The following is a 71,728-nucleotide window of genomic DNA, read 5'->3' on the forward strand; positions in this document are numbered from 1 at the left end:
CTCCTGTGAAGGCACATTTCACTATCGTGTTTTATCAATTCCTATGAAAGAGGGATCAACCACAATTTTTATACGTATTTCCAACGTCCTACCGCACACTTTTTTGTTTAATCTTTGGGTTGATGGTGAGATGTATAAGGAGCATATCTTTTATTTTGTCAGCTCATTTTCGTGAAAGTATTTTTTTTCTTTCAATTTTTCATTTTTGGTTTTTCGAAGTTATTTCCTATGAATTATATTCCGCCAAATCTGCATTTTTGTGGAACTGCACGGCGTTACATGGTTCTGGCTGTGGAGGTACTCGGCAAAGAATACTACGCATTAGAAACGCACAAAAACAGGTGGTACAGAGGAGTAAACATTAGATGATTAGGATTAGATTAGAATTAGAAACATTAGGATTAGAAACATTAGATGATTAGGAGTAAACATTACATGATAAAATGAATGTTGTTTCTTGTACGTGTCCTTCCAATATCAAAACGACGATAAATCATGCGAGAAGCCGTGACAGCTCCAATTGGGCGGAGTCAAACAAAGCCAACGAGTTAGAACTTGTAGGCTGCCAATCCAAGCATCTTTGAAGGCAACTTGACATTATGTGACGAAGCAAGGGCAGTGTACATGTGCAGTGTCATTTTTCGTAACCAAATTAGAAGCGAAAATAAGTATAGGATTAAGACATTGCAATGCGGAACAGAATAGCTGAGCAGTGCAGAAGAATCACTCTATTGCTATTGGCTTACAGAGAGAATATGTGAAGATATGTCTATTGTAAAGGGTAGTCCACGAACTAGCGATATGAGCGCAGCTTTTTTTCCGTTTGAACAGCACCGAACGCGTGTGTCGCCATACCCGATTTATTATTCGTACCGTGAGTGCTGAAAAAAATATATTATTCACGATTCATTCGCATCGAGCAAAGCACCTCCTACGCAGCAGTCCCGGCCGATCGGAAGCGCGGGCCTAGTAGTAGATAACGCGCTTGTGGCCAATCTCCTTGAGCTCGGGCTTGCAGACGTCTTCTATGAATCCCGGAGGCCCGCAGCACAGCACCAGGGTTTCGGGTCCGGGCGGAGGCAAGTGCTCCATCATAATGTCTGCAGTCAGGGGCCCATCCACGAAGCCCATCCTGCCTTCATGAGTGGACAGCCTGTCCAGGACGTGGCGCAGCCTGCGTTGCCCGAGAAACGGTAAACGTACAGTCGGGGAGAAATAAAATTCGCACACGAAAATATGAACCAGAACACGCAAGATGGAAAAATAGTGTACATGGAGGATAAATGTAAGAACGCTTTTTGCATACAGTTAAACCGGGATACAACGAAGTTTTGACAGAAGTTCGCAATTTTTCGTTAAACCCAGGTTTTCGTTACATGCACGTTTCGAGTTAAGGATATCGGCAATGAAGCAGAAACTAAACCAAAATGCTAGACCTCTGTGGAGGTGAACTCACCCTTCATGAATTTATTTCACAGCAAAAATTACGCCCATCTTCCCGCGAGGGAACCCTGATGTGATGCGACGCATCGGGGGTGGGGGTTCAATTGGCGTTTCCATTGGGTTGATTCTCTAAATCGCATGAAACGTGTTGTGAACGCATATGATGCATTCCACCACATGCGGGTGTTCTCATACGCGGGAAGATGGGCGTAATTTTACTTTTCATGCACATGCATACGCGACATAAGAGCGTTGGCATCAGCGTTTGGATTGACGCTGGTACTCGATTGTGTCAAACCACTCGCTGACGGGACAGTTGCTTCCAGTGACTACATCGGAAGAAGCAACGGAGTCGTCGTCGTCAAGCGAAGCACAAGCAAAGTCAAGCGCAGTCAAGCGAACGCACTTGACAGAACCGGCGCAGCGCGCTCACCGCTTAATATTCAGCACTTGAAGGAGAGGAGACGAACAGAAGAGAGTTGCGCATGTGCAGCGAGAGCAAATGCGAGAGAGAAGCGTCAGCGAAGCGCGCGCAGCTGTTATGATAATAAGACAGAGAGGGCGCGTTGCACACAGCTGTTGGCGAGAAGAACGGAGGAGAGTTTGCGCATGTGCAGTGAGCATGCGGACAACGGCGCGACAACGACATTGGAGGGACATACCCCCGAGAAAATGATGCGTCGCATCTAAAAACTGTCTGAGTTGAGCCTCGTGCTTTGGCACGAGCTTAGGCACTAGATAGCGCACCAAGAAAGCAAGGCCACTTACCCCCGTATAAACAAACGCAACTTAAGTATCACTTTGGCCTTTTGACACTTTTCGCCGCCTTAACGCGTTACCAGAACCAAGCTTATGCTGAACGGGTGCCTTCTTGCGAACTTGATGATCTTTACAGCACTCAAGATTGTTGAGAGGGTGCAAGCTTGGATACTTTACCATGGCGGCAACATTGTTCTTTCTTGTTAGCGGAAACGGCATTTGAAATTATCCGCTTTTCTTGAAAAGGCACAACTTTTCGTTTTGTAACAGCAGCACTGATCACCGACGAACCGATACCACACATAGAAGTGGAGACGCGCGATTACACGCTGACAGGGTGGACTAGCACCTCAAAACTTATGTCTGGAACCGAAACCGCACTCATACGTTGAAGTGTGAGTGCAAAAAAAGAAGTGAAAGGCAGTTACTCTTGCTAGCTGGTGTGGTGTCACGCGACACAAGCAAACAAGACTTGACTTCTACGTTAACCACGGGATATGGTGCTAGCCCCTCCGTTCATCATCGTCATCATGACGAGTATCGGGTTGAGGCGATTCCAGAAGTTTGCCTTGCTGCTGGGTCCTTACGGTATTGCCAGTATTCGCTAAAGTAATTCCTATCTCCGGTCGATTTTATAGTAAAAGTGCAAAAAGCAATCGCTGATCAGCTCGCCAGCTTCGTTACATCGAGGTTAACCGCTGCGACGTTTCGTCACGGAGAGGTCGTAAACACATGGGCTTCAATGGTGGTGGCAATGGGAAATTAAGTCCAGAAATTCGTTACACAGATGTTCGTTACATCCAGGATAACTGTGTTCCAGGTTTTTGTTACCTGCTGGTTTCGAGTTAACGCTCGTGTGAATGAAACAGAAAGAAATCAAGATGCTTGACGTCAGGGGCGGTGAACTCTCCCTTCAAGGATTTTCTTCAACTGCGAAGTTTCTGAGGAAGCTGTACAGCTTTTCTTTGTAGCCGTATGGTTGCATTCAGGTGTATGTCAAACTTTCCTTTGCAGAAACTTACTCCACCTTGGGGATTTCCCCTAAATCTGATCGATTAACACTTGTCGTCTACTTCGAGTTGTTGATCAATTCGCTCTCGCGCTACAAACGACTAGCCTCCTGGTTAGCTCAGTTGGTTGAGCGACTGCTCGTTACACAATGCTCGTTACATCCAGGTTTAACTGTGTTGCAGGTTTTCGTTACATTCAGGTTTCGAGTTAAGGTTCGCGTGAATGAAACAGAAAGAAATCAAGATGCTAGACGTCAGGGGTGGTGAACTCTCCCTTCATGGGTTTCGCAGTGGAAAACTGCGTGATTTGTGCCTGCTGGTTTCCCGAGAGCTTAGTCACTGCACCGCGGCATTTGAAAGAAGCAATGTCACCTACCCTCGCTATCACAAACGTAACTCAAGCATCATTTTTGCCTTTTGGCGCTTTTCGGTGCCTTAACGCGTTTCAAGGACGAAACCTAAGCTAAGGTGAAAGGGCGTTTTTTAGCGAAATTGATGCTGTTTTCCACATTCAAAAAATTCCCCGCATTTCCCCGAGGGGAAGAATGTGAAAGTGCGAATGCACGAGTTGAATTTGCGTGGTTCGGTAATGTTCGCGAAAGAGAGATCACACACACACACACACAACTACAAAGAAAGAAAGATGCATTTATTCACAGACACCTATTTGTGTTGTCGTTGTACTTGATTGCTACAGCGGATCTCAGCTTTGAAATTTCGTGTCAGTACTCCTTTAAGCGGGTGCATTAGCCCTTCTCACGCCCGATTCCTGGCCAATCCCCCACGTGGGTATGTGCCATGTCAGCGGCCAGGCAGCGCGCGCCCATCTCCCCCCGTTTCCAAGGAAGACGAGGAGATTCCTGGCCAATCCCCCACGTGGGTATGTGCCATGTCAGCGGCCAGGCTGCGCGCGCCCATCTCCACGTGCGCGGACATCGCCGGTGGACGAAGGTTCAGGGTCGCTTAAGAAGTGCATTGAATTAAAAAATGTTAAGAGGGTCATAGCTCGGGTACTCTGCCGGGCTGAGACGGCATTTAAAATTTCGAGATTATCTTGAAAACACATCTTTTCGTTTCCTGGCAGCAGAACTCATAACCGACGAGCCGAAACCACGGATAGCTGTGGAAGCGCGCTACTAAACGCATACAAAGAGCCTAGCATTTAACCAGCACCGCACTTACTCGTGAAAGTACATGGTAATTTGAGGTGCGGGCGAAATTCGCTAAATTAGTACAGTTACCCCACCGAATTTTGAGAAAAAGTGAAAAAAAAAACAATGACTCATCAGCGCAGCGAATTCGTTATATCACGGTAAACCGCCGCAATGCCTTCGTAACATCGAGGTGGCGAACGTGTTCATGGGCTTCAATGGGGCTGTAAATGGGGAATTGGAAAACTTCTTTAAATCCAGGAATTGGTCACATAGGGGTTCGTTAGATCCAGGTTTAACTGTATTTAAAATTTACATTTTTTGACATTGCTACTGTAATTAGGGCACGCGTCAATTTGAAGGGCATCGAGAGAGGTCGCGCTATTTGTGTATTGTGATACATATGGTCGACATCGCATTTCATTTGTGCATGACCGTACGTTAACAGACCACCTGTTTATGTGAAGGATGCATTATTTCACAGCTAACGATCGATCGTAAACTGCAGTCTCGTGCAGGAGGCGTAAAAATTGTGGGGCGGAGCGCGTAACTCGGCCGTGCATGCGCTTCCCGCAAGCGACCACACCGCGCGCCACAAACGTTTGGGGCCGTTGGCTTTTACGAGGTTAGCGGGAAAGTGCCGCCACTTGAGTTTGGGGAGGCTAAAAGCTACGTCCGGCTCGGGAGTGCATCAATCGCATCCGTGTAGCTGCTGTACGCAGGCTAGGAATGTCTCCAAGCGTACTGCCTACAACCTCGGCATCATACTCACTGCAGCGACTTTTTCAAGAATTATTCATGCCACATAGCTCAAGGCCAATCAAATCTTCGCGACAAATTTCTGATGCACGCTCGTTTTTGTTGCTGTTGTTGTTTTTGCTGTTGCTTTTGTTGTTGTTGCTGATGCTGCTGTTGTTGCTGTTGCTGCTTCTCTTGTTGTTGTGGTTGTTGTTGTGTTTGCTGCTGCTGCTTTTGTTGCAGTTGTTGTTATTGCTGCTGCTGTTTTTCTTGGTGTTGTTGTTGTTGCTACTGTTGTTGTTGTTGCTACTACTGTTGTTGTTGTTGTTGCTTCTGCTGTTGTTGCTGCTGCTGCTGCTTCTGTTGTTGTTGTTACTACTGTTGCTTTTATTGATGCTGCTGTTGTTGCTGCTGCTGTTGCTGTTGTTGTTGTTGTTGCTGCTGCTGTTGCTGCTTTTGCTGTTGTTGCTGCTCTTGTTGCTGTTGTTGTTGTTGCTGGTACTGTTGTTGCTGTTGCTGTAAAAAGCGGTAACCAGCTATCGCTGGAGCTACCTGCGCCGGCCTGCGCCACTTCGCGGCCGTAGCCGCCGCCTGTGCAGCTATCGTGTGGCTCGCTCAGTGCGCTTTTCGTGTCCCCGGCGCATTTCGCGTCAAGTGTAACAAAAAGCAATAAACAGAGTGCCTGGAATCGCTGTACAACATAGGTCGCGGCCAGCTGCCCGAAGAGTCGGCGTTCCGAAATTCGATCACTGCGGCGAGCCGCTGAGAAACGCCGGCAGTGCGGAAGCAGCGAACACAAACTCGGTAGTGCTCCCAGCGCGCGTCTCCCCACCAACTGTCTCGAGCGTCGCGCGTCGTTGTCTAGCCGCGCAAGCAATTTGCACTCGCGGCGCCTGCATCACGTTCACATCGCTTTTTAATTAAGAGGAGAACAGATCCGTACGTAGCGGCATTACAGAAACTGCGGCCGGCGCACAATCGACAGGGCTACGGCAGCTCTGCTCTGTAATATCCTCCCGACAGTAACGTGAGCAGATTTGTTTATATAAAATACAGCCTTTCGCGGTATCCGCTGAAACCGGAGCTGCGACTGGTCGCATTAAAAACGCCCCTAATTAAACAATCGTCGCACGCTGGAGCAAATTAGGTTTCTACACCTGATAAACAGTTAATTTGCTGCTTATCGCAAAAGAAGCAAGATGCAAAATTTTTGTGTCAGTGCCCCTTTAAGAGCCCCCTCTTGAGACCTCAGATGGCATGGTCAGGTGTGGTTGCGAGTTCGTGCGCGGACATCTGAAGCCATATTATAAAACTGTTGTTTCGGCTGCGTGAACGATTCGCCAGGGCAGCTCTGCCCCCTTAAACATGCACACGTTCGCACGCGCGCGCGTGTGCGTGTGGGCTCATGTGTTTTCTGTTTTGGATTTTTTATGAACACGCGTTGTGTTATAGATATGAATTACGGTTATGGATACTCAGCTTTGGACAAATATTTTCAGGTGCCATTCAGTACATGAAGAATGAGGTATATTAATGGTTTTTACTAGCCCACTGCTTGTCATTGTGATCAAGTATCCCGTAGAGGATCTGAAACGTCAAAATTGTTCGTTTGGATAGTTCAGCGGCCGAACCTTCGTTATGAAAACGGTGGCAGCAGCAGTAGTGAAACGTTCAGCCATCCTTGCGAAACAACCACAAGGATGGCTGATAATTTCGCGAAACAATCGCGGTCGGCTCAGGTGCAAACTGGAAATGGAACTTCCTGTTGGTAAATTTTGTTTTATTTTTAAGGCCTTTGTTTTCTTGACGGTTCGCCTGATGATGGGGTTGCTCGGCTATAGGTGTGGCCCTGCGGAGTTCCTCCTGTGTCAGTACTATGCAAAACAACTGAGCGGGGACGTGTGTGCGTACGACTTATAACATCACTATACCGTCAGTATTCCGCCAATCACGCCACTAGCGAGCTGTGCTTGTTTTCTCTGCTATGACGTCAATGCTCCTCACTCCGGCGTTCCCTGTTCCAATGCGTGCCAGCGTCACGTGGGTATTTAAAGTGGTTTCCTTTATTTACCTTCTATAGAAGCAGTCCTGAGCGGTTTTAAGGCAGTCCCAAACTCCTCCTGCCGTAAACATTCTATGGACAAGTATGAAGCTGCTTCGGAGCGGCTTGAAAATGCTCTGAGCAGACGACTAAAACAGACCTCGGGCCTCGCGTATCTGCCCCAGCAAACCCACCCAGGCAGCACGAGCATGTGCGGCCAATCTTTGCCCAAAGAACATTGGCCAGCCCTTTTCCTTCCGGCCAATCTTCGGCCAAAGTGTTCGGCCCTTAGTCCAAAATGGTCCTTGGCCGTGTAAGGCCGGACCTTGGCTGCCATTCATTGGCCAATCTACTATGGCCGCTAATACCATTGGCTGACCGACCATTGGCCGAAGAAGTATGGCCTACTATTGGCCAAGCATATATGGCCTACCATTGGCCGAGCATGTATGGCCTACCATTGGCCGAGCATGTATGGCCTACCATTGGCCAATGACGTATGGCCTACCATTGGCCTCATTCAGATTATTCTCTGCAGGCCAGAGGAAGCCCGCCCTAGGCTGCTGCCATGCATGCCCTACAGCAGGCCGTTAACCTTGAAATAACATCGAAAATATATATTTAATGAATTTTAATTGCATCAAAAATGCTCAGAAAATGTAATTTTAAATACGTCCAAAATGCATTAGTAATGCATTTTCAATGCACAGAAAATACTGCTTCAAATATACTCAAAATGTGTTACTAGTGTATAGAAAATAAAAACATGGATAGATTGAGAGATGCCTTGCAATGTGTCTTTGGGGGAATTGTTAACATTCAACTAGAAAATTTCATGTTGTGGTTTCGAAAAGTTTAATAGGCTCTAGCCTCAAGATATGCTCCATTGTGAAAACGTAAACCGGCCATACTCTGATTGCGGGCCAGCAAATGACGGAAAAGAACAGCATGTATGAGCAAGATTGGCAGTTTGAAAGTTGTTTATTGTACACCTCAGCGAAGTGGCCAATTTCGCCATTACTAAGCAGCAAGAATGAAGGCCTTTCAGCCACCTCTGCAGCCAGCGCAGATGCAGCGTTGTGCATCAGAGTCCTCGTACTTCGGATTCTCCACGCGGGAAATTTCACCAGCACCTGCAGTGAAAAGAAAACAGGGGAAAATATTAGGGGAACACTTCTTTTTTAGAGGCAAATAAATGTCAAATCAATCAGGCCTTTTTTCTAGCTGTACCAACGCTCCTCGTCAGCAAGGATTTTTTAGTTTCCCCGTCAAAGAAAAAAAACCGTCATGAAAACAATGCCCATTTGAAGGCCGTAAGGCAATTTATGTAATGTTAAGCATAGTTTATATCGTCATGCGGCAGCGACATTGGATCTTCAATACCATTATAAAAAAAGGATGGTGGTTGGGGGGAGGCTTATGTATGGAGATTATCTAGGGATGAAAATTAGCAAAAATTAGTACAAAAAAAGACACAGCTAACAACGTTACCAAACATGCAACAGAGTTCTTAGCGTTACGCTGCTTCTCTTTCTTAGGCGCTGTAGTTAACTTGAAATGGTGGCCATTCTGGTTTTTTAATTAACTTGGACAAAACTTGTCTGTGACCTCACAAGACGCTAATAAAATAAGATAAATAGTAATCTTATTAACTATAATTATTGTTATGTGTTCCGTATTTCGGCGTCAACTTCTTCGGAGATTACGTGCTAAAAAATAGTGCGCAGCGAAACAGTTTAAAAAGGCATGGGCAGGATTGTAGTAGAAAGCTTACATAAAAGTCATTAGATTGGCGTAAGCACTCAACAATGCCTTCAAAGAAACGGCAAAGTAAGTTTATTTTGAAAAAGAAAGAAAACTTTCAAGCCGTCCTTAAAATTACAAGCTCTGATACGGTAGGCACCTAACCAAAGCGATTAAAACAAGCAAAGCAAGAAAAAGTGTATTTTTGCCTACACACATATGTACTTTTCTTGCTTTCCGTCGCACATAACCGGTAATTTTATACTTTTTGCTGTACACAGACAACGCAATCAATTATTAGGGAGCGACGCGGAAAATAATTGTAAATTCTCGCGTCGTTTACAGACAAAAAACAGATAAACACCTGTTAGCGTCAGGGACCATCAAGTAAAAAGTAGTGGCTTCATAAATACTCGAGACACCTAAAAGGAACTCGTTTAAGTACACCCTTTAGACGCAAATGAGCAATTACGGCTGCTAAACACACACAACTGCCAAGCAGCCCACGCGCATCCACGCGCATCCGCCTTTGGCACATTTTTGAAATTCTCACTCGACCACGAGCGGCCTAAGGGCTCCTCGAAACGCGCCCACGTGTTCGTGAATGCGCGACAAAATGAATACAGCAAGGAGGGGAAAAGTTGCTAGGAAACACAAAAGAGGAAGGGTGGAACGTCTTGAAGTTTCACGAAGTTTTGGGGGAGCTATCAAAGGAACAAAAGAAGACGAACCCGGCCGGGGGACCCGTTCTGGGAACCGAGGGGTCTCGTGCGGGGAACTGGTTGCCCCCCTCGCATCCCCCCTTCCTTCTCCGTCCTTCCTTGGCTGGTTCTTGGTTCTGGGAACGGAAACTGATTGTAACTTAGCGGCGACTCTCATACAGTTTGTCTTATACCCCTGTCACACGCGCCAACCTAATGTCATTTTAGACGAATGAGATTCGTTTCAAATGACATTCGTCTGCTGTCACACGGGCTCAGTCTAATGACATTCGCTGCGAATGACATTCGGTACCAAATGAGTCCAGAGAACTCATTCGACTGTGAATTCGGACCAACTGCGTACTCTCAACAGCAGAAGACCAGAAAAAAATATCTTTAAAAAAATAAGAAACTTATTGTTTGCCACTTTTTATTTGATCTTGCCTGTTTTAAAAGCTTTCGCTTGCTTTATTGAGCACTTTGAATGAATTACTTCCGCTTTCAGTGTGACCGCATGGGTCCCCGGCTTTTCCAACTTTCAACCATTTCAACATGGCTGCCGTCGGCATGGGGACGGAAAATGCGCGCTCCCGCAATGCCGCGGAAAACCCAAACGAACGCACGCAATGGTCCGAGAGCGAGACGTTCGCTCGGCGACAGCCTTTTTCACGTCGCTGATCGCGGCGTCGTCCCCGCGCGCCGCCATGTTTGTGGACAAATCGCGGTATGGGGGCCCTATTCTCGACTGCACAAATTGCCGGCATTTCGCCCATGTTTTTTTGCGTAAGCACGACGTAAGCAATCAGTGACGTGCTGCACCTATAGCTATGAGTGACGTGCTGCACCTATAGCTATGACGACATGCAGTGTAATTTGACGAGTCACTCATAAAGATCGCTACCAAGGCATCAAATATTGTGCAAGAAAGATATAAAAACACTTGGCATGTACTATAAAAATTAAGACGGTAGCTGAGGCTGACAAGAAAAACCCATTTCTGGAGGTCAAATTTGACGCCAACACCACAAGGCGATCGAGTAACGTTGATCCAAAAGCGAGCGAAAGGCGGATGTCGAGCTAAAGAACATCACACAATTTTTTTACCGTATCTATTTATTTTTTCAATCGCTTTTATTAACATAGCTGGGCTCTCTGCTTCAATGCAAGCTTTGTTGCGTTATCACCTTCCCTGCCGCCACCGCCGCCACGCCATCGTCTGCTGCTATGTTACAAGTTTATGTCGTGATCACAGAAAAAGACGGCCGCGACCATCGCTTCTATGACACATAAGAGCAGCGAAGCGCTACGCCTGATAACCGCGGAGCGCACCGATGTCGACGATTCACTCATTCGTCAAGCTCGACTGCAATCAGCGCTGTAATGAACTAAATAGTCACTTTTCATTGTTATTTTTCTCTTGAGTTCGATCATGTGATCCAACAGCTTACTAGGACAAGTATGGGCAAATGCCATGCATTGGGTTCTCTTTGTCATAGAGAGGCTTGTACTGCCCTCTTATGCTGTGGTTACGCCAAACAAATAATTTTTATTTCATTGCCAAACATAAAAGCAAAATACTCAATGTTATTTGCATGTTCCATGATCGCTGACTTGGAAGCAATTGAAACTATAATTTGTTTCGGTAGGAAACATGCTTTAAACAGCGCGCATGCGAAACTGCGCCTGCTGCAAATTGCCGCACATTTCGCGGTGCCGTAAGCCGGGGCAATATTGTGCTCTATTTTGCTTGTATTTTGCGACAAAAACAGCCGCCATTTTCAAGCTGTTACGTAGCATTACGTCACTTTTACGCAGGCTGAAGTTGCCAATGCATGGCGTAATCGTTCCCGCCAACTGTTTAAATTACGTCACGCCTTCTCAGCCAATCACAGAGGGGGTGTGTATTACAAACAGCATTGTTGTTGAATAGCAAAGACAGGCTTACATTGTCATGTCCGCTGCATTTAGTGTGGTTTTTCATTGCCGGCCAAGAATTATGCGCCTTTAGTAACGAGAAATGAGGCAAACTTTAGAACTGGTGTCCGTAGACGACATGAAACGTCAAAATGACGACAGCACACACAACCGCTTTGTCAACCGGAAGCACGTGACCAAAATTGAAAGCCAATCAGAAAAGACTTCCGGAAAATTGCCTGAATTGCCGGCAATTTGTGCAGTCGAGAATAGGGCCCTGGATCATGGCAGATTTCCTTGTTATTTGTCTTGGCTTCGTATGACGGTATGACTTATTGCAACAAATTACGGCCTAAAAAGAGTGCGCATAACGCATGCTAAAGCATTTTAGATACTTTTTCTCAAAGTATAAACGCTTATCTGGATTACATCATCATTCTATGCAATTTCGAGTGCGCCAAGTATACTACCGATTGCCATTGACATCACACGTGAATGACATTTGGTTTGTTCGTGTAGCACCTATGCAGAAAACTAATGTCATTTGAAACGAATCTCATTCGTCTAAAATGACATTAGGTTGGCGCGTGTGACAGGGGTATTAGATGGACAAATTATTTTAAGTCCCTGGGCATGAAGCACTTAGTGTCGCTACAGCCACTTGCACCGAAGATTACGTGTGTGGCTTTTAACACTTTTGGTCACTTCCATACAGACGGCACAAACTCTTTCATGGCTTTAGTTGACAGAATGGCGACATGCGACGGACAAAAATCGCGAAGGCTACCCGGCTTCTCGCCGTATGGCCCGGGCATGCGCATTAATCGGATGCATGTATGCCACAAACTGGGTTCCTTCCCCGTACGGCGGCTGCTGTCAACATGCGCAGCTGTGAGCAGCTGCTGCGAACAGAAAAAAAAGTTGCGTCCCTGAATACACTGATTTGATTGTTTGTAGGGTGCGATACTTATGTTGTGCAGGCGGGGAACCTCTTCCCCTTTCACACTCTGTTCGTAGGGTTTAACGCCGACGGAAGGCTCCGGATTAATTTCGACCACCTGGTGGTCTTCAACGTGCGTCGAAATCTCGTACACACGGGCGTTTTTGCTTTTCGCCTCCATCAGAAAAGCGGCCGCCGCGGCCGGGAATCGAACCCGTGACCTCGTGCTCAGCATGAATACACTTCGCAAATTTATCAAACGCGTAAACATGGGCGGCGGAGTTTCGGTGAACAGGCTGTGTTTAAAACGTTCCTGGCTGTTATGTGTTTACTGCAAGTGTTAGTCCTAAATAAGCTCACAATGGAATAACTCTATCCACAGAAAAACTCGTAGCAACAGTCCCCCGGCCACTCAGCAAGACCCGAGCTAAAAATTAGGCGCAAAAATGGTAGCACTAAAATCCTTATTTTACGTCTTCTTGCTGTCGTTGATTTGTGAGTACATTCCCTTGCGCGGAGTAGTTACGGTAGGAAATCTTGCTCGCAGGTAAAGGTAAGCTTAACAACCACGTGCGGATTTCAAAAAAGGCGTTAACACGCTTTGATTGCAAGGCAAACATACATCAATTAATTGTTGTGCGACACCGTACGCGCAAATAGCTGGTAAATCGTCCTTACCTTGGCTAGACGGCAATCCTGATAAAAACGCCACTGCAACGCGCCGTCCAAGCAGAGGCTTCGTCCGCACGACGACCGCGCGTTGAGGAGTCCGAAAACTTGTAACACCACAAGACAGGCAAAAGAAACGCAGCGAGGGCAGACAAAACGTGAAGGAGGGGTGAGCCGCTCCCCGCAGGTACCGGGCACAAAGGAGGAGGTAGTGAGCGGCAGTGAGAGGCGCCGAGCTGCTCGCCCTCGCAAGCATAGCCAGCGTTGTCCATCTGAGGCCGATATTTTTCAGAAAAAGAAAAATTTCAAAGCCTCCACAGAGATACCGTCGTAACAACGCTGGCAAAGTGCAAGTGTTTTCATACATATATATATACTCGTTGAATTAGATGTTTTTGCTTTGCCGATTACGTTGGAACACCGCCGCTTACATATTTGTTCGCCGAGTTTCTCTCTAATACAGAGAGCTTATATGTATGCCTGCCTCAGACAGCGCAGTAAGTGAAAGTATCTCCCTCAGTTTCTTTTATTATAAGTAAACATCGAGGAGAAATTCTCAGTGCGTTTATTCATTTGAGATGTATTTTATCTGGCACTTAAGATACGCTTTACGTGAATCTTACGATTCAGCAACTGAAGCAGTGCCTCTAGTGTACTCAAAATGTATTTCGGCAAAGATTTTTTAATACATTTAAAATGTATTTTCAATAAATATTTTTCCTGCATTGAGAGTGTATTTCTACCATGTTCGTTCCACAAACCTACAATGCATTTGAAATATATTTCGAATATATTCAGAGTATATTTCTATGCTTCAGCACACTTTTAAAGTATACTCAGAGTGCTGCTCTAAATGTAGTTAGGTAAGCGTATTTTTTAAATATTTACAGTGCATTTGGACCTAGATTGTTTGGCGGGAAGGAATACATTTTCGATATATTCTGAATGCCTTAAGCGCGCATTCATGAGGTTCAGTACATTCCTAATCTATTTGTAGGGTACTTAAAAGCACTGTATTTTTTCTGCTTTTTTAATAATGTATTTTTAATATTTACTAAAAATTAAGAAAATGCAATTTTTAATGCACTTGAAATACATGTACGAATACAAAGCATATTTGAAATGCACTTCAAGCATACTCGTAGGTATTTCAAACGTATTATTTTTCGCTAAGGGCCCTTATCCTCCCTCTCCTACCCCTACTCTTTCCTCAGTTACACTCAGCCTGACGTTTGAGCCCACAATAGACTTTCGATTGATTGATTGTAGGGTTTAACGCGCCGACGCAACGCAGGCGGTGAGGCGCGCCGTAGTGGAGGGCTCCGGATTAAGTTTGACCACCTGTGGATCTTTAACGTGCGCCGAAATCTCGTACACACGGGCATTTTTGCTTTTCGCCCCATCAGAAAAGCGGCCGCCGTGGCCGGGAATCGAACCCATGCCCTCGTGCTCAGCAGCGCAACGCTTTAGCCACTGAGCCATCGCGGCGGGTGACAGTAGACTTTCACTTCCTGCCTAAGTTTTTAAACAAGCATATAGTCCCGCACAGAACCTGCGCTTCTTTTTTCTATCTTTCGAGTAAGGGAAAATTTATAGAAGTAGCTCAAAAGCGTTTTAGTAACCACAAAGGTCCGCTAGGCCGGAAATGTTCCTGAAAAAATAGGAAGCGACCGGTGAAAGAGTAGAGCGCATGTGGGAGAAACCTGATGGGGGTGACGGAGGCGTAGGGGCAAACATTTTTGTGTTTAGGCAAGACGCGACCTCATGCCGGATCTTCCTTCAGCAGTGTCACCAGTAACCTCCACTGGTGTGTTGTTCACTTTATAGATGGCTTGTCGCTGACGATATTGAATATACTATTGAAGTACTTGGCCAACCGATAGCCTCACAAGGAAATTGTACGGAAGTAATACTTCGTAATGCTCTCGTAATAATTCATTTTGGAGACAGATTGATCACCTCGGCTGCGTAAAAGTGGCGGCACTCAAAATCGTGAAGAAAGCGTTCAAATGCGGTAGATTCGCTACTTTGAAAAAAAAAAAAAAAGCTGTGATACATACGTTGCCAGTGTGAGAATATGTTTGAGGTAACGACATGGACAAGATTGTTAAAGCGATAACTGAAAGCATGGTATGACGTTGTAGGGAAACAGCGCGTGACGTTCCTTTAAATTTCCATGTTATAACACGCATACGCGTTTCATCACACCCACGGAATACATTATTTCCAAATTCAGGACGCACCCAGCACGTGATTTCGTACTATTAAGGTATTCACAATCGTCGTATGCATAGCTTGGATTATCAACCTGCGTGCAATCTCGTAACGCTTGTATTATCCTCTGTGCATGTCAGGAGAGTTCTTATGCCCTGGGTGCCAGAAATATAGGGCTTCGCAACTTCCGTGGTTCCCACAACTTTTGATGAATAGCTCACGTCGTTTCAGAGTATTCGCATTTCATATAAATATACATTAGAGCGTAAAACCTCAGCATAGCCTGTAGCTATCGTAAAATACATACTTCGAATCCTCGAAGGGGGTTCTTTTTTTTGTCGAGGTACTGAACTCTATAGGAAATAAAACTGAAATGAAGCGTCAAGGATGTTCCACTCACCAATGACGAAACATCGTGTTTTCGGCGAAGTAGCTGGGTCACAAGACATTGTGGCACAGGGAAGTATGTAGTCATGCATAGCAGGGCTAAGGGGTATGTTGTTATTACGACGCAAATTTAATCATATTTATTAACACAGCATATGTCTCAAATGAAAGGCTGATGTGAATCAGTAGCGCCACGTATATATCACGGGCACTTAGCTGTATGCTAGGAGCATATGCATGTGCTTGGTAGGCTGGGAAAAAAGAAAATTAATGACTTGTCTACATGCTCATTGCCTGTTTCTACTTTTATTCATGGGTACCACGCCTAAAGTAACCAGAGTGGCACGGTGCTTCCAAACACCACACGAATGCTAGTTAGATCAATTGCAACAGCTGCCGTTTTTTTTCGTTTATTTTAAAAGAATGCCCTGACGTCGCCTTTGCGGCGCTAACTTAATACCCTCGTGTGATGTAAATGTAGCATTTAGGTATACCTTTTTGTTTAAGCCAGCTTCGTCGCGCAAAAAATGTTTGAAGTTGAATTTAGCATCCCACACACTAACATTTCAGTTAAAGCAAGTCTCATGTCAGCAGCCCTACCTGCTTTATCAGAGCTTATAAACTAAAGGAGAGATTTTTCTGCCTATAATGGCCTTCATTAGCTGACTCACAAAAAGGGAGATTCGACGTAGAGGTTACTGCCACCGCCAGGCCCTCGCGAAGCTACATACCATGCTACTGCATGCCATAGAGTCCCCGCGGACAAGCAGCTCGTTCTCCCACACCATTGTATTTCCCGTCCACCGCGACCCCTCCTTCCAGAGGTCGTCAAGTACATACGCGCAATTCTCTGTCCGGAGATCTTTTCTACATGGGTGGCCGCAGAGAAAACGAGTATTCTGCGTCCAGATGCTTGTCGTTCGTCTTCGGACCTTTGTTGGCCAAACAGGAAAGACGTAATTCGTGGCCAGACTGTTGCCGTTCGTGTTCCGACTTCCGCTGGCCAAATGGGAAACGATTAACGCGTGGCCAGACGCTCTTTGTTCGTCATCAGACGTATGGTGGCCATGGAGAAAGCGTGTACTCCGTGGACAGATGCCTGCCGTTCATCTGGGGACCTGAACTGGCCAAACAGACAACGCGGCCCCCGTGGCCAGTCGCTTGCAGTTCGTCTTCCGACCTAAGCTGGCCAAAAAGGAAACAAGTAATCTGTGGCCGGACGCGTGCTGTTCGTCGTCGGACGTGTGGTGACCAATGAAAAAACATGTTCTCTGTGGCCAGATGTTTGCCTTTGGTGTAAAGACCTCGGCTGGCCGAACAGACAACAAGTATTCCGTGACCAAATGCATGCCAAAGAACATAAGTTCCATGGCAGTCCAAACTTTGCCAATGGCCAAACAGGCCAAGCATCGGCCAAAAATAAGCCAAAGGCTGGCCACGTTTTCTGTGCTGCCTGGGCACCCAAGCCAATCAAATGAAATTTCATCCAATCCGACACAATCTAACCTCCTCTTTCATCACCTTCGCTCCTCGGATTTTTTTATCTCCACTCTGCTTATTCTCCCATCTCGCTTTCCCTCCCTTCCTATCTATGTTATACGTCTTAGGCTAAACGACGGTGAACTAGGGAGGACAAAACCATTCGGAGTAGATGGATATTTACACGGCAAAATATTCTCCACCGACCTAGTTCTCCCACGCAACCATGCTGCGGCCGCTGAGTGCAGGTTTATTATTAAAGGGACACCGAAGGCAACTGGAAAGTTTAGTTAAGACGAAACTCCAATTGCTCTCTCAGCGTTTATTCAGGGGCGAAAGATGCTTTTGTTGCGGAGAAATTGCGACTTCAAAAACGCATTTCTTCCCTCACACTGTTTCGTGACGTTTCCCGTGACGCAAACGAGAACCGGAAGCGCAAGAGATAGCGGTGGGGTTTGTGGTCTAGCAGCTAAGCCAAAACCTACCACGCGAAGCATCGCGGCCGGAGAAGCCATTGGAGCCGCTCTCGGCGCACACCACCAGACAACTTGCGCGCCCCGCAGGTCCGTAGCTGCCGCTCTATATGCGCCAATCTTGGTGCTGCACGAAACTCGCAATACGAATTTACCTCGTGGTTTGAGCTGACTTACAAAGCGTTTGGCGTCCAGGGCAACCGCAGCGAAAATGAAGTCAGGGGCTCTGTATTGCTTTGCAGTCTCTACTCTGAAGGTCGAAATGGGTTGTCCCATTTCTTTGCGTCGGCGATGTTGTATTTTGGCAGATCCTGTACTTGCACGTCATTTCCTTGTCTCCAGGCTATCCATGTTACGGCCTGGGCCAATACCGAACAATGTAGCACCTGTTTGGTTGTGGCTTTGCGTATAGATAACTAAAATTCGGTTATAATTGGTGGTTAACTGGGTTTACTAAAGCTTAGAAAGGGACAGTGAGTACAAGCGGCGATTTAGCTCAAGAATAGAAGTGAAAGTGAAGTCGCGGCAGGGCATAGACACAACCGTATGTGTCGTCTGCGCAAATTTGTATTCGGCTTGACAACGTGGCACCATTTGTTAGTTCCTCTGGCAAAAGCGGCCAATGCCTTGTGTAGAAACGCCGCTACGGTACTCGGTGTAGGAGAACCTGAATGTCAGTACGCGTGTATTTGCGAGCTATTACAATGCAGGCGTGCTGTTCACTTCCATCCAAAACTCGAAAAACACATTCGGATTTACAGCTTGACCGATTAGTTTACCTAGCGCAGCCTTGGTATATCTAGCGGTGGAGATAACAAGCACATCACTACGCCGAACAAGCAATAACCATCGCAACCCCTAGCGGCACCCCGGATTGGCAGCTTGCGAATGTTGGCAGGACTTGAAATATACTTGTACGCTTATAATTGTTTCTGACTGATGAAAGTTCACTTGTACAGAAAGATTTTAAGAGTTTATTTAAGAGCTTGTGTGGTAGGTTTTCGTCCTGCTGTTCGTCACGTGACTCTTGGCCCATCCGGTCAGTCACTGTTTACGGCATCTCTGCTACGTGGCTGGAAGCTTCATTTTTTGAGAACTTACGAGATTAATTTCAATGTACTGCCCTAGAGACTCGTACGTTCGCTTTCTGCGAACGCCAATTAGACCAGGTTAGGTTTTGTCATCAGGGTCCCTTTAACCACGCCCGCCGTCTTACTTACCGGAAACGTTTCCCGAGGGTCTTGGCGTAGTCGCGCAGTTCCTGGCGTGCTATGATGTCCCTGCGGCAGGTGTTGACGTAGATCATCATGACCGACGTCTGGTCGTCACCGTCGGCCGCCATGTGGCGCAGCAGCTGCAGCATCGGAGTGATGCCACTTCCGGCCGCCACGAGGCCCAGTCGATCGGCGCGAGGTAGCGGCCGGCCGTCAACTGTCTTGAACAGGCCTCTGCCCTCGTACACGAAGTCACCGAAGGGGCCCTGCACCTGCGGGACACATCGTAGCTACTTAGTATCATACCTTGTGTCTGCAAATAAATTCTTTCTGGGACTGTATCCATTCGCCGCGGGAATGTTTGCACTCCGCTTTTTTGACGGCAGTTTCTAGCGCTAGCTTCCGATCTCCATGACGTACCTCGTGCTGTGAAGTGATCGGTCGTTTTTATTTTTGGAGTAAGTGCATAAGCAAATCACCAATTAAACCGAAGCCACATTTTCAGTGGAGACTTGCCATGAAGAGTTTCGAGTTTTGGCACATTGATCAACTCTGAGGAACGTAAATAGGTTCACGAACGCCCGGCCATCAGTATATCGCCACCTGCCAAGGAAGAGGTTGTGACCGAACTCCGAATCTCGTGGTTGGGGAAAAGTGTTGCAACTGTCAAGTTACCTTGCAGCAAACGTCCCAAATGCGTACAAGAACTCTGAAAAGAGGTCGCACTAAGAGGCTTTAAATCTGAGAAGCCGCTGTTTGGGGTTCTAGTGGCGATTGATAGCCAGGCTGCTTACCGCTAGAGTACGATGGATCTTATATGTCCACCAAAAAACCTTGGGCAGCAAAGTCAACTTTCTTGCGAATACTGAGCAGAAAAATCTTTAACTCTCGTTTTATCCGTGTTGCAGTTATAAAAACCTTCCAAAAACCATAGCATGGTAACTGGTCCCTAAGACGACTCAGAGTTACCATTACACCGAGTTTCATTTACCTGTCATAATCAGTTAGTTCCCAATGAAGTTGTAAACGTCACAGGACTCGCGTCTACTGTCATTACACGGGCTTCTGTTGGAGACGTATCGTTACAACAAACCTCTAGCTTTAACTCCTGGGATATATTCGATAAATTGAACATCTCTCAACAAAACTTATGTAAAAATTGGCTGCTCACACGGCTATCATTAGAGCGAGTTTCATATACGTGTCGTAATTAGTTCACTACGAAGTTGTTTAAGTTAGATATCAGGTCTGCTGTCAATATGCATAACCACCAGCCGGAAGAGTAAGTGTACAGAAAACGGCCATAACCCTTGTTTTGTACAAACTTTCCAAAGAAAAATGATACAGTGATTGGCCCAACACACCACTCTACCACTACTCCGAGTTTTATTTACTAGTCGCAATTAACCAGTTCGCAAAGATTGAGTTCCCCCCACGTTTAAAAGTTTAAAACTGTGTCACTTTTGCGGCGTGTGGTAAACAGCTTCGTTTTTCATCCACAAGGGTTCTAGGTTTATTCAATAAATGTTTGTTGGGTTTACAAAATGCGTTATTGATGTTAGTACAGAAGGAGCTCCCGAAGTAGAAACTGTTAGGGGGACCTCGTGGCTATAAATCCATAAGACAAAGTTTTTTTCTTTAAATTTAATTCCGCTCACAGTTACAGCGACGTAAAAAGGTACATCGGAGGGGCAAGGAAAAAAGCTGCAAGAAGCAGCTTGACAGAGCCCTTGCCCCTGTCCAGCAATGAACGACGTGTGGCTAAGAGGGTATATGCAAAAAACGCACTGAAAAATACACCTTTTTCATATGTCACAGCAATATAAAACCATACAATGAAATAACATCAATTTGGCGGCACGATAGGAGTACATACAGTGTACAGTAATAAAAATACTTATACATGAACTGCAACACGCAAACCGAGTACAAAAAAAGAATTACGATCGCGTACATTCACCATACTAGTATTCCGAGTTTTACAATGTTCGAAAAAGAAAACACATCGTGTTCGCACCAGTGAAATCACATTTTATCATCTAAAAATAGATTTAAAATGCCATGTCTGTTTAACAATAAAATGTCGATTTTTTCCCGGTCAAACTTGTTAAGTACAATAGGCAAGGTGCTCTTAATTTGTTGGCACCCGTAGTCAGTACGTGAAAATGGAACTTGTCATGGGGACCGGTATCGATAAGAATAAAGGCTATGAATCATTGTTAGAGCAGCTTCAGTTAAAAAAGAACTTTGTTTTTCTAGCGATGCTTTCTTGTACCTGCGCAGTAGCTGATAATTGTATATATCACCAGCACGGAGCAATTTATGCTTTTTAAAAAGTGGCTGAGTGTATTCTAAGTACGAGACATTATCTATAGCCCGCACGGCCTTTTTTGTATTAGTACTAGTTTCTGTAGGTTCTGTGAAGTGGTGTTTGCCCATACTATGCGCAATAATTGAGGTGGGACTGCAGGAGGGAGTTGTACAAAAGTTTCTTATAATGGCAGAACGGAATGTACACAAGTTAATATAATAAGTGTAAAAAAGTTAATATAATGGCAGAACGGAATGTACACAAAGTAATAAAAACGATTAGCATTTCAGGGTCAGGCGAAGAAAATCAATTCTTTTGCATAACATTTCATATTTTGTGCGAGTTCAAGGCATAAGGATTAGTAGTATGAGTCGTGATTTTTCTTTCCCCAGCCGTTTTTACGAACTCACTCACCGACGTTATGTCATCCTGAAAGTTCACAACACCCACATATCCATTTTACTACACGCTTGACATTTCCCGATCATGGCTACTGCACACCCTGTATATACTGTCCCAATTTCGGAAAGACAGTGTCTCCTTGTCTGGTGCCCTTTCGACCATGATGTCTCCACTGTTCTCATGAAGGATAATCTACCTTCATGGCATGCGTCCTTCAAGAGCTCTATGTAAATATCTTCTGGTTCCGAAACCAAACGCTTTTTCATAAATTAAAAAAAAACGGTATACAAAGGTTTTGTTATATGCGCAGTAGATTCCATAAATATGATGCATTGTTGGGTAGCCATCTTGAAGTACAGCGCATTGGTTGTGAGCAATGTATGGTGCCGCTTATGCGATTAAATGTTGCCACGGCACAAGAGTCACATCACCCTTATTGCTATCGACGCTATGGTAATAATCTCTAGAGATTAAAAATTGCCAGTCTTTCCTCTTTGGTATCTACCGAAGCCAAAGCTTCGGTGCAGTGTAGTGTAGTGCTGTGTAGTGGTTGAATCATCATCAACCTCAGAGTGTTGCGGGTGCTGTCATCATCGACAGCACCCACACACTTACAGCGGCTCATATCTTGCGCTGTCCAAACTTAAGATTTGCTCCAACATTTCCTAATTACCCCACTCGATTAACCTATCGGTCTTGCGTATGTCTAGTACCTTCGCTCAGCAGTCCTTGTGCTGCCCTGCTGGTCTACCGGTTGGCAGTTATTAACAGCGGAGCTGTTCACGCTTTTTTGTGTCCGTGCGGACCGTTAACAGGAAATTATCCCTGCGAACTGGAAAGGAGGAAAGTGAGAGGCCAAAAAGAGTGAGGGAAACTCGCAAGGAGGGAAGGCGCCCAGTTGTTGGAAGTGCGCGCCTCAACAAGGAAATGTGGTTAGGGTGGTCCCGGGAATCGAACCCCGGACCTTTACGCCGTGAAACCGGCAAATCTAACCACCGGGACACCCCAAAGGCCCAAGAAGTACGGGGCTAGCAACGGCGCGGAACAATGGCACCTGCAGCCAATTACAAAGGAAAAAAAAAACGCTCCCTGTTGTCGGTATTCAATTTCGGTCCCTCGTGCTATGAAACCGGCGTCTATCCGATTGTCGCATTCGGGGAGCACGAGCATTTCCTTTGTTTTCTTAGCGCGGGCGTTGGCTTTGGGATTTTGCTGTGTTGAGGTGAACCTTTGGCTTCGGACTTAAAGGGACCACGAAGGAAAATGCAAGTTTGTTTTATTCGAAAGACTTCGTGTTTTATAGTGCCCCAGCGCTTGCCCGGAATCAAACAAAAGAACTGCGAAATTATTACGTTTAAAGTAGCATTTCTATTGTTGCGCCACAATGTGTGTTTCAACGACGCTTGCATTGGCATCATAAGAACAGGTCTTGCCGTTAAAGGAGCCATGAAGAGAAAACACAAGTGTGGTTCATTCAAAAGATTGTCTCGTTAGAATCATACATACACCACTTTTAATGTAAACTTCGCTCAAATAAGCTACATAATTAGGAAAAACGGGAATGGTCATGCGACCCACCAGCTCATTTCCCGCAACAGAACCTGTGATGTCACATGGGCTAAGCTCTGCGATTGGCGGAGGCTGGCAGAAGCAGACGCAAATTAGGTAGAGCTTACAAACTAGACGAACGAGCGATTTGCGCTTAAATTTAGGGCGCATTCTTTACAAAGCAATAGGAATGATGGGACAAACAGTGGAAGTTACAAAGCACATGTAAACATAGAAATACTGATGCGTTCTGCTGTTCGTACTGCGCACAGCACGCTTGGTTTAGCTGCACAGCACTACGGGGCTTGGGGTTGTCTCAGACGACACTGGCCGATTGACGCAAGCAACGGTGTCTTACGTGACCCCATTTGTCGAGCGAGCACTGTTTCAGGGAACGAATATTTTCTCCGAGAACAAAAACAAGCCAGGTTTAAATGCGGGCAAAAACAAACCAAACGCTTGCCACGGTATGGTGGCGGCATCTAGGTTACGGAACGTAAAGAAACGCGGGAACAAACCAACACCGCTGTACAGGGTGGAGACAACCTTTGAATGGTCCCGTGCCGCCGCAGTTGGGCCAACGGTAGTAGTATCTGTTTGTTTTATGGCGCAAGGGCAACGATGGCCAAAGAGCGCCAATGCAATGGTTGATCATTTTGAATGATGTTTTAATAAAATGGTGCTGTAAATGTGACGATTTTAAGAGAGGTTAGTGTGGGGGGTGTATACAGCCCCTCATTTAAAACAGCAATAAAATTGGGGAAATGGGAATGGCAGGGTAAGAATGTAAAAAATAAATAGACACTCACAGCGTCCTCCCACTCTGAGGGGCCCCGAGGTTACACATGGTATGATATGCGGTTTAAAAAGCCAATGTCTCCCAGGTAAGCAAAAAGGCGTTTACTTGGAATTAAGGGTTGATCAGCTAAAAACATCGAGGGATGAAGAGGAATCATGTGAGTGTAGAGTTCCCGGAAGTGCTTTTTCCTTGCCTTGTGGAAGTACCCACACTCAACTAAGACATGGCTGACGGATAGGCGATGTCCGCACCTGTCGCATTGTGGCGGTGGTTTGCCCTGCAGAAGGTGCGAGTGAGTAGCGTATGTATGACCTATTCGTAATCTGCACATGTATACTTCCGTTGTTCTGTTGTGTTTTTCTGTGTAGTAGCTGCCTAATTGGAGTTTTATAGTGTGGAGTTTGTTATCTGTCTGAGTGTCCCAGTGTTGCTGCCAGCGTTGTCGGATTGCCTTTCGAATGAATGGTTTCCAGTCAAGATAGGGAAGCTGCTGAACGTCGACGCTGCAGCGAAGTGCTGCCGCAGCGGCGCTGTGGTCTGCGAGTTCATTACCAGGAATGCCACTGTGTCCAGGCACCCAACACACGACTATGACCTGTTTTAAAGCGTAGGCTGCCATTATCTCTTTAACTAACCTGTTCAGCACAATGTTCCTACTTGGTTTTCCATAATGCAGTGCTGTCACAACACTCAATGAGTCTGTGTATATAATGGATTGTTGTGTCTTTGTTTGTATTATGTGTTCTAGCGTAATTAATATAGCATGTGCCTCAGCCGTAAATATACTTGTGTTTCTGTTTAGTGTCCTTGTGCTGGCAAAGTTGGGACCGTGTGCAGCACATGCCACAGCAGTGGCAGTTTTGGAGGCATCTGTGTAAAAGGCAGTGTACGGGAATTTGTTTTGCAAGTGCAGGAAGTGTTGTCGGATGAGTTGTGCGGGTGAATGTTTTTTGTAAATTTCCTTGAACGACATGTCACAGGTGACAGGGCGCAGTTGCCAAGGCGGCATGAACTCAACGAAGTCAGCTTTGTAAGATTCTGATAAAATAACCCCAAGTTCCTCCGCATCCACCTTCACTCGGATAGAGAAAGGCAGAGGAAGCGACGGACGGCTCAAAAACAGCCTTTCGGACGCTTTGTTTTCAAGAATAGCATTTAGCGGATGACTATTTAAGGATGTTGCCCTTACGCAGTACAAAATTGCCATGTATGTACGCTGGTGCTCTAAGCACCACTGATCCGTTTCTGCATAGAGGCTTTCAATAGGACTCGTCCGGAAAGCCCCGGACGCCAGGCGGAGCCCCAAGTGCAGCACTGCGTCCAGCATTTTTAGAGCTGTTTTTGAAGCAGACCCATACACTACACTTCCATAGTCTATACGGGACCTGACAAGACTGTTAAAAACACGTAAAAGGCATGTTGTATCTGCACCGTATGACTGGCGGGAAAGGACTTTTAAGATGTTCATAGTCTTCATGCATTTCATTTTAAGTTGTTTAATGTGTGGGATGAATGTAAGTTTATCATCTAAAACTACTCCAAGAAACTTGTGTTCTCTTTTTACGGGTATGTCAACTCCCTTAAGTTGTATGGTTGGTTGCAGATGGATCCCACGCTTCCTGGAAAAGAGAACACAAGTGCTTTTCTGCGGATTTAGGATAAAACCATTTTTGTCTGCCCACTTGGCTAGTCTGTTCACAGCAACTTGGATCTGCCGTTCACAGATAGAGGAGTTGCATGACCTGAAGCTGATGTGAACATCGTCTACATAGATTGAATAAAAAATGGTGGGTGGCAGTGCTCTCCCTAACGTATTCATTTTTACAATGAAAAGTGTGCAGCTAAGTACTCCACCCTGGGGAACGCCATTTTCTTGTGTATACGTCCTGGATAATGCTGCACCAACTCGTACCCGGAATGTTCTATCTGATAAGTAGCTTTCCAGTGTGTTCAACATGTTTCCACAAATGCCGAAAGATTTAAGGTCATGCAGGATGCCATACCGCCAAGTGGTGTCATAGGCCTTTTCGATGTCAAAAAATACAGATATACAGTGCTGCTTATGGGCAAAAGCTTCTTTAACATAAGATTCAACAGCTATAAGATTGTCAGTTGTTGACCTGCCCAAGCAAAAGCCTGCCTGGCAGCTATCAAGGACACCATGATATTCCAAGAAATAGATAAGCCGTCTATTGATCATCTTTTCAAAGAGCTTGCTCAAGCAGCTTGTCAAAGCAATAGGGCGATAGCTTGTCACAGAAGAGGCATCTTTCCCCTCTTTCAATATAGCCAACACAATTGCCTCTTTCCAAGCATGAGGAAAGTACCCAGCACACCATATCTTGTTGTACAAGAAGAGAAGAGTATTGAGGGTATCTATGTGCAGGTGCTGAATCATTGTGTATGTTATTTTATCAGCTCCTGGCGCCGAAGCACGGCATGTGTTGAGGGCTACCATAAGTTCCTGCAGCGAAAAAGGAGAGTTATACCCATCATTAGATTTCTTGTGGTCACGAATACGCTTTCTTTCAATAGATTCTTTGTATCGCAGGAATGTCTTAGTGTAGTGGGAGGAGCTGGAAATATGTTCAAAGTGCTGTCCCAGGGTGTTTGCTTGGTCTTCAAGTGTATCGCCAGTGGTGCTGACAAGAGGTGCGACATATGTTTTCTGCCCCTGCAGTTTCCGTATCCTGTTCCAAACTTTGCGCGCATCTGTATAGGAATTTATTGATGATAGAAAAGACCTCCAACTATCTGTTTTTGCCTGACGTCGGATTCGCCGTCCCATGGCTTTTGCGCGCTTGAAGGAAATTAGGTTTTCTGTAGTAGGATACCTGCGGAGGACCCCCCAGGCCTTATTCTGAGCATTTCTGGCCTTCTTGCAATCGTCATTCCACCAGGGCCTCTGAAGATTACGTGTGGTACCGGAGGTCTGGGGAATAGAAACGCTAGCAGCATCAAGTATATGTGCTGTGATAAAGAAGCACGCTTCATCAATACCTAAGTGTGTTATTGATGTGTAAGTAAGTTTCGACATCTCTTTAAACGTTGCCCAGTCGGCACCAGCTTCTTTAAACTTTTCATGTGAAGTGTAACTGTAGGGGCATTTTTTTAAATATCTGAGGGTGACTGGGAAGTGGTCGCTCCCGTAGAGATTCGTACCCACTTCCCATTCGATGGATGGAAAAAGAACGGGGGAGCCTATAGCAAGATCAATGTGTGAATATGTGTGGTGTGCTATATTGTAGTATGTCGGCTGCTTTTTGTTAAAGAGACAAGCTCCGGATGACAAGAGAAAGTTTTCTATCAACCGGCCCCGGGAATCTGTGCGTTCCGATCCCCATAGTGGGCTGTGCGCATTAAGGTCACCAACTAGTAAAAACGGTTCTGGCAGTTGATCTATAAGGGACTCAAATTCGTAACTGGACAGACGATATTCAGGGGGAATGTACAGTGAGCAAATTGTTGTTAACTTATTGAATATAATTGCCCGAACAGCAACCGCTTCTAGGCCGGTGCGCAAATGGATAGATTGACAAGGGACAGCTTTTTGTATAACTATTGCCACACCACCAGAGCAGTGCGAGCAGCTGTCTCTGTCTTTTCTAAATACTGAGTATTGGTTTAGGAAGTTGGTATGCTTAGAGTTCAAGTGAGTCTCTTGTAAACACAGGACAGTTGTTTGAGTTTTGTGTAGGATTTCATATATATCATCTAGGTTTTTAATTAATCCTCTACAGTTCCACTGCGTAACTATTTGTGATACCATAAATGTTTAAAGAAGATTTTGGCTGGTGAAGACTAGGGATGGATGTATCACCTACCACACTCAGGTATGATCTGGGCCAGTGACACGGGGGGCTGCTGGCTTTTTTCCCCGCCCCGCCATGGAGCGCTGTTCTTTCACCGCCTTTGGTGCTGGCCGAGACGGTGTCATGTCCATGTCCTCGTCTGAGTGCTGAGACAGCGACGAGATGGAGTCCTTGCGGCCTCCGACACGGAATATGTTCGAAGTGGTGGAAGGATTTCCTCCCACCATCGTTTGTTGCGTGTTGGACGCAGAGGCGGTCGAAGGACCCGCCACATCTACATCCATGGCCACCTGAGGTCTGGTAGCCGGAAGAAGGGGACCAACGGCAGAGCCGTCACTCCTGGCGTTCGTGGCCGACGCAACACTTGCGGGTGCCACAGGTGTTGCGTCAGCTGGTTGGGCTGCCTTAGGCAGCACCTTGGGGGGCTGGGGCGGCACCAAGTCTGCTTCGCAGTACTGGGTGGCCGCAGTGACAAGACGCCGCTCCGCCCCCCGGCGAGCTGCGTCGGCATACTTCGCAGAAGCAAAGGCGCTGAGCCTTTTCCGCGCTTCTAAGTAAGAGATGTTCTCGCTGACTTTAAGATTGAGTATTTTCTTCTCAAGTTTGAATGTTTCACACGTCCTTGAGTAAGCTGTGTGCGGCCCACTGCAGTTCGGACACTTAATCAAAGTGCTGTTGCAATTCTCTTTGGCGTGGTCGTGCTCTGAGCACTTTGCACACGTTAAACGCCCACGGCAGTTGTTAGTACTGTGCCCATAACGTTGGCACTTAAAGCACCGACGCGGGTTGGGGATATATGGTCGGACGGTACATCGAAGAAAGCCTGCATTCACAAATTCGGGTAAGGTACTGCGGTCAAAGGTGAGGACAACATGTTTGGTTTTGATTTCCTGATTTTCTCGACGCATAGTGATCCTCCTTACTGCAATGACGCCCTGGTCGCGCAGGCCCTCGAGGATGTCAGAGTCAGTTTCATTGCGGAGATCAGATTCGGATATCACACCTTGGGATGTATTTAGCGTTCGGTGGGGAGTGACTTTGACTTTCAGGTCGCCAATGAGGGTTTGTTCAAGAAGCTTTTTTGATTGTGCCGGGTTGTTTACTTCTACAAGGATCTCTCCAGAGGTCAGTTTCTTGGCTTTGTAGTGTTTTCCCACAACACGTTCAATGCACTTAGCTATTAAGAAAACGGATGTAGATGTCACTGGCTTTGTATTGTCTTCGGATGCAATGATCAAGAACCGGGGAAAGTTGTCAGGTATTTGGAATGATAGGGCAGGCAATGGGGGAAAGTTCGCTTCGGTGCGGCCCCTTTGGGGGGCCGATCAGTGGGTTTAGAAAATTTTGAAAGAACCATGCAGCATGGAAAAAAAGCAGGGAACGGGGGTACTTCCTTCGCTCGGTTTACCCTGATGCCGAGAGAGGTCCCGGAGCTCCCTGCCTGATAAACAGACAGGGAGCCCATCCGCCGGAGCTTGACCACGGCTCCGACAGCCACCGTTTGTGGTTTCTACCCTTCACCTTAAAACTCCTAGCCACGGTAGGATACAGCGTGAGTATGGGGGCTCGGGGTCCGCGGTATCGCCAGTACCGTCACCAAGATTGCTCAAGGTGCCCCGTGCGGGGAGTTGGGCCAACGGGCTCAACGCGTTATTCTTTTCGTTTCCCACGAGACCTAGCAACGCGAAACAGACAATATGATTCAAACTTCTTCAGTAAACCGCGTTGCGGCGATAATTTTAGCGCGGTTTTGACACAATGACTTGCTTCGGCGGCGAGCGAGCAACCGAAAATAGCGGCGCCAGCGTATACGTGTCTCTACCCTGTACGGCGGATGCGTGAATGAAGGTATTCTAGGCTGCAGAGCGGTCGGTTCCTGTGATGTCATTTGGGACCACGAAAACGCACGATTGAGGGGGAAAATCAAAACTTTAACCTAAATTGTTTAATTTCTCAGTGAATAAAGCACCGTTTGTATCCGGACAAGCGCTGGGGGCACTATAAAACACGAAATCTTTCGAATAAAACCAACTTGCATTTTCTCTTCATGGCTCCTTTAAACTTGGTGTGGAGCGGAGACTTGTTTACTATAAGTCAACCTAGATGGCGCCATAACACTGCGGCAGGCTGTTTTCTGCCTTTGGTTTGTTTGTGACCGTATTTAAACTTGCCTTGTTTTTGTTGATGGAGAATATATTCCTCTCGGGAAACATGGTGTTCGCTCGACAAATATGCCACGTAAGACATCGTCACTTTCGTCGATCCGCCAGTGTCGTCTGAGACAACCCCGAAGCCCCGCAGTGCTGTGCCTCTACACGAAGCATAGTGTGCGCAGTATCAACACCAGTACGCAGAGATACTTCTATGTTTACGTGTGCTTTCGTAACTCCCACTGTTTTCCCACCATTCTTACTGATACAAAAAGAATGTGCCCTAAATTTAGGCGCAAATAGCTCTTTCGGAAAGCTTATAAGTTCTGCCTAATTTGCGTTTGATTTTACCGTCCTCAGCCAATCCCAGAGCTGGCTGGTATGACATCATAGGTTCTGTTGCAGGAAATGACCTAGTGAGTCGCATAGCCATTTCCTTCTTCCCTAATGGACCTTTTTCCTGTAGCGTAGCCCTCTTGCGGCGGCCACCCGAACCACACTTGGGGGATTATAAAAAAACACGCCCCCTTTTCTTCCGCCTGCCCTGCGCAGTTGAGGAAGCCGTCCCAAGCGCCACGAATGGTTTTGGTGGCAGATAAATTTTTCGATGGCAGCCGTAGCCCCTATCTGTCGGCCGCTTTCAGGGCGCAGAAGACGGAGCACCACTTAGCTGGCTCGGCAATCGCAACTGGCTAATCCAATATGGCATCGTTTTGTTACATTTTGCCCCCCAAGAATGGCGGATCGATCGCTGGGAGCGAGGGCAGCGCATGCGCAGAGCGCTAGTCGAAAAAGGTCTATTTGAGGGCAGCTTATTTGAGGGCAGCTTAGTTTAAAAATGGTGTCAGCATGATTCTAACTAGGCAATCTTTTGAATGAACCGAACTTTCATTTTGTCTTCACGGCCCTCTTAAGCAGTTTGCATTTTGGACTTTTGGAAGGTGAATTATGTACTTTGATTTAACTCAGTTTGCATGAAGAAAGCTTCGTTTTCAAGCAATTTTTCTCTTTAAAAAGGGGAAAAACTAACTTGTAGTAGTAGAAAACTTTATTATAAAGTCAGACTATTTAGCTCTCAGAGGGTGGTGCCCTTAGTCCAGGGCCCCATTTGCTGCTGCAATCCGTCTTGCCCGGTCGATCAGTCCGCGCTGGTCGCCCAAGGCTGAGCTGGAAAGAGCGGCTTCCCATCCGGAGGGGGAGGGGCTGGGTATAGGCAATTGGGTCGGGGGTTTGGGGCATTCCCATGTGGAGTGGTACAGGTTCGGGTGTCCTCCGCAGGATGGGCATCTGTCTGGGTACATGGTAGGGTAGAATTTGTACCGGAGCGAGAGGCTAGGAAACGTGTTAGTTTGTAGTTGGCGCCATGCAGCGGCTTCCTCACGAGTGAGTTGCGCGTGTGGCGGAGGAAGTGTCCTACGGGAGAGTCTCAGGTAGTGTTGTAGTATATGTGTGTATGTGAGTGGGATACTTTCTGTCTTGTCCAGTTTGGGTTGGTCTTCCGCTGGCGCCCGGAGAGTGAGGCCTCGGGCTATTGCATGAACGCGTTCATTGCCAGGGAAACACGCATGCCCTGGTCTTCAGATTAGACGGACTGGTGGAATCTGTCGGTTTCGCTGCAGGATGTGATAGGCGGTCGGGTTGATACGTCCTTGCGCATAATTTCGGCATGCCTCTTGCGAGTCGGATATAATATTTATTGGGTTCCCTGAAGTGCGAGTGCTGACAGCGAGTGCTATTGCACACTCTTCCGCTTCCGTGCTGTTCCCGGAGCGTATGGTGGCTGACGTTATCGTCTCACCCCTCCAGTCGGCTACCGCTGCCACCTTGGCATTTATGGCTGGATAGTCTGCTGCATCCGTATAGAGGGTGTCGGGGTTACTGCCATATATGCGATGCAAGGCCTTCGCCCGCGCGGCACGCCTGCCGGCATAATGTTCTGGATGCATATTTCTGGGTATGGGTGATGCTGTTATTCTCGCTCTAACTTCCGGGGGTATTGGTTTGAGTTCGCGAGGGGCAAGTTCAGACGTCGAGTACCCTAGTTGTCGGAGGACGTGTCTCCCTGTTGGGGTGCGTTTCAATCTTTCTAACTGACTTATTTTTTGTGCTTCGATTAATTCCATCGTGGTATTATGTAGGCCGAATCGTAATAACAGGTTCGTTGAGGCGTAGACAGGGATGCCTGTCGCCGCCTTTACGGCGGTGCGGATTAGGGTGTCCAGCCGCTTAGTCTCTGCCTGGGTAAGTCGGTGGTAAGGTACATGATAGGTTATGCGGCTTATGATCAGAGCCTGCACGATGCGTAGTACGTCCGCTTCTTTAAGGCGGTGGCGGCGGTTGGTTATCCTTCGAATCATGTGGATTATTTGAATAATTTGTTTTTTTAGTAGTCCCAGGGTGTACGTGGCCTTCGGGCTCGTTTGCACATGCAGCCCTAGCAACCGCAGCCTGCCTACTAAGAAAAGCCTATTCAAAGCTCGTGAAGACCACCAGCTCCGCTGGTTCTTCAGTCTTGGCATCTGAATTGCGAAGGTGGCCAAATTGTTTCTACTGTAATGCGGAAATAGGCCTACACGTTTAAATCAGCGTTGCAGACATCGAAGTTTTGAAATATCGCCAACAATATAGAAGACCCTCAAAATTTAGCCTTATCTTACACGACAGCGCTTGGCAGAAAGTTAGCATCACAATGCATAGATTATAGACCCATATCAGTCCACACAAGCGATCAGTATAGCCGAAATCGAATCGCCGATGTGCTCACCTGCACTTCGTCCCCCGGTTGGAGGGAGTCCAGGAACTGTGACATGACGCCTCCCAACGGAGACTTCTTCCCCGGGGGGTAAATCTTGACGATGAGGTCGAAGCTTCCTTGGTGATCACGAAGGCTCACGGGCGTGTATGGGCGCGTCACCAGGAGGTCGCCGATCTGCGCTTGCAAGAGGACGTGCTGGCCGACGCGGAATCCCAGTCTCTGCAAAATGATGCGAGAGGTAGTGATTCGCCCATGAGCAGGCAAAGGCAAGTGAACAGCTGATTGGTTGAAGAAACGTCCTATAAGTTCTTGGTTCTTAGCCAAGAGCATTTCGTTGCATGTATCGACAAACATTTTTGTGACTTGCCTCGGGACAACGTCCTTCCTTAAAGCCGAAACAGGGTATCGTAGTAAACTGGTAAGTCTATACACAAAGATGCCTTATTATGAGGGTGATTTTCTCAGTGCTAGAGTTACCACGAACAATCAAAACTTTGCGTTGTACTCCCCTTTGTGCGCATGCGTGTCATGAGATCTAGAAACGGTGCACTGGACAATATAGGCGACTGAACGCGAAGATGGGGAGTAAGCACCGTGATACAATGCGAAGAGTGACGTCTCCATCATAACCATTATCACAACCGTCATTCACGACCTTCAGTGGTCTCCTTACTTCCCCCTCAAACACATTACCGCTTTGTGCCAAGCTGCGAAGGGAGGGAATGATTTACATACGTCAATGCTCACCGGCAAAATCAGGCATTTCATCTTCGCACCGAATGAATTCTATTATAACTGATAGGCAGGCAATCAATCAGCAGAATTTTATACCCATTCCACAAGAAAGTCGCCCCGCGGTTAGCTCGGTTGATGACGTTTACCCCTTTACGCCCTGAGAAGATTGGGGAGAGCAAGAACATTCGGCAAATTTAATGAAATGTTACGAAAGCGCCAAACATGACACTCTCTCGAATAATAAATAATCCAAGCAGGGTATACAAAGCCCCGTTTGTCACGTAATAAAATTGTAAATAGCTGAAAGGTCTGATCTACTAGTTCAACAAAGTTTACCCTATTTTTGCCTCCTTTCAATGCGTTTTGGTACGACATCGCGGTGGGTCTTGCCAGCGGCATCAGACTGTGGTGGAGTGAAAACTTTGGGGGAGTGAGGACTGTGGTAGCATGAATTCTTGACAAATTCCTACGAACGGTTTTTTGCAGGTAGAAGGCATGGATTAAATTTTGTGACAACATTCTGGGTGGCACATGTGATCCATATGCGCCACCCGCTGCGGTGGCTCAGTGCCTATGGCGTTGAGCTGTTGAGCCCAAGGGCGCGGGTTCGATTCCCGGCCGCGGTGGCCGCTTTTGTGATGGAGGCGCAAAGCGCGAATGTCTGTGTATCGCCGCTCTTGCCTTCTCCACTCTGTTACCCTTAATGACCAACCGTTATCTTGCTTTCGCTTTACAAGCCCTGCCCACGTCTATTTCTCCTTCTTACTTTCTACTAATATGTCCTTAACCCGCGCTTGTTCGCTGACCCACTCCGCTCTCTTCTTGTCCCTTAATATTACACCTATCATTTTCCGTGCCATTGCTCTCCGAGTCGTCTTCAATTTAAGTGCAACCCTTTTAGTGAGCCTCCAAGTTTCCTCCAAGTGAGCCTCCAAGTACGTAAGTACACTACGACAATTCGGCGCACGTTAAAGATCCCCAGCCGGCGACAAATATTCCGGAGCCCTGAACAAAGCGCGCCTGCAAGGCCAGGTGTAGCTTCGGCGTGTTAAACTCCGCGATCAATCAATCAATCAATCAATCAATCAATCAATCAATCAATCAATCAATCAATCAATCAATCAATCAATCAATCAATCAATCAATCAATCAATCAATCAATCAATCAATCAATCAATCAATCAATCAACCAATCAACCAATCAATCAATCAATCAAGGAAACCATTAATCGTGTGTTGTCTCAGAAAGAGCCCATTGTCTAAGCAACGCGAGATATTCGGAACGTGCAGAGGTACAACGAACCTGCTTCGGACCTTGCAGGGAGAACTGGAAGAGTCGGACGTTGTGGGTGACAGGCAGGCTCTGTTGTAACCGCACCGCGTACCAGACCCCCTGCTCAGCCAGAAGCACGTCTCTTACGAACATACCGCGGACCTTGCGAATAAGCAGCAGCGCCAGGGAGAAGGCTCCAACGCCGACCGCGACCGCTGCGAGGGCTGCTATTAGACTGCGATGACGCATCGCAAAAATTGGCGAATACGACGACGACGATGATGATGATGACGACAATGACGTAGATGAGGTTGATGATGATGATCCTCGGCAAATTGCACATATTCAGTCAGAGGATGGGAAAATAATCGGGTTGTTGTTGTCGTAGGACTTCATTAAAGCGAAGCTTTCTATGGTCAACTGATGGCGTTCGATGTCGCGCCAAAAACACACTGCAAGAAAGCAAACTTTACACAGTGGGTTTCACAAAATAATGATGCTGATGGTGATAAGCGAAGGAACTTCAAACATCTCAGTAACAAAACGGTCCCTGTGGACGGAATCGAACTTGGGTCCCTCGCGTTATGTATCCGAGGTATATCCGATTGCGCATTCCAACATTGTCTAAGCAACTTCGGGGTTTAACAAAAGAAAGGAGCCTCGATTTTTTTCACAAAGAGGGAGGAACCGGGCCATGTCGGATGATGGGAGAACGGAGAGGGGGGGGGGCGAGTTCAAATTGCTAGGGACTGAAGTATCGGGCTTGAGTACGGTTCATTGTAGACATACGGCGATCCGCAGATGAACTGTACGGCTCGAAGGGCTCACAAGGCCGTAGCGGACTACGCTGCACGTGAGATCAATTTTGAAGACGATAGTTTTTCTTGGGCTACTTTAACGCCCAAATTTTGGTGCGTCTGTCTGTCTGTCTGTCTGTCTGTCTGTCTGTCTGTCTGTCTGTCTGTCTGTCTGTCTGTCTGTCTGTCTGTCTGTCTGTCTGTCTGTCTGTGACTCGATTCAGCCTCCCTGCCAAAGTGAAACCGTATCTGTGCAATGGTCTTATATACCCACAGCCAAACATAAACATCCAAGTCCAGTACCAATCTTCATCCTTGTCAACATTGTTGAACAAGAACAAGACACAACACAAATATGAGGTAGAAAATAAATACATAAGTGATATTTACAGTTTTCCTTCATTAAAGTTGATGGATGCTTGGGTTTTGCGATATCAAATGAAATACTACATCAACGACAGGTAATCGTCGCTTGCGGAATTTTGAAAAATCAAGTGGCAACAGTAACGAAAGGTTCCACTAGATAGGTTCCAAGTTCCGCTTGGAATGCACGTGGAGCAGGGCAACGTGATTCTATAAACATTGTAGTAGGGCACCTCGAATCACGCGCCTCTCTGCCGTACGGCAGCGCTGGCATCGAGGCACCTGGCCTGGAGCAATGGAACGCGATAAATTTAAATTGAGTTGAGCAGATCTCTAGCGTGTTATCTTGGGAGAAACGAGACCGGAGAGGAACAACATGAGAGGTGAGCGGGAAAATAAGGGAGGCGTTGAAATGGCAGGGGCGCCAGTCGACTATCGCTTGTGGCCTGAACGTCTAACGAGACGAAATATCTAATGAGACAAAAGGTTCAATTTGTGACGTGATCGGCGAGACGAAAGATCCAACGAGACGAAAAGTCCAATGGAGCCTGAATGTCCAACGAGACGAAAGGTCCACCTTATCTGAAGGTCCAATCGAGCCTAAATGTCCAACAAGATGAAAGGTACACTGAGACGAAGGCTCCAACACTACTAAGGCCCCACTGTTTTATTCAAGCTCAGTGTTCTACACGTTACTGTAAAAGGGGAATGAAAACTCGTTCCTCGTTCCTTCCCAATTTTGAAACGAGTTCCCGTTACAAGTTCCTTATTGCGAAAGGAACGCGTTCCAGTTCCACTTCAAACATTGGAACGTGTGGTTACATTAACGTTAGAAATAAGTTTTTAAATTAAAATATAGTTTCGAATAATCGAGGGGCGAAATTAAGGGAGAAATTTAAAACTCACACCAAACTACTTATATTATACGAATATTAACACCGCCGGCCGCACATTATCTGGAGATAAAACTAATCCAAAGAAACGCTCCTACGCGATTTTTTTCAGAGAGCACCGGACAAACTTCAGACGGGTCTAGGACATTTCGGTACAGGATGTTTCAGTGCGAAAATTTAGGTGAATGGACATTTCGGTGTACGGACATTTCGGCGACCAAATTATCCGGTGCTTGCCCCTTTGCCACAGCCATTATATTTTTATTTCTGCTTCACGTGGGTTATGAACGAAATCTGGAGCAGCGAATTTATTTCTTGATTGATGCCATGTTTGATATCTGCAAGGTATTTGTAGAAATTCTTCATTTATATATTTTTGTATACCTCATCCTGGGGACACCTGCTATGCGGCCGATTGAATTCTTTAGCACACGTTTTGTTTTCATTTTAGAAAGGTTGTTAATTTATATTCGCTCTTTTTTGCGGCAGGGAAATCAGGTAAGGCACTTAACCAGTGTTTAGGATGGTCTAACGCCTTCTTTATGAATTTTTTTTAATTATGTACACCCAAATTACATAAATTACATGCACACCTACAATATCCAAAACAAAACATACATTAGGTAGCCCCCCAGAATGCAGAAAACATTATGAAAAATATTACGTAGGCTGGGCTGCCTTGCTAAAATGAATTTGCGAACAGTGGTCTAGGAAAGTTTCGTGGAGGAAGAACGGGCCTTTTTGAAAACAGCCGCAGCTTCTATATCTCCTAAATGATGATTAAGCGCGTACGGGTTGTGCATACAAATACCACCCATTCTGTTCGGGAAAACTAACCTTCGTTTTATGTTTACATGCCTACATTCACCTCATTCTAATTCTTTGGCCTAGCAGCCCCCCACTCACGGCTTCACGCTTGAAACTCGACCAGATTTTTTTTCAGTCATATTATTTTCGGTTTCCCTGAAAATCTTACAGGCCTGGCGGAGTTCACGGTCTCCGAAGCGTCACCGCAGTGATACAGGAAAAAGCTTTATATTCACCATGAGCTCACAAAAATTAGCAGTGGCTTAGCTCGGCTATGCCAGGATGTACGTAGCGTGAGCTAAGGTTCAGCTGGTTATTCTTAGGTTTCCTGGTTGTTTAGGATTAGCTGATTAGCATGCTTACTGCTGCTAAAACGATTTCCAATCCAATCTAATTCAATTCAATCCAATCCAGTCCAGTCTAGTCCAGTCACTGCTCCTCGCGCATGCGCAGTACGGCTCTCCAAGAGCCACGCGAACCGGTTATCAAGCGGCTCTGGCGCAGCGTCGCACTTGGCTACTGCGCAACGGAGGCGCAAAGCTAGGCACGCGCCGGCGCCAGTGCGTCTGCCGCGACTATGACATCACTCCTCTGGAATGCGCAGACCGGAGAATGTACAGACCCAATTCTCTACACACCCGTACTCCAATTGGATAGGATTTCAATCCAACACAATCCAATTTAATCCAATTCAAGCCACGCCAATCCGATCCAATCCAATCCAATCCGATCCGATCCGATCTGAAGCAATCCAATGCTCCTGTCGCTTGCGCTCGTGTGGCACTTCAAGGTCCACGCGAAACTGCTCACCCTCAGCCAGTGTAGCTTACGCTACAAAACCTCTTAATGTGTAACAAAAAGCCGCCCAAAAAGCTGCTGAGGGTACAATGGCCACTATCGTTGAGCCCTGTCTACCCGTACCTCGAGGAACAAGCTTGCTGGCTACACCCTTCCGCGCGTCGCGGTCATACCGACGGCGCCCCCTCTCCAGGAATCGCTGTTTCTTGGCCTTCAGTCGCCCCATTCAGAATTAACTCTTCAAGTCGCTCATATCATGGGCACCCCAGGCATACATCGCTTTCTCCCATTATAAGGAGAAAACCATTGAATATGCTGGTGTGAGGAGAGTGGCAATAGTCGTCTTCAAGTTTTCGAAGTCCAGTTTACGCAATGGTGAAGCACAAGTGACACCCCCCTCTCTCTACCTAGGGCGCTGGTAGCCCGCGGGGCTCAGCCTTCCCCTCTCCAAAGTAACGCCACTGTAAGTGCGATCGTTGGTTCGTTCTAAGTAGAACTGACACCGAATGCAAGGAAGACGAGATTGATTGAGCAAATAATTAAAGGGTAATGGACACGCGCTTAATCTACCTCACTTTTTTTTCTTTTTCTCGCGGTGGTTTGGAGTAGTGGGTAGGGGTAGGATAGATAGGAATGGACTAAAAGCAGCAGCGTCTTGCACCGTTGGGTGAAGGGAAAGCAAAGCACTTCGGTAACACTTAAAGTATTAGGGTTGTTAAAATGAATGTTAAAATAAAAAGAAAGGTTGAACGGATACAAATTAACGACGTTAATTTTTAACATTTACTACCGAAACTGGGTGTTACGTGGCAATGCTCCGCCTTGGTTTAGCGTTCGCTTCCACGCATGGCGGCGCAAACACAAGTCTCGAACGTAGAATGATATCAAGTGACGAAATTACAATATTAAAGCTAAAATGTTCAAAGAATGCCTGGGCATCCCGTGCCTCAAAATGTCTGCGCCAAGACGTCCTGCACCGAAATGTCCGGATCCCGTCTTAGACAACCTTTCTCCGCCAGGGAACAATTCTATAGGCCAGACGCGCATCCTGGCCTCCCCAGACAAACGGCGAAAGGTGAAAAGAATTCTCGCGGCTGCGCTATTCACCCGTCGAACGCCGCGTAAGCTCAAAAGGCATGAAAGCAAGCACAAGCTGCGGCGCGCCGCGTGGTTATTCTTCAGTTTTTGACCTTCCAGGAAGCACGTTCCGCTGAAGGACGGGTAAATGGGCCAGCTTGCAGGAAGAGAAACACAGTAGCGACTTGTGGATTTTTGTACTCGAGCCTTGGCATCAAAAAGAGCCAAATCCTAGCGATTTAACGTTAGCAGAATGAACGCCGTTCCAGCCGTTCCTTTAAAAGCATAACGAGTTACCGTTACAGTTCCACCGAACCTTCATGGAACGGTGACGTTACTCCGTTCCTCCAAAAAGGAACTAGTTCAGGGAACGATGTTCCTTGTAACGCCGTTCCGTACAACACTGTTCAAGACGCTTTTTTTTTAAGATTAAGCCGATAGCGATAGCTTCAAGTGTGTAGTGCCCAACGTTACACTACGTTACTAAAATGAGCATTACGACAGTGCAGGTAGTCGTGTACAGGCCTCACTTTTGTGTCAATATAAAGCGTTGCACATGAACGTGCCGTACCGGATGGCTTTCGTCAACTTCCTCAAAATAGTTCCACCATAAAACAAACAAGAAAGTGTGATTGTGAGTCTGGAAATCTATAACATTACTCTGTTTGTTCGCGGCTCAGAGTACCATCGTATGATCAATGGTGTGTGAAAAGTGGCCCGGAAATCACAAAATTTCTCCAATTACTCTTAAGCTAGAAAAACGAACTTCTGCTAAATTAATTGTTTTAGCAACGTATGGGCTATCATCTCGAGTTAGCCGGAGCACTCCTTCAAGGAGCCATGAAGACAAAACACAAGTTTGTGTTATTCGAAAGCTTTCGTGTTTTATAGTGCCCCCAGCGCCTGTCCGAATGCAAACTATGCTTTATTCGCTGAAAAATTAGTTGTTTAAGCTAAAATTTTCATTTTCCCGCTAACTCGTGCGTTTCGTCGTCTGCAATGACATCACAGGACCTTGTTACCGTTAGTGAACATATATGGCGCCACCACACCGTGGCAAGCCGTTTTCTGCCTTTGGTTTGTTTGTGAATGTATTTGTACCTGGCTTGTTTTGTTCATGGAGACAATCGTTTCGTGAAACACGGTGCTCGCTGGATAAATACGGTCACGTAAGACATCGTCGCTTGCGTCAGTCGGCCAGTGTCATCTGAAACAACCCCAAAGCCCCGCAGTCCTGTGCAGCTAAACCAAGCATAGTGAGCGCAGTACCAACATCAGTACGCACCGGTACTTCTATGTTTACGTGTGCTTTTGTAACTTCCACTGTTTGTCCCACCATTCTTACGGCTTTAAAAAGAATGTGCCCTAAATTTAAGCGCAAATAGCTCGTTCGGCAAGCTTATAAGCTCTGCCTAATTTGCGTTTACTTTTGCCACCCTCCGCCAATCGCAGAGCTGGCTGGTATGACATCATAGGTTCCGTTGCGGGAAATGAGCTAGTAGGTCGCAAGGCCATTCCCTTTTTCCTAATTATGTAGCTTATTTGAGCGATGGTTACGTTAAAAGTGGTGTCAGCATGATTCTAACGAGTTAATCTTTCAAATGAACCGAAGTTGTGTTTTCTCTTCATGGCTCACGAGCGCAAGGGGCGAGCAGTGGCTCAGTGCACCCCAGGAAAGCACAACCCTCTGCCTACTGAAATACGTTTATTTCCTGTTTTTGTGACAATTAGACACATAAAACAACCTTGCGACTCTGTGCACTTCTCTAATCGTATTGGGCGATGTGCGGCAATATTGGGATCGCGTTTCGAAGTCGTTCACGCGATCCCTCTTGCGATCGCTCTCATGATGCTACCTGAGCGAGCAATTGGGACGATCGACTGCGGATCCCCGTCACATCGCTCGTCGCGTCGCTCGCAAAAATCGCTCCATGTAGTTAGCGCTTTAAACACCCTGAGCAAAATTAACCCAACTGGATATTCAGATGCATACCCATTATGGAGTAACATATCCACCCTCTGCCACACCGCATGGGAATGCCAAAGCGCAACCCCAAAATCAGACACCCCAATGCGGAGCAATAGGAGACACTGCTGGCCAGCTATTGCTGTGAAGACCTGATCGGTCTGGTTCAGCGGGAAGCAAAGCGCTTTTCTGATGGAGGCGAAAAGCAAAAACGCCCTTGTGTTCGAGATTTCGGTGCACGATAAAGAGCCACAGGTGGCCGAAATTAATCCGGAGCACCCCACTACGGCGCGCCTCATCGCCTGCGTTGCGTCGGTTCGTTAAACCCTAAAATTAATCAGCAAAGAAGAAAAGGCCGTTGGAGCTCTGGACCAAGGATACTATCCCTGCTTACCTTGTAAGGAGCTGTAGCACGTGGCACAAGACCCCCATGGATGGCCGCCGAACCACTCAAAAAAGACAAGTAAACGTTTCCCCAGTCAGTCCCAGTCACCGTACCAAACTTGTCAACAAGTGCAAGCCAGAGCTGTCTACGAGACAAAAAACAACAAAGTACAAATCTACGGTCTTCTAAAAACAAAAGCGAGACATGTTCGATCAACTAAGTTTAGTAAATATTTTTAGTTTCAAACGTGTTTTTTTTTACGTTATCTCGGTTGAAGGTGGCCTTTCTATCGTTTTGAAGTTGAGACAGCAAATTAGTCTGCGTCATTTCAAACTCCCCGAGCAGTCTGCTTGGCGGTCCTCGCGAAATTTTCAAAGGGGCCGCACAGTGGCTGACATTTCTGTCCACTGTAAGGGAAGTCAAACAAAACTTAAGCTCAGCACATTTCTTACTTCACAGTCTTCGTCGGTTTGATTAAGATTGCTGTAATTCAAGTGCGCAGCACTTTGGCACCAGGTACTGTGGTTTGCGGCGGCGGCGGCGTCGATATCCGCATAACTGAGCGAGCGAACGTGGCACTGAAGGCAGAAGAAAATGGAGGAGCGTCTGGCCAAAGTTTCGGGGGGAGGGCGTCAAGCGCTACTGTGGAGTCAATGTTCGCACTGCCTCCAACTCACGCTTCCTCAAGACGCTGCTTCTCCATTCGTGGCTCATCCAAACCACACGGCATTTGCACCAACATGGTCGGCGGCAGCGAAGTGGTGCGAGACAACGGCAGAGTAGCGCACGACGCCGTGCGTGAGCTGTTCACGCGATCACTTCCTGAGACACAGCAGATATGCGCCGTAACCGAGAAGACTTCAGTTCGAAGACTGGCCGCTAGGGGGCTAGAGCATTCGAATGGGCTCCGTGAGGGTCCCGTGAAAAATCTCTTTTCCCCCTGGAAATTCGCAAGGCACACAAACGTTTCTTGTGTGACGGACTGCTAACACCAAGCGGAACCCGGGTATACCACCCTTTGGACTGTGAGTGAAATATTTTTCATTTTACGTCCATCAGAAGCGGACCGGTGCCCGGCGACCGCGATAAGCCTAACGCTGACCAAGGCAACGGCGGCCGCGGCTGCTCGCCGCACAGCCCAGGGCTTCGGCAGCCATGAATAAATCCCCGAAGAGCTCCGGAACATCTCGGCAAGGATCCCAAGTCAGTACGCGCACCTCAGGTGAGCGATGTCAAGACAGCGAAATGGAAGAATGTGACAGCGAAGTGCCTTCTGCGTCGAACCAGCATGGCGACGCTGCTGGCCAGCCGACCTTGGACACCGGCACCATGGACGCCAACGACGATGTGGGATGGATACAAGTCCTCAGCAGAAGAGAAAAACGGAGGTTGAACAAGGAAAAGAAAGCAGAGTTGACAGTGAAAGTGTTGTATTCGTTCGTTTTGTACCGGCCAGGAAAACCAGCTGCGCGCGCACCTTTTCTTTTTGGCCCTGTGCGTCTTCATTCTCCCTCTCTCCCCCCTCCCTTACCCTCTCTTGATGCCAACGCATATTATCACGCTTCTGACAATAAACGCTGTCGTTGACTGCCCGACCATCGTCCATGCTGCTGCGCTGCGCGCGCCTGTGTTACTAAAGTGGCGACGAGTCCGGAAACCGCTCATGCTGCCCTAAACGTTGAAGCCGACGGCCTGCCGCAACAAGTACCGACGACCATGACCAGCCTACAGCTCCCGGTCTTCGACAACACAAGAGATAAGTGGAAAGCGTACCTTATTCGGGCTGAAGCGTATTTTGAAGCAAATGCTATTACTGACTCCAAAAGGCAGAGAGCACTTCTGGTGGCAGCACTCAACACGCAGACTGTGCAAGTGCTAGCGGGGCTAATTGCACCTCGGACGCCTAATTCCCTTACTTACGCCGAAGCGGTCGCAGCCTTAAATGACTACTACGATCCCAAGCGTCACGAGATAGCAGAAAGCCACAAGTTTTTCACCCGGTGCCAACAAGAAGGGGAGTCGGTGCACGCGTTCCTAGTCGAAATACGGCGCATAGCAGACAATTGCAACTTTGGAAGTGCGCTAGATCGGATGTTGAGGGACCGGACTGTTTGCGGCGTTCGCTCAACTAACTTGCGCAAGCGGTTACTGGCAAAGAAAGATTTAACCCTCGAGGAGGCTGAAACAATGGCCATTGCAGCCGAGGCAACCGACAGCGATGCGAAATGAGTGCAGAACCGCCGACTGTGCTAAAAATGCGAGCTCATCATCGCTCACCCTCTCGAGGCAACCGTACACGAGGCGCGTCGAATGACTGCGGCCTATGTGGAAGCACGAAGCACGACGAAACCGCCTGCCGCTGGGCTAACGCCCGCTGCTATCGCTGTGGGCGACGCGGTCATTTGGCAAAGAAGTGCTGCAGTGCTGCAACTGATGCAAAGGTTGGAAGGCGGGCAGCGAGTGTAAAGGCACTGACAGTTGAAAGCGCGTCTATCGACGACATGAATAGCGCACACGTTTGAACGTTGATTTCGGGATGAAAAAACGGTTTGGAACCACCCATACGCCGCACGTTTCGATGGGGCGACGTAGAACTGGCCATGGAAGTCGATACTGGTTCCCCGGTCTGCGTCGTATCGCGCCAAGTGTACGATCGACATCACGCACAGTGGCCGCGCCTACAACCACCACGAATCAAGCTGTCGTGTTACGCGGGACAGCTTCCGGTGTTGGGTGAACTCGAACTTCCAGTGAGGTATAAAAATGTATCTGTGACTTGCCCGCTGATCGTGCTTGACTGTGCAGGACCCAGCCTATGTGGCCGCGATCTCATTTCTTTGCTTGACAAGACGGGCGTTCCGATTGGAGACCTGACTGCGCCGGACCCTACAACAAGTGCCGAGCCAAGCGAACATATGCTGAACCGACTGCTCGGCGAGTTCGAGGATGTTTTCTCAACAGAACTTGGAATAATCAAAGGTCCACCAGCCAGCCTGAAACTCAAAGAGACGGCGACACCGAAATTCTGTAAGCCCAGATCTCTTCCTTACGCCCTCCGCGATAAGGTCTCTCGTGAAATTGATCGGCTGGTGTCACTTGATGTTCTATCGCCCGTGCAACATCCAGAATGGGCTACGCCTATCGTGGTCGTTTTGAAAAAGGACGGAAGCGTGAGGATATGCGGTGACTTTAAGGTCACCCTTAACCCGGCATGTGAGGTGGAGCACTACCCTCTTCCGGTTATAGAGGACATGTTCGCAAGCTTAAACGGAGGCGAATATTTCAGCATCTTGGATTTAAAGGATGCATACAATCAAGTGCCCCTTGACGAAGCGACCAGCAGGCTGTGTGTCATTAACACACACCGCGGGCTTTTCCGGTATAACAGACTTCCGTTTGGAATAGCTTCCGCACCGGCTATTTTTCAAAGAAAGATGGATGCAGTACTCGGCGGGCTGCCGGGTGTCCAAGCCTACCTTGATGACGTGTTAGTGTCAGAAGGCAAGAGTGATAACGGAGAGCAGCTCAAGAGAGTGCTGGAGCGGTTCCGAGAGCACGGTGTTAAACTTAGGATTGCCAAATGCAAGTTTCGACAGCCTTCCGTCACTTACCTTGGCCATCATATAGATCGGCAAGGCCTCGACCCCATTGAAAAGAACGTAGACGCCGTCATGCAAGCCCCGCGCCCACGTAACGTTAGCGAATTGCGCTCGTTCCTTGGCATGCTCACGTTCTACGCCCGTTTCCTGCCCAATATGTCGACTGTGCTCAGCCCCTTGTATCAGCTCATGGAAAAACGAGCCCGTTGGGAATGGCGGGAACCGCAGCACTCAGCGTTCGAGAAAGCGGAAGAAATTTTGAAGAATGCGCAACTTCTCGTTCATTTTGTGATCCCAACAAGGAACTGAAGCTAGAATGTGACGCTTCCCCGTATGGCGTGGGTGCTGTTCTGTTTCATTCGGTGGGAAATGAGCACAGACCAATTGGGTTTCGTTCCAGAACGTTAACAAAAGCGGAGCGAAACTACTCTCAACTGGAGCGAGAAGCATTCGCACTGATTTTTTGGCGTTTCTCGTTTCCGTGACTACCTCCTAGGTCGGCAATTCACCCTGGTAACCGACCATCAGCCACTGCTGGGACTGCTCAAGCCTGACCGCCAAACGCCCCCGATGGCCGCCGCGCGCATTCAACGATGGGCACTGTTCCTGGAAGGCTACCAGTACAAGCTACAATACGTTCCGGGGAAACAACTACTGACAGCAGATGCCCTCAGCAGGCTACCAGCCCCGACGGCAGCGGAACCGGTAGTTGAGGGGGACCCTCCCGAGTACGTACTGTCGTTGGAAGCCCTTGACGAAGGTATAGTGACGACGCACGAGTTGCAGGAGCTCATTGCCAAGGACACGTTGTTAGCCCGTGTCGCAGAATACATCTTGCATGGCTGGCCTCGAACCACAAGTGGTATGGCGCCCGACTTGTTGCCGTTTTTTGATCGCAAAATGGAGCTGTCGAGGGCTCACCGGTTAATCTACTGGGGCAACAGAGTCGTCATACCACGGAAGGCGCAGGAAAGGATGTTGCAGCTTCTACATGAAACACACCAGGGCTCCTCGTCAATGAAAGCGGTGGCGCGGTCACTGTTTTGGTGGCCGGGGATAGACAGGGAGATTCAAGAATTGTCGGCGCAGTGTGTAAGCTGTGTAGAAAACCTGCCCATGCCTGCGGCAGCACCACCGGTAAGTTGGCCGAAAACGGCCGAGACGTGGTCCCGGATCCACATCGATTTTGCGGGCCCGTTAGCCGGCAAGATGATACTTGTGGTGGTAGATGCTCACACGAAGTGGATTGAAGCAGTACCAATGAGGCATGCGAACACAGCAGGTACCATTCGCTGCTTAAGAAGTATGTTTTGTCGGTTCGGTGTGCCACGCACAATCGTGTCCGATAATGGCACGCAATTCACGAGTCAGGAGTTCGCCACGTTTGTAGCAAGAAACAATATTGTGCACCTGCGTACAGCGCCTTTCCATCCTCAGTCAAACGGAGCAGCGGAAAGAGCAGTGCGAACCATTAAAGACGGCTTGCGGAAAATGCAAGATGGCCCACTGGAAGATAACCTCATGCGCCTGTTATTCCATTACAGGAGGACCCCGCAAAAGGAAGGAAAGTCACCCTCGGAATTGCTTCTCGGCTACCAGCTCCGTTCCCGTCTTGACACATGCCTGCCGCCCAGGGATAAGAACTTGTCGCCGTGCGCTGACGACGGGACCATCTCACCAGGAAGCAGCATCTACGTGCGAAACTACGGTGTCGGCAAAAGATGGACGCCTGGACGTGTAAAATCTGCTTCGGGGGCGAGAATGATAGCCGTGGACACGCCAACGGGGGTAGTGCAGCGTCATATCGACCAAGTCCGCCGCCGTCGCGAATCGACGCCGGAGTCTGCATCTGCGGGGGCGACTGAAGGCGCGGAGGCTGAAGGGGAACCTGACAGCGTGACTACTCCTGCCCCGTTTCCTGCGTTGCAACGTACGCCCAGGCGGAAGGAGCAAGAGCGAAGCCCAGAGCTACCGGCACCGGATGGTCGGAGTGGGTTTCCCACACCAGCTGCTACGGAACCTCCAGTCATCACGGCCGAACACCCTCCTGAGGCAGTCCCACATCAGCCCACGCTGAGGCGATCGACAAGAGTTAGGACTGAAGCAAAATGGAGAGACGAGCTAGTTGGACGAACTTTTGCGCTTAAGTTTCACTCATGGAAAGAGTTAGGAACCCGGTACAACGGTTCCACTTTTAAGAGGAAAGAAATGTTGTATTCGTTCGTTTTGTACCGGCCAACAAAACCAGCTGCGCGCTCACCTTTTCTTTTTGGCCCTGTGCGCCTTCATTCTCTCTCTCTCCCCCCTCCCTTACCCTCTCTTGATGCCAACGCATATAATCACGCTTCTGACAATAAACGCTGTCGTTGACTGCCCAACCATCGTCCATGCTGCTGCGCTGCGCGCGCCTGTGTTACTACAGAAAGAGAGCGGAAAGACCTCGCTGTCAAGTAAGCCTTTTTCAAAACCTGAAAATGAAATGCAACGTCTTCAACGCCAGCGACTCCCACCGCTGCCGAGGGACGACGTCAAAATAGTCATGAAGCCACGTAAGAGCCTCTCGCTCAAAGACTACAGCACCATCGAATTAACGAAAGCCATTGCTGAAGCGTGCGAGCAAGGGGGAAAATAACTGCACAAGTTTGTCGTACACCTGCGTCTTGGCTCAAATATTCTAATAATGAGCACGCCAGACACGGAAGCGGCGAACGCGCTGCGAAAAATCTCCCGCATCAACATAAGAGGCACCTCACACGAGGGAGTGACTTACGTAGCCTTTTCGGAAGAAGAGGTGAAAGAAGTTGTGCATGGTTTTCCGCAAGACACGACCCCATCAGAACTCATGAACGGATTACGTATCCGCACCCACAACACCAAGATTATACAAGCCCGCATGCTAGGAAAATCGAAGACTGCTTTGATTACCTTTGAAGGCAATACCGTGCCAACAGTGGTGTACTTCTACGGCGGAGAAATGCCCTGCTATTTGTACAGATCCACCAGGCAAGTGTGCTACATATGCATGACACCCGGACACCGATCTGATGTGTGCCCCACCCCAGCAGTTAAGTGCCCGAACTGTGCTGTTGAAGACCCAGAAGACTGTCACCCGTGTCAGCCCAGGTGCGTGCTGTGCAACGAACAACACCCTACAGGCTCGAAAGAATGTCCACTGAAGCTCAGGAAAGCAAGGAGACCGCAGGGTAACCAAAATCAAAGGAAGTCAAGAAGAGACGACACCAAGGACCGAAAACAACAACGCCGCAGGTGGTTCAGCACCGAGTGGCCGGACTTGGACGAGCAGAAAGAAGGAAGAGACAGATCCCAGTCCAGGGTGACGTCCCAACACAAGTCCCCCAGCATCTCAAAGAAGTAAGAAGATACGAAGACGGTTAAGCCTAAAGACTCCAGAGGCGCAGAAACCAAGAAACCCCCCAAGGTGAGCTGGTCCACGGTCGCTGCCTCCCTGGCTAACACTAATACGAAAGTTGACACACACAAATCAGAGCAAGATCGAATAATTGAGGAGCTCAAAGCACAAATTGACAAACAGAAAACAGAGATTGCAGACCTCAAAAAACAACTACGGCAACTCTGCAGGCAAATAGTACGCAAGAACCATCAGTCACAATCGAAAAACCGCATGCCCTTCCCTCAAACTCAGCCCCCACCCATACCTCAGCCCTCGGTTCCGGAACGTCTCTTAAATGACCCCAGTGGTATTGGGCTCTTCCTAGCTCAAATGCTCGAGGTAATGAACAACCGTTTCGACATCCTACAGAGACAAGTAGATGCAAATAAAATAAGAAACACTGACGGTACGAGAAAATTAGAAATGCCGGGACATCCAAGGAAAGAAAAACAGCAGTTCCTAGAAAAGGATGGAAGTGACTCTGATTTCAGCTTTAGCGATGAAGAATAAAGGGATGTCCACTACTAAGAATCACCTTGAAATCTGGCAGTGGAATTGCAGAAGTCTACTATGTAAACAAAACAGCTTAGAAAAATACATAGAAACAGCACCAATCCAACCTGATGTCATATGTCTTCAGGAAGCAGGCAACAACGCCAGGCTGCTGGGCTACTATACAATTAAAGGAGAAGAAGAAACCCGCATAGCTACTCTCGTCAGAAAGGACATAACAACCATACAACACGCGCTCGAGACAGCCACTTCTCACGCCATTTTTATAGAGATAGTCCCAACGAAGAGAGGGAATAAAAGCACTTTTGTGCTGAACATTTACAGCCCCCCGCGAAAAAGTGATGACAGGTTCGAGGATCTATTCCAGGAAGCTATCAAGAAATCAAGGGCAATCAGATCGTCGTACTAGGTGATTTCAATGCTCCCCATAGAGAATGGGGCTATAAACGTACCTCGAGAAAGGGAGACAATATTATTACCGCAGCGGAGATCTGCAACCTAACTCTCGTCAGTGACCCTAATCAACCAACCAGAACTGGCGCAGAAAATGCAAGGGATACATGCCCCGATTTAACCTTCGTAAATGAGGAAGAAGACGTCGTGTGGACAAATTTAGGAGAGAATTTGGGCAGCGATCACTCGATAATTAGTATCTCAATCCGGACTGTCCAATTTCGGAGGCGTCTCGGGACAGTTAGGATTACCGATTGGAATGAATGAATGAAACAAATCTTTATTAAAACAACAGGTTCAGTTGTTAGGGCACCCGCCCGGTGGAGGGGATCCCTAGTCCGGGATCCCCTGGCTGCGGCTGGCTGCGCGGGCCCTTTGCACCAGGTCAAGCTGGAACGTAGGGTCCTTGCTGGTCAACCGCGCCGTCCACTGTCGTATAGAGGGGTTGGGGATTGGGTGCAGGTCCGGTGTCTTTTGGCACTCCGACACCTGATGGTATAGGGTACCGGGCGCTGGGCAGTAGTGGCAGGTGGCTGGATAGTCTGTCGGATAAATGGCATGAAGAAGGGTACGGTGTGGATACGTGTTAGTTTGAAGTCGTCTGAACGTTGTTGCTTCATCCCTTGTGAGTTGGTGGTGTGGAATGGGGAAAATTTGCCGTTTGTGTCGGTAGTCCGCCAATATATCTGTGTAGCGCAAGAGAGGTTGCGGATTAGGTGGATGAGGTGGTGACTGCCCCGTGAGAGAAACGGCCCGGTGTATGTAATCGCGGGCAGCGGCGTGAGCCGCCTCATTCCCCTCAAGGGATTCGTGTCCTGGCACCCAAACTATATAAACTTCGGGAATGCTCTGTCTTGTCAAAAGTAGACGAAGTGCCGTTTTAGAAATTCGACCTTGTAAGTAATTTCTGCACGCTGCCTGAGAGTCGGTAAGTATGGTGATTGGGTATTGGGCAGTGATGATGGCGTGGGCTATCGCGGCTTCTTCGGCAGTATCAATCGCAGTGGTATTGACGGTGCAGGATGTGATCTCTTGGCCCCGTCCATTCACTACACAAGTTACGTGGGCCGGATGGTGCGGATAAGGAGATGCATCCACATAACAGGTATTTAGGTCGTTTGGATATCTGGCGGACATGGCTCGTGCTCGGGCAATTCTTCTGGCCTTGTTGTACTCTGGATGCATATTTCTTGGTATTGGGGCCACTCGTATGTGCTGTCGAATCTTCAAAGGTATGCTTGTTTTCTGATCTTTAACCGGTGGAGTGGTATAACCTAATCGGTGAAGAGTTGCGCGCCCCGTCGTCGTTTTCTTCAGGCGCTCTATCTGAGAAGTGTGGTGCGCTTCTTGTAATTCCTCCCAACTGTTATGTACGCCTAATTGTAATAATTTAGATGTCGATGTCTTCGAGGGTAGTCCGAGCGCAGTCTTGTAGGCTTGGCGAATAATTATATTTAATCTGGCTTTTTCGTTCGTTTTAAGGGCCAAGTACGGTGTTCCGTAGGTGATTCTACTTATGAGTACTGCTTGTATTATTTTGAGCGTGTCAGGTTCTTTGAGGCCATATCGTCGATGTGCGACGCGCTGAATTATGTGTGTCAGCTGGTTGACAGTCTTCTGGAGGGGAGCGATTGTGTGGAGCCCAGAGCCATTTTTAGGGATAACAAGTGCAAGAATTCTCAAGTGAGGCACAGTTGGGACGGGTTGCTCATTTATGAATAGGTCCGGGTCTGGAACGGTGGACTTGTTTTGTTTCGGGGTACCAGCACTAAGTGTCAAAAGTGCCGATTTATCTGGGGCATATTCAAGACCTCGTTCTCGAAGGTATCTTTGCGCCTTGTCTATAGCGCCTTGAAGTGCTTCTTGTTGAAAAAGTTCAGGGAATACTTGAGTGGTGACAGAAAACCGGAGGAAATAACTTCCATCAGGGAATGGTGTGCCAACCTGAAAGAAAAGTACAGACGTTCCACAGCATTTTTACAAACATCAACGCAGACTCCAAATATCGACTCCCATCTAGCGCACCTATGGGAACCAAGAAATAGCCTGACGAGAAGGTGGAAGAGGCAAAAGAGAAACCGAAAGCTAAAAAGAAGGATTGCAGAAATCACTAAGAAAGCGAGAGAATATGCCGATGTCTTAGCAAGACAAAATTGGAACCATTTTTGTGAATCACTGCAACGAACGTTGAGCACCTCAAAAACATGCATGCTAGACCCCCTTGCAACGAGAATGGAAAGCAACCACATGCTCAAAAGGATAGCCCATACATTTGAAGGTAGCAACGAGGACCTCATTGAAGCATTAAAGGACAAACTGAAAGGCAAACAGATCCCAGAGCCCTACAATGAAGTGTAAAGGGAAAACCAAACCAACTTCTGGACCAAGACATCACCAAGGAGGAGGTTTACAGCGCCATTATGGCTGCCAAAAAGAACAGCGCCCCAGGATCCGATGGTATCACAAATGCGATGATCAGGAACCTCGGTGACAGACAAGTAGAAGAACTTGCAGAATATATTAACAATAATCTGTGGATAAAGGGCGAAGTTCCCCCCGATTGGAAGCACTCAGATGTCATAACAATACCGAAACGAGGAAAAAAGCCAGGAATCGACGCACTGAGACCCATATCTTTGACATCATGTGTGGAGAAAATATTCGAAAGAGTCGTTATGAACAGACTGTCAAACTTCATCGAGGACAACAACCTTGTACCACACACCATGTTGGGCTTCAGAAAGGGCATCTCCACGCAGGATGCATTTCTAATCCTCAAAGAAGAAGTGCTACAGAACATCCCAAGGGGAGGCGAGCACCTTATCTTGGCTTTATATTTAAAGGGAGCCTTTGATCATGTGTCCCACAGGGCCATTCTACAAGCACTTAACGAATTGCATTGCGGAGTGAGGACATACAACTACGTCAAAGCCTTCTTATCAGACCGTACAGCATCCATTGGGATTGGAGACGTTCGCTCCGACGCCGTCAAAATGCCAAACAAAGGAACGCCACAGGGATCTATTATCTCCCCTTTGCTTTTCAATATTACAATGATTAACATAGCAAAGAAACTCCAAGACATCCCCGACATAGGTTCCATATTGTACGCCGACGACGTAACCATCTGGGCCACTAAAGGCTCCCTGGCTCAAAAGGAACAGGCACTCCAAGAAGCCACGAACTGGGTGGAAAAGTTGGCAAGGGATAACGGCCTAGAGTGCGCACCAGAAAAATCTGAAGTTATCAGAGTCCACGACGCCAGATATAGGAGCCCAGGGGAGATAAAAATCAAGCTTGGGGACCACGAAGTAGCGGAGACAGATAAATTAAGAATCCTTGGGAAGATTGTTCAAAGCAACGGCAGAGCAAACTTTACAATTGCAAAAATTAAAAAATCAACGCTGCAAATTGCAAAGATAGTTAGGAGGATAACCAAAAAGAGAGCAGGGCTGAAGGAAGAAGAAACATTGCGTATAATGCAGGCCTTAGTAGTAAGCAGAGTTGCTTACAGTCTGCCTTTTCACTCTCTAAACAGGCAGGAAAAGGAACAGGCCAACATTATACTGCGTACTGCATACAAAGCGGCTCTCGGTCTTTCAAACTACACGGAAAATGAAAAACTCATGACTCTCGGCGTGTCTAACACTTTTAAAGAAATTTGTGAAGCTACCCTTGCTTCACAAAAGGAAAGGCTGCAAAAGACGAGAACTGGCAGGGCCATTCTGCAAAGAGTAGGCTCCAGGTTAGATGTACAATCAATTATCGGCAAAGAAGACCTAAGCAACGCCGCCAGAGAGAAATTGAAAGCGCTCCCCATTCCAAGAAACATGGACCCCCACTTACATGAAGACAGAAGGAAAGCCAGGGTCAATTTCCTACGCAGAAAGTTGGAAAAAAACCCAAACGTTGTATATACAGACGCTGCTTTTTACGACAAGACCAATGCTTCCCTAGTCATCGTCGACCAAGAAGGAGTAATCAGGGACTGCCTCACATTAACGAACACCAGCACAGAGGAGACCGCAACTGGCGCCCTTGTATAGGCCGTAAGGTATGGAGAATTCCAAGGAAAAAGCCTCCAAATAATTACGGACTCTAAGAAAGCCGTACAAAACATTATAAATGGCCGAATCCACAAAAGGCTCACAAAAATTTTACCTCTAAATATCACTAAGTTCCAAAATATAATTTGGACACCGGGACAGAGGAGCTTGAGGGTAATGAGAGAGCAGACCAAGCTGCGCGAGAACTTACTAACCGCTCAGCCAGTTGTCCTAGCTTACTCACCCCTCTCCCCGATACCTTCGGTGAGCGACTCAACATTCAAAGAAAAGCCAGAGCTCTCTTTCCTCCACCAGATAAAAGCTTAACAGCTGCAGAGCATCAGTCTCTCAGACAAATACAGACGAACACCTATCCCAACATCCTCAGGCTATCGAAGATGTTCCCCGAGAAATTCTCAAACGCATGTAATAAGTGCGGTGAAATATCCACCCTATTTTATGCATCCTGGGGTTGTCGTACTATATGGCCCTCAGTAAACACCAACACCAAGTTATATGAGCTATGGGAGGCAGCTGTGGCCAGCTCTGACCCTGGGGTTCAGAAGTATCTGATCTTTAGGGCCAAGACTGGGGCAGAGGAAACAGGGGCCCTGAAAGGAGGGAACCTACCCTAGTTCAATCAAGACCTTTCATTTCAAATAAACGTTTCATCTCTCTCTCTCTCTCTGCAGTTCGAACTGCGCCCAAATATCTCTTTAGTGATTATAGTAATTGTCACTGCTTTTTTAGCCTTCCTCTGGCCTCATGCACTGTCAAATGATGATTGCGGTGACCCAGGCGGCTTTTCGGGATCAATGCATGGACGCACGATAACTCCGGCTTGTCTGTACCTCCAAACACAAAGCATGCCGATCTCCCGGTTTCAGTGATTTTTAAGGACACTCGTGTTAAGTTCGCAGGGTTCATTGCAAGAACTGGTGAGTTTGGCTTGCCAGCTTTTTTGTTTGTCCCCCCTTTGCAGCAACAGTTAAGCCCACCACACTGCAAACATACGCCGAAATATTCGGCCACTATCGGAACGAGCGTCGCGAATACCCATTCCCCTCCCGCCGCACATCTCTCGCGATGAAGGTACTACCTTCCGGCGACTACAGGCCAACTTCAACCCACATAACCTACTACATGCCATGTATCCCACCCTATACCCTTCCACATGCAAATCCTGCCCCCAACCGGCCACCTTGTGCCACATTGGATGGAAGTGCAGGCAATCCCCTACCCTCACCCCTAACCCCAGCCCTACCTATGAGCAGTGGGTGGAGCTGCGGACCATCGCCGACCTCTCACACCAGCGACGATTCGGGGAGAGAGCACGGATGGCCAGCACAGTCTAATTCATCCCTGACTAAGGAAGCCTCCCACGGGTTAGGTGCCCGAACATCAGCACCTCAACTAAAACAAAGTTTATTCATCATCATCATCATCAGAACCGCAATTTTCATGCACCCACAACTTTATCTAATAGGCAGTCCCAACGCTCTGTGCGCGGAATATTCTGAATGGTGAACTGTGAAGTGTACTAGTTGCTGTTGTTGTTGCTGTTGTTCCTTATGTTATTGCACAACGTTGGTGATTGGCCAGTTTCTCATTTATAGTTTTATGATACGCCGTCTTCAAGAAACTATAAATGAGAAGCTTAAATATTTAAATGAAGAAAGAGCGCGTAATCATAAGAAAGTCTCGGTAAAAAAAAAATTCCCCGCATTTCCCCGAGGGGAAGAATGTGAAAGTGCGAATGCACGAGTTGAATTTGCGCGGTTCGGTAATATTCGCACTTAAAAGAGAGATCACACACACACACACAACTACAAAGAAAGAAAGATGCATTTATTCACAGACACCTATTTGTGTTGTCGTTGTACTTGATTGCTAGAGCGGATCTCAGCTTTGAAATTTCGTGTCAGTACTCCTTTAAGCGGGTGCATTAGCCCTTCTCACGCCCGATTCCTGGCCAATCCCCCACGTGGGTATGTGCCATGCCCCCCGTTGCTAGGGAAGACGAGGAGCGCGCGCACCCGCAGCTGTTGCTATGCGGACTACGGCGGCGGACGATTCAGGCTCGCTTAAGAAGTGCATTCGCACTTAACAGATACAAAGCACAAGTTGAAATAGATAAATGTTCTTTTTGTACTGGTAAAGGCACCCTACTGCCACGTGAACGCGCTATTGGCTCGAGCATGCAGTGACCCCCACACGCATCATTACAATCATCATCATCACCCTCGCGCTGTCCGCTTGAGAAGAGACGGCACAAGCGCTACCCGTTCTGTGCCTTTATCGAGTACTGTGCCGTGCCCAGCGGGCGACTCATACTTCTTCCTCGAACGCCTTAACCAACAGCTGCCAGCATGGCCAGCAAGGCCAGCGTCGCCTCAAACCAAAGCACTGCGCCCGAGGGGGGAGACCAGCAGCCCCCGGAAGAGGCGGTCAAGCCCGACCCTGCACAGGTGACGACAAAAACGCATGTCTTATAGTTAGGGACGAGGTTATCGGACCTCCTTTTTTCTTGAGGCAACAACGACTCATTACGGTCATAAAAAGTACTTAAGTGTTAGGTGTCCCTGGATGTCAGTGTATCTAACCCTATACCGGAGCTGGAGGGGATAAAAATTACGTCGCCATACCCATAGATTTTATTATACTCACCATTTTCGACTGACTTTATATGCACGACGTCGTGAAGTCTGGCGGAAGCCACTATACGCACGACGCGAATGACGCGCCAACGCGGCAGCCGGTGCAACTCGCGCCGCGCCGTTGCTCCGGCCGTCCCAATCGCCCCTAGAGAGCGTTTTGCCGAATGCCCAAGCGTCTGTATTGCCGTTTTTCATCGCACCACGGGTATGGTGGCTTCTATCCACTACACCATTGGTCGCGAAGCTGATGGTCCAAATGAAAGCCGTACAACGCTCCTCGAAATGGCTTTTCGTGAACTTTCGCGCTCCGTGTCGCAATAAAAAAAATTGCCCCCACCTCCCCGAAGGGAATCGTGAGGAAGTGCGAATGCATTTCTTGCGCCGAGAGTACACGGCGTAGTAATTCTGACATCGCCTTGAGAGGCGCCCAACCAGCGAACGGTCTAAACTGGAGCAGAGCGAGCAGGAGACTGTAGCGAGAGAGCGCGCGCGATCCGACCCACGGAGGTCTGGCGGTTTATCGCTGCATATAAAAGGGGGTACGCCGCGCTGAGCGCGCCGAGCCAGGTGGCTGAGAGAGAAGGCGGGCGCGCGAGAGAGAGGGGTGCGCGCGCAGCTGCAGCCAGCGAGGAGAGAGGAGGAGCGAGCGAAGGGGGAGGGGGACGCGCGCAGCGGCGCACGGCAGCTGCCGGGAGAGGAGGTGGTGCGTGACGTCACGGCGCGGGTGAGGAGAGGGATGCGCGCGGCGCACACCGCCGCGCCGCGAGGGAGCGGTGAGGGCGTGGCGTCACGTGGTGAGTGACGTCACTGCGCCGTTGCTACCGACGCTCCTCTCCGCTCTGCGCCGTTGCTAGGGAGAGCAGGGCTGCGGACGCCGCCGCCGCCGGCGGTGGATGGTTTGGGGTCGCTTATAAAGTGCATCGCACTTAAAAAGCGTAGCTGATGTTATGGATGCAAAGCAAGATATGGAACCAGATAATGCATTTTTTTTACCTACGATTGCAGCTATGTGACTTATTTAACATGGGCAGTGCCACATTAAGCCCTTGACACACCGACTATATCCCATATTACCGATGGGAAATTTGGAGCTCCCTAAAAAATAACCTAGGTTATAATTTTCACGTATTTCTTATCTCGGCTTACAATCTGCATTGTCAATGCAGTACAGTACAGAAGCGCTCGGGTTGCGATCGCATCAAACCCATAACGGATGGCGGTGATCTTATTCCGCCTCCGAAAAAATACTGTGGGACGGAAGCACCTATCCTATTTTTTTAATTAACACCTTTATGGAGGATTACATTGACCGATTGCCTAAACGATGCGGCTAATTGTTGTACTCATGCGCGTTAAGAAAGTTACTGGTTCAAATTCAATTGCAACAAATTAAAAAAAACGAGGTCAGATGCACCCCCATTTCATTTTATCGGAGGCACGTGCTGACGCGTTCCACTTTGGGAAAGCTTCGCATGCGCTCCGTCATTTTTCACTGATTTCACTGGTTAATTGACCCGCAGCTTTATGAAAGGGCATCGACTAGATGTATGAAGTTGCATGGAGCACCGGAAACCCGAATTCCGAGGTAGGGGGACCATTTTTTCGGAAATTTGAGGACTTTTTTGTGCCCGCGAGCCGCTAGGCCTAACGACAACTTCGGCCCCGGCCGAGGGAAGCGGTAGGCCTAGGCCGAGCACCGGCGACGCCGAAAGCCGATCACCGATTCATCGGTTGCTACGCAAGCGCGCAACGACCCAAGATGTCTACCGCTATGCGAGTAGAAGTGGATGGCGTAGAAATTTCGCCGGATCAGTTCACTAGAGCGCAGGGGTGGAAAACCGCTGGCGAAAAAGTGAAGCAAGGCGGCGTAGGATTGCTAAGCCTAACGCCCGTACTCCAAGTGAGCCAAGATGGCGCCAAGGCCCCGACTGACGTCAACGGTCGGGGCAACGACCTCGGTGGCGCCACCGGCAACGATCTACGTCAGCAGAGGACGAAGAAACGAATAAACAAGGGCAAGCTGCTGAAGGGCGCGCGCATGCCAGACCTGCCGCCCGCAGATATGAAGATTGTCATGCGGCCACGAGGCGGGCTCCGCGTAAGCGAGGTGGCCCGCGTGGAAATAAGCCGAGCTGTAACGGCGGCGGCGCAAGTCGACGCAATTGCTGCTAGAGAAGATGTGATATGCCTAAACCACCAACAGAACATCATAGTCGTGAGTACCTCGAAGAGGGAGCACGCCGACAGATACGCCATGGTGGAGCGAATCGACATTCGAGGAACGTCCCACGAAGTCAGCGCGTACGAGTCGGCCCCTTACGGAACAGTGAAAGCAGTAATACGGGGCATCCCACTGGAGGACACCGCCCAAGAAATACAAGATTTAGTCGTGCACAAGCACAATCCCACGGCGTTGCAGGCGAACCGCATCGGCAAGACCAGGTCGGTGGTGATCGCCTTCGAGGGACACAAAGTGCCCAACTACGTCCGGTATGGGAACCTGCTAATTGAGTGCACCCTGCACAGGAAGCAGATTGACGTGTGCTACGCATGCGGCCGAGTGGGGCACAGGATGGACGTGTGCCCAAATCCTCAAGACAATTATTTGCCGGGGCTGCGGTGTCGCCAACCCCGGAGAAGACCACAAGTGCGTACCCAAGTGTGGCCTGTGCGGGGGGAAACATCTCACCGCCGACAAGGCTTGCAAGGCAAGATTCAAAACGCCTTACGTCGTCCGTCGACGGCGCTGGGAACGGCGCCGGGCGGAAGAAGACAACGAGGACAAAAAGCAAGGCAAAAGAGGTCCTACAGGGCGACCCCAACGTAGCGCCTCTTCGCAACGGGGCCGGTCCCAGACGCCGGTCCGCAACAGCAACAGCAACGGCGGCGGCCGCCAGAGCCGCTCTCGATCGAAGTCACGATCCGGTGGCGGCGGCGGCGGCGGCGGCAACCGCCGCCGGGAAACGGCGGGTCGAGGTTCGAGCGGAAGATCCAGGTCCCGGAACAAGTCCCGTTCGAGATCCAGGGCCGGTTCGAGATCCAGGGCCGGATCGAGACTCCGGGCCGAGTCTATCGGACGACGAGGGACAACCGCCGAGAAAAAGGTGGGCTGGACCGGCAGGTCTTCTGTCGCTCGGGTTAGCGAAACCGAATTCCCGCCCCTCACCCCCTCCCAACCCCTTAACCTAAGAGCTAGCCCGCAACGGGATTGCAATGAAGTAAAAGAGCTCAAGAAAATCATAGAGCGGCAGAACGCTCAGATACAAGAGCAGAACGCCCAAATTAGGGCCTTAATGAGCAAAATCGATGCGCTAGCTAGCGGAAGCTCAGTAAACGCGAGACCCCAGGGCGATAACAACACGGTGGAGAACGCCGGAGGAATGCGCAAGGTGCCGCGGAGGGACCCCCCGTCGCCCCGCTTAGGGCGGGATGCGGGGGTGGCACGGCCGGCGCAACAAGCGCCGAGCAACCAAGAAGCAATGGACTCCGAAGAAAGCACCGTCAACCGCGAGACGGCGACAGCGGCGGAGCAGATTCCAAAGGGAGGAGAGCTTACAGCGATCCTAACGGCCATCACCCAAATCAACGAGAAACTGAGCGCGATAGACGCCAGATTCGAGGCCCTCGAAGGCCAAGTGCGGACGCTGTCGATCAAACACGAACGGCTAGCGACCAAAGTAGCAACCCTTACCACAAGGAACCGCTTCGCGTCCCTGAAGAAAGAACGGGCGGAAAAAATCAAGGCATCGATCGCGTGTAGGCGCGGCCGCCTAGAAACATCCGAAGAAGATGAAGCAGGGACCAAATAAGAAAAAGAAGACCAACGGGGGGGACGTTACAGTAATTTATCAATGGAACTGCCGGGGGATCCGCAACAAGGAGGCGGAACTGTTACTCCACATTGACGGGCTCGAACACAAGCCCGATGTAATAGCACTACAAGAAACGAACAGCAAGCCCAGACTCCCGGGATACGTGACGTACACGGACCCGACGGAGGAAGGGACAGCGGTGCTCGTCCGCAGCAACGTGGCGGCTACTCAACACGTCACGGCGCAGGGCGGATGCGAGCACACGCTCGTCGAGATTCACGCAAGAACAATTGGCAACACGGGAAATCTATACGTCATGAGTGCGTACTGCCGCCCGTCACAGAGGCAGTACGACTTTGATCGAGTAGTGAGCCAGGCGAAAAGGTTGGCGGGGAGCAGGCCGCTCCTGATCCTCGGCGACTTCAACGCCCCTCACACAACGTGGGGGTACAAGTACCAATCGAAGAGGGGAAAAGCTCTAGCCAACACCATCGAGGACCATGAGATGGCCCTGTTAAACGAGCCAGACGTGGCCACCAGAAGGGGCAACAGTGCCAATAGGGACACAACTCCGGATCTGTCATGGCTATCGGGGGCACTGGACGTGTCCTGGAGAAACGAAGACGTGGACCTGGGCTCCGACCTCAGCGTAATCGGCATTACCATCAAAGGACCCCAATACCGCGCCATGCTGGGGACGGCACGCGTAACGGACTAGGACAAGATGCGGAAATACACTCACGAAATCGAAGAGGCTTCGGAGAACGATAAAAAAGCCGACCGAAAGCAAACGTACGCCGAATGGGCGAGGGATCAGAAAAAGGCCCTCGAGAAATTCACGCAAGAAATAACGACGACGGCGCAGACACCTTTCGTGGACGCCAGGCTGGCTCACATGTGGGCTGCCCGGCACTCGCCAACGCGAAGGTGGAAGCGCCAGCGTCACAACAAGAAGCTGGTCAAACGTATCGCGGTCCTTAACAAACAGATCGCCGAATACGCAGCCAAGCTATGCCAAGAGAACTGTCTGAGCACTTGCGATGGCTTGCAGGGTAAGCTATCGGCACGGAAGACGTGGTGCTTACTCAGGCACCTAATCGACCCGATGAGCAGCAAGACCGCAACCAACCGCAACCTCACCAAGATCCTCAACACGTACAAGGGAGACGGCCGCAGGCTACTGGAAGACCTGAAGGCAAAATACCTCAAGACCGAGCGAGGCCAGTACCCGACGCCCGAGAGGTACGGAGGCCCTGAAAACGAAGAGATGGACAGACCGTTCACCATGACGGAACTCTGGTCGGCCATTGACGACAGCAACAGAAAGAGCGCCCCCGGCAGGGACGCGATCACGTACAAGTTGCTTGGAAACATGAGTGAAGCGGCGGCCCCCGGCCTCCTGGGGCACATCAACGAAACCTGGCAGAGTTCGCAGCTGCCGAAAGAATGGAAAGAGGCAGAGGTTCGATTCATCCCGAAACCCGGAAAAGCGCTGACGATTGACAACATGCGGCCCATCTCCCTTACGTCGTGCGTGGGGAAGGTGATGGAACGTATGGTCCTTCGCAGACTTCAAAAACACTTGGAAGAAACAAACCAAATGCCCGAGACCATGTATGGGTTCAGACAACACCTTGGCACCCAGGACGTCCTGATCCAACTGCAAGAACTCGTCGTCAAGAAGGCGACGGGGAACGCGGCGCGGGGGATACTCGCCCTAGACCTAAAAGGGGCCTTCGACAACGTGTCTCACGCGAGCGTGCTCCAAAATCTCAACGAAACGGGATGCGGTTGGAAGACCTTCGGCTACATCAAGGACTTCTTAACGAGAAGAACCGCGACCATCAGGATAGGGGAAGAGAAGTCGGAACCCGTCGAGCTCGGCGAGAGAGGCACCCCTCAGGGGTCAGTCTTGTCGCCCCTGCTCTTTAATCTGGCCCTCCTGCCCCTGCCCAGTCTACTCAAACAAATCGAAGGCGTGGACCACGCGCTGTACGCCGACGATATTACGGTGTGGACGAACCGATCCGGGTCGGATGCCTGGGCGGAGGAAGTCTTGCAGAGGGCGGCAACTACCGTGCACGAATATGCAAAGACCTGCGGGCTGAGCTGCGCTCCCCAGAAATCGGAGCTGCTCATGGTTCAGCCGGGACGACCCAAGAAGGAACTGCCGCCGAACGTGACCATCACCATTGACGGCACAGCCATTAAACCGGCGCAACAGATCAGAATCCTGGGTCTGCTGCTGCAAAGCGACGGACGAGCGTCCGCGGCCGTCACAAAGATCAAGAACACCTCGGAGCAGATATTAAGCATGATCCGAAGGGTCTCTAACCGTAACAGAGGCCTGAAGGAAGACGACGCAATGCGCCTATAGTGCGGGCATTCGTCGTGTCGAGGGTGACCTACTCTGCCCCGTACCTCCAGCTAACGAAGGCAAACAGAGACACCCTGAACACGATGCTGCGTAAAGCAACCAAGCAGGCAATGGGCCTGCCGATCTACTCGTCCACGCAGAAACTATTGGACATGGGGGCCCACAACACGGTGGAGGAGCTGATCGAGGCTCACCTGTCCAACCAAAGGGTACGGCTAAGCCAAACGGAGCACGGCCGGGTCGTCCTGCGGAAAATAGGATGGCAGATAGAACCACTGCCAACCAAGGCAGCCCTTCCCGAGCAGTGGAAAGAGGCCATTCAAACCAAGCCACTCCTCAGGAACATGCAACCGGGGAAGAACGAAGGGAGGCGGACCGCGCGAGCCAAGGCCCTGGCTCGACAGCTGGAGGAGAACCCTAGGGTACTCTACGCGGACGCCTCGCTCAGAAAACACGACGACCGAGCAACGGCGGTAGCCACGTCCATCGACAAGCTGATCGTCAGCGCGTCGCTGAGGACGACAGACCCAGCCGTTGCGGAAGAAGCAGCCGTGGCACTCGCACTCGTGCAACCGAGCGTGGACAACGTGGTCACAGATTCAAAGTCAGCCTACGGAAGCTTTCGAAGGGGAGTGATCTCTACCACGGCGCGAGCCATTCTCTCCAAGCACAAGCCTCCGGGACGAGCCATCGAGCTCGTGTGGGTACCGGCTCACTCGAAGGTGGAAGGCAACGCCCTCGCCGACCACCACGCCCGAGAACTGTCCATCCGGGCCGAGGACGAGCCGGCTGAGCTACCGCATCCCGTGACCAGCTTTAAAGAGATTACTCAGATGTATAGAAACGCGAGGTGCAAACTTCCCGAACCGCACCCACAGTTAATCAGGCAAGAGCAAACGATCCTGCGGCGCATGCAGGCGGGATCGCTAGCGCATCCCGTTCTGTTACATCGAATGTACCCGAGGCAGCACGACACACTCTGCCCTTTCTGCAAAACGGAAAGAGGCACTCTGGCACACATCATAGCCGAGTGCAAAGACCTCAAGAACCCCCCACCGCCCTTTCCCCCCAACACCCCCAATCCCCAACCCCCCGAGCGATGGGAGACCTTGTTGTCCAGCCCCGCCCTGCCAACTCAGCTAGCACTGACGGCCAGGGGCCAGGAGTTGCTGGATACATATGGGTCCCGTGAATAGGGAACCACCCCGTCTGGTGCCTGCGCGCACCATCGAATTTTCGAGCTCAGTAAAGTTGATTCTCTCTCTCTTTCATTTTATCTTAAACGTATCTCGGTGGCCACATGCAAGCCAATTTACACCATTTCGAAATCAATACCCACGACATTTAATTTCAAGCACAACCCCATGTGTTGAGCAATGATAGCAGCTTTCATGTTTGCTTTGGGCATTAGCCAAAGAAACGTACACTAAAAGTTGGAAACCGAATGTGCACTGAACATTCCAAGACCTGCTATGTATACGTCGTGAAGGAACCTCCATGTGCGAAGGGTTCGCGATTCTGACCCCCCCCCCTTCCCCCCTCTTCGAAATGACGCCGACACGCAAGAAACAGAAATAACCAGTTTATTCCGGACAATAAAACAGAACGGCGCGGGTTGAAGTATCAGCGTGTAACATAACAGTCATGCGAGCAACCGCGACACTCATCAACGAACTGCACCGATCGTGCCGAAAATAATAGGGCGCTTTCATTAACACCCACGGCGATGTCCCAGTCTATTGTCCGAGTCTGTTGTCGCGGTTGCGCACTTCACACTTCAATTTCTTTTGCAGTCGTTCATGTCCTACACTTAGCCGCGAATTGACGACGCCCACGGTTTCTGTAGCTTTCACTACGAAAAGGGCGTTGTTCTGGAGCTGAAATTCTCTCAAGGCGCGATCGAAATCGCTAAAGCAACTAAATCATGCCCCAACTTCGAATGCCATGCCGCCTCCGTCGAGGCCCTTGGGGAACCCGCCAACCCGGGCGCGCTATTGGCGGTGAGCGCGACCACGGGTGGCGCTGCGAAGCGCGCCTCCGTGACGTCGGCTTAGGGATTCTCGCATTTGTCGCCTGCTTCATTCGGGCTCGCTCTCCCTGCTGTTTCTTTGCGCTCGTTTGATTTTTGATGCTTGTCCGCACCTGATTTTGCGGGTGCGCAACTTTTTATCATAAGAATAGACCTAAAATCGCCTGCACTAGCTCAAGGCGTGATTTAACGCATAGTTTTCGATACCGCTACCGAATAAACATTGCCGGCATCGCCCCATTTTTTGCGAATCCGGTCTTGTGCGCAGCGCGAAGATCCGGTCCTAGGCGTCGGCTTCTGTTGTAAGCAATATTTCGAACAAAGGGAACAGCCAGCTGCTAGTAGACAACAGCGGAAATACAAGACCAAAACAAATTCCAGGCCTGCGCGGCTGTTGGCTTTGGCAGAACGCATTACGATTCCCGGTAATCGCATGTAAGGTAAATAAGTTTTTGCAACCTTGACTAACGCTAGGACGTATTGTATCACATCACTTTACGTTGTCGTGGCATGAAAGTGTGCCGACATGCACTATGGGACACAAAAACGGTAGGCTGAGTCCCAAATACCCTACTGTGTGTATAGGCGCGTGCTGGTTTTATGCAGGCTTCTAACCAGTATGGAGGTTCATTGAGCAAAACGAGCCACGCCTACGGTAAAAATACAAGAACCCTATGTTTGTTCGGAGCTGGAGGGATATATCGTTACATTTCCCACAGACAGCCATATCTTCTCAATATTCAGACATGCGTTACAGGAAAGCTGCCCTCAAGAGTAGGAGGGGGAGGAGGAGGAGAAAACTTTATTTAACCGTAAAATCGAGATGATCAGTGGGCAGGGTCCTCAGTCCAGGACAAGAGAGTAAGATTAATTCTATTCTTTACGCCTGGAAATAAAAGTTAGAAAACAATGCAGAGCTGCTTGGAAATATCGGTTTCGTGTCTTGTTATATTTGCACGTATAATATTTATTGCGTTCGTTGGCGAGTATATCAAGCCTTCAACACCGTAATCATGTCATAATTGTTCGGGTTGAGAGTCAGTTCGCTTTGATAATGATGGTAACGATAGAAATTCGGAGCACAAAAGCCGCCTCCGAGTACTCTAGGCAACATTGTCTGGGGCGCGATCATGGTGGGGTAGCGCAATCCTTCTCACTGTATTTGCATGTGAATAAACAATGCAGGTTTCGGATATGTATAACGACAGCCATAACGACAGCCATAACGCCATAACGACAGCCAATTTGTGAAAAAGGGAATGTATGCCATGCAGCCTGAAGAAAATATCAACACGATCTTTGTAAGCCTCCCAAACAACCCCAAACCTATTAATAACACGTTCATGACGGTGCAGAAAAATTATTACGTGGGGACAGAAAAAAAAGAAAACATTCATCGGATACAAGTCAACAAAAGAAATAGAAGACAGCCACTTTATTTGCTGCTGTGCGATGTGCGAGAAGGGGCCCGCTGCTTGGTGCATGCATTACAGACTGTTTAGTCTCCATAAGAACATCTCAAAAATACTGTGGACAAGCGTACGCATTTTGAATACTTATCGAGAAGCTCTGAGCGTTGAACCTCGTGAATAAGCTAGAAAAGACGAGTTACACCCGATCTTCTGACCGATGCTCTGAAGAAAGTTGTTGTCTCTTTCTTCGTGTCTTGCAAACTTGTGGGGGATACAGCTTGAAATTATTCAGATGTCTCAGAAGCCGGCAAAAATTACTGAATTACTAGAAATTCGTTTTTCAATGCACCGAAGCATCAAATCGGGGATTCCTAGCGCAGACACTGCTGCCTCCCACAAGCGGAGTGTAGCAGACGACAGCGGCGCGAGTCCCTAAGCCGACGTCAGAGCCAGGGGGCGCCACTCAAACATCTCACCGCCAATTACGTTTCGTCTACTTTCCAACGGGGGCGTGGCCTTCGGGGCCGCTGACGCCTCTGACGTCGACGACGCGCCGCCGTCACATCCGCTGCACGCTTTGCAGTGGCAGTAGCAGCAACGGAGCTGCCCCAAATAAATTTGACGATTTACCTGTAGAACTTCTAAACTGTAAACGGGAACACATGCGCTTTTGAGGGGATTACGTTAGGCGCCGAAAAATTTTCGAATCCACGCCCGCATCCATTGCGAAGTCACGCTCTAGTCTAGCCGATCCGCTGAGCGAAGAAAAATGTCGCGCACTGTGTGCGATTAACAAGCTGTGCTACGCTGTAGCTGCTGCGCCGTAAAGTTTCGCTGAGCTGTGCCACCACATAACCCCTGGCTGGGTTAGGTGGGTGGTGGTGACTATGATGAAAGTGCGCCGTGTGCTTCATAAGCCGTTGTATTGTGAGGTGCTGAGAAACCGTGCGAGATTCCCAGCCAACTTTCCGAACATGCGATCGTCCATTTCATCGTCAAAGGATTTACTGCGTGACTTGATGTGTTCGCTTCTTTTTTGCTTTTTATTTACGCATCACGGTGTGCTCGACGCCTGAGCGAGCATGTTTCGTATGCCCAAACGCATCGCCGCTTACCTTATGGTTTTCCTACCTACCAAGGCGGAGTGGCACTGTGTTGGTGTATCCGCTCTGCAAGCATGTGCTTTTGTTTCCTTTTTAAATTGCGTGAAGTTTCTAATAACAATGTATTAGTAGCTTTTTGCGAAACTGCGGCTTGCGTTAACATGCGTGCTACGAGGCTTTCGGCTGCGGTCAGCTGCGGTGGGAACCGCTGTGTCGTTCCAGTTTCTGGTGCTTCAGGCATGTAATTTGACTGCTGGTAAGCTGCCTGCTTTCTGTCCGGGAATTGGAATGTAGTGTGCCAGCTCTGTCAAGCAACTGTTGGTGGGTGAGCCTCTTACCGGCAGTTGTGTAAAGCCAAATATCGTGCTGTGCTTCGTAACTCCTGAAAAAGTGGTGCGCAGCATTGTTATCTTTTGTGAACGCTTCTTTTTTTTTGTGGGATAGAGGCATTCAGTGGGCAGGTGCCGTGCGTGACGTTGACTGTTCTAGATGACGAACAGCTGTATTGCTTTCATTGCCGATGTGCTTCAAGCTGTACCCAAAAGGTCGACATGTCAACAGTGGACCTGTATTGTCTAATATTAATCGGCGCTTCCTGTATCTAGGCCAACCCACTAAGTTTCTCTGTATTTGTCTCATGCGTTAGCAAACAAATACCAATTGAGCTATTTAAATCCAGCCCTGTAAAACCGGCTTCACTAAGCACAAACGCATTGTTAGAAAGACATCTAATGAGGGGAAATATAAGCAGTGTGACAACAAAATGTGGGGTTTCAAAGCCTTTTTTAAATACCCAATTAGTGCATTACGTCACGCTTTTTATTCCTATCGGGTCTGAAGGTACGAGTCTATCATAATTACGCATGTTAATTTGCCTGATTATGTGTTTACATAGCGTGTATTACGTACTGCCCTTTTTTTCATTAAGGGCCGACTTGCCAAAGAATGCTGACACATTAACACTGTTACACTTCTCGTCATTGAATTTTTTAGTGAAAAGAACTGCTGAAATGACCCCTTAAATGCTGCTCATCCGATACCGTTTTCACATCAGTTCTTACAGTGTCCACCATGTGCCCCTAGCATACAGCCAAAGACTTGTTGAGGCATGCACAAAAAATTTTGATGCATATCAAATAATTGGGTACCACTGCATAGTTACAGGTGCCGTCAGAAGTAATTGGAGCACGGGAGCTGTGGCCGAACCGCATCGGAGCGCCGTGTTGCTGCACCGGCGGTAAACGAAAGGAGCAGAACACGCATGCGCGCCTGCCGACGGTGAGAGCCCATCTATACTTCTCAACCCATTTCTTTTAACGCGGCTTCGAATGAATTATTCGCAGCATACTGGTCTCGGCGATGGCGCTGATAGCAGAGGTGGTATCTGGCAGCGTCGCTCACACACTTTCAGCGCCCGCGAGTTGCTGGAGAAGCGTCGTAATCGCTAGGGTCTGAAATGACAATTTTTCTTTTCTAATATGTTTAGGTGGGTATGCTATCAGCGCCATCGCTGAGACCAGTATGCTGCGAATAATTTGCTCGAAGCCGCGTTAAAAGAAGTGGGTTGAGAAGTATAGATGGGCTATCACCGTCGGCAGGCGCGCATGCGTGTTCTGCTCCTTTCGTTTACCGCCGGTGCACCTACACGTCGCTCCGATGCGGTTCGGCCACAGCTCCCGTGCTCCAATTACTTTTGACTGCACCTGTACATGTTCTCTGACCATGCCCAGACTGGAGCTCTCCATTGCAAAGTACTGGTTTGGTGCACAAGGGTGTGAATTTTGTGATGCAACCAGTCTCGCAAAAACAACTTTATTTTATGTTAGCTGAAAGTGATTAGCTTTGTGCCTGATAGCCCTTGGACTGCAGTTCTCTGAATACTTAAAATCTATCCAATTGTACACCCACCCAATTTTTTACCAATAGCACCGGAGCGTCGACCATTCGGTCGATCAGCGCCTCGTGATGGAGTGATACGGCAAACTCGGCGAGGGTAGCCGCATGCGCACTAAGCAAAGGCCGCTGCTGCCGTTGTCTGCTAGGCTGTTCCGAGAGGAGACGGCCGCCCCCGATTTTTGTTATTCGCTTATCACACTGCCTGCCATACTCGAAATTTTTCTTCAAGACCGGGCACGTGGCGCCAACTGAAAACAGAGTAGTCAGCGTTGCTGAACGAACCTTGCGCTGAATGAACTTTGCGTTTGGCAACGCTGATTACTCTGATTTCTGTTGGCGCCACGTGCCCGGTCTTTAAAATTTCGAGTATGGCAGGCAGTGTGATAAGCGAATAACAAAAAATGGGGCGGCCGTCTGCTCTTGGAACAGTCTGCTTTTGGATAAGTAGACGAACCGAAACGCGCTATTCTGTTTCGTCTACTTTCCAACAGGGGCGTAGCCTTTGGGGCCTCTGATGTCTCTGACGTCGAGGCCACACAGCCGTCACATCCGCTGTGCAGTGGCAGTAGCAGCAGCGGAGCTGTCCCAAATACATTTTGAAATTCGCCTGTAGAGCTTCTAAACTGTTCATCGGGAATATATGTGCTTTTGCGATGATTTTGTTAAGCACCGAAAAATTTTTGAATCCACGCTAGCATCCATTGCGCAATCACGCTATAGCCGATTCAAAATGCTGTGTTCCAGCTGGTGACAGCTGCCATGGTGTGTGCCAGCTGTGCAAAAAATCCTCCCGGTTCTGTGCGTGCAACCCCAGAACCGCCTGCTGGGTTGGGTGGGTGGTGGTGACTTCAAAAAATTGCGCATTGTGCTTCAGAATACTTACCATTGTCCGATGCTGAAGGATGGTGCGAGATCCCCAGCCAAATTTTTTGAAGCCTGCGATTGCCCGTATCACTGCCAGGAAATTTTCTACGTGACGTGATGTGTCTTTTTTTTATTATTATTATTGACGCATTAAGATGAGTGAACATGTTTCGTATGTCCAAACGCATTGCCGTTTATCTTGGGTTTTGTAGTGATCAAGGCGGAGGGGAACTACATGTTCTTGTATGCGCGCTGAAAGAATGAAACCAGGATTTTCATCTCGGGCCAAGCAAGCGTACTAGATTTACACTGGTTGAACAACTCATGTCAAGATTAACAAACAGTCTGCAGTTTCGCCGTTATGTTAGTGTGAATTTGTTTATGCCTGCTGTACTCACTCAGCTTGCGAAATGCCAGCGATTATGGCGAGACAATTGCACGGGCTCGACGGGTTGAATGGGTAACCGGAGTTCGTTAGCGCGAGTAATAAAAAAAATGCATTCAAGTGCTGCCCTCTGAAATCTTTCAAGTAGTAATAGAAAGGCGAGTACACCTTTGGACAAATTGGTACTGTTGCTTAGTTTCTCGAAAGTTTCTCTGTTCAGAAAAGAAGTTATGTTATTGTTTTTTATGTTGCATGTAAAATTTTTAAACTCCACTGGTTTTACTAACCACCACTGTTACATTGTTCTGTTTATATCCAAAGAATGTGCTTGAATACAAGCAATTTTTTGCGCATAATTCCCTTCATTTCTTTTCAATTTCGTAGCCATTAGAGCGTGGACAAGAGTGACTAGTAAACAATAATTGTGTGGCACTGCATTTCAGGCAGCAATACAATACTCCAGCTGTAGAGCTCTCCACAAAATTCATGGCTGCACTGGCTCCTGCTAGCACAAAAACTTGTGTCCTCCAAACCTCCTCTCTGATGGGTTCCATACAGTTCTTTCTCGTAGCTTGTAGTTGTGCAACGCTTAGTGATCACGGAGCTGGTGCAGTGAGGTTATTTGGATGACCAAACATTTTTTTAGTGCATCTGTATATTTATGCAGTGAAAGTGCAGTGCTTTTCTTTTTTGATGCTCGGTGAAATGTAATGCCAATGGAGTTTGCAAACGTAAATGCATTTACAAACATAAATGCTGTGAACATCCTTCTCTCTGCAAATACAATTAATGTGCTTTGAAGTACACAGTTTACAAGAATTTTTTAATGTACCATAAATATGAAGCAGTGATATTCGAAACCAGTTGCAACAAAGTGTAACTTATTGCTCTCAATTTCATGTCCCATTTTCTGCTAAATGATGACAATCACCAGAGCCATTGTGTACAGCATTTCTTACCTGCTGTATACAGATGGTTTGCCTTTGCTCTATTTTCTCTGTTGAAGAACTTGCAGGGTGTGAAATGCTTGCGGTATATTCCGTGCCAAATATTACCACAATAAAAGACTAGTAATGCTTATAGCCATGCATCGGTGGAATAACTGATTGGAACGTACCATTTTTGTGGAAGTGAAAGCCGACACATGCACTCACAATGGCTGTGTACAAGTGCCTTGACTTTATGGGTGCCCTAAATCATAACGACCAAGTATAGTACATGAAACATCTTTCGCTCAACTGTAGTGTACTACAACCAGCAAATAGGCAACTAAGTTAGGCATCAGCTTTGCCTTTAACTGTGATCGTTCACACAGTTTCTGTAAAAGGGGCCAAACCTGCTTAAGTTTTACCAAGAACTACATGGCAGTTCATACACATTCTGCTGCATCATGCAAGGTGGGAGGGAAATGAAGCAAGTGCTG

General features: G+C 48.4%; 2 protein-coding genes across 2 annotated transcripts; one reads left to right on the top strand and one right to left on the bottom strand.

Moving 5' to 3' along the window:
- Window positions 1–891: 891 nt before the first annotated feature.
- Window positions 892–34,910, bottom strand: LOC144152411 (NADH-cytochrome b5 reductase 3-like). The gene is made up of 4 exons (XM_077683679.1): window positions 34,692–34,910; window positions 32,663–32,872; window positions 18,883–19,148; window positions 892–1,174 (listed from the first exon to the last, which is right to left on the bottom strand). Exons 1-4 carry the CDS (start codon window positions 34,908–34,910, stop codon window positions 967–969), a joined length of 903 nt encoding a protein of 300 aa, XP_077539805.1. The 3' UTR covers window positions 892–966.
- A 9,367-nt stretch (window positions 34,911–44,277) lies between these two features.
- On the top strand, window positions 44,278–59,569 carry LOC144152413 (uncharacterized). The gene is made up of 5 exons (XM_077683681.1): window positions 44,278–44,774; window positions 45,843–47,470; window positions 48,412–48,469; window positions 58,329–58,987; window positions 59,300–59,569. Exons 1-5 carry the CDS (start codon window positions 44,348–44,350, stop codon window positions 59,567–59,569), a joined length of 3,042 nt encoding a protein of 1,013 aa, XP_077539807.1. The 5' UTR covers window positions 44,278–44,347.
- The last annotated feature ends 12,159 nt before the right edge of the window (window positions 59,570–71,728 follow it).

The sequence above is a fragment of the Haemaphysalis longicornis genome, unplaced genomic scaffold, assembly GCF_048455015.1.
Source record: "Haemaphysalis longicornis isolate Haplotype H1 unplaced genomic scaffold, Haemaphysalis longicornis Haplotype H1 scaffold_9, whole genome shotgun sequence".
Classification (NCBI taxonomy): Eukaryota; Metazoa; Arthropoda; class Arachnida; order Ixodida; family Ixodidae; genus Haemaphysalis; species Haemaphysalis longicornis.

Coding starts and splice junctions, on each gene's coding strand:
- LOC144152411 (XM_077683679.1), bottom strand. CDS start 34,910: ATGCGTCATCGCAGTCTAATAGCAGCCCTCGCAGCGGTCGCGGTCGGC. Junction 32,873..34,691: donor CCCTGCAAGGTCCGAAGCAG/GTTCGTTGTACC, acceptor ATCATTTTGCAG/AGACTGGGATTCCGCGTCGG. Junction 1,175..18,882: donor ACCCTCGGGAAACGTTTCCG/GTAAGTAAGACG, acceptor CGGGCAACGCAG/GCTGCGCCACGTCCTGGACA.
- LOC144152413 (XM_077683681.1), top strand. CDS start 44,348: ATGGAAGTCGATACTGGTTCCCCGGTCTGCGTCGTATCGCGCCAAGTG. Junction 48,470..58,328: donor TGTCACCCGTGTCAGCCCAG/GTGCGTGCTGTG, acceptor CCGTACTCCAAG/TGAGCCAAGATGGCGCCAAG. Junction 58,988..59,299: donor TGTGCTACGCATGCGGCCGA/GTGGGGCACAGG, acceptor GGTCCGCAACAG/CAACAGCAACGGCGGCGGCC.